Source organism: Medicago sativa, chromosome 3 (assembly GCF_051527215.1).
Source record: "Medicago sativa cultivar Bolivia chromosome 3, Bolivia_mono, whole genome shotgun sequence".
Taxonomy (NCBI): Eukaryota; Viridiplantae; Streptophyta; class Magnoliopsida; order Fabales; family Fabaceae; genus Medicago; species Medicago sativa.
Window position 1 is genome coordinate 21,078,507 of NC_140751.1, and position 72,089 is coordinate 21,150,595.

At 34.3% G+C, this 72,089-nt stretch overlaps 1 protein-coding gene, 1 long non-coding RNA gene and 1 pseudogene across 3 annotated transcripts; 1 reads left to right on the plus strand and 2 right to left on the minus strand.

Annotated features, from left to right (window-relative positions):
- The first annotated feature begins 8,524 nt into the window (after nt 1-8,524).
- LOC146936328 (uncharacterized) lies at nt 8,525-10,044 on the plus strand (annotated as a pseudogene). Its single transcript, XR_015033150.1, has 3 exons — nt 8,525-8,777; nt 8,859-8,966; nt 9,482-10,044. The product of XR_015033150.1 is annotated as an uncharacterized LOC146936328 (transcript).
- Nucleotides 10,045-12,707: 2,663 nt separating this feature from the next.
- LOC146936329 (uncharacterized) lies at nt 12,708-17,407 on the minus strand. The gene is made up of 8 exons (XR_015030552.1): nt 17,111-17,407; nt 16,983-17,009; nt 16,512-16,589; nt 16,058-16,179; nt 15,783-15,807; nt 15,021-15,077; nt 14,402-14,515; nt 12,708-13,041 (listed from the first exon to the last, which is right to left on the minus strand). It is a non-coding gene; the product is annotated as an uncharacterized LOC146936329 (long non-coding RNA).
- A 45,928-nt stretch (nt 17,408-63,335) lies between these two features.
- LOC146936330 (uncharacterized) lies at nt 63,336-64,624 on the minus strand. The gene is made up of 2 exons (XM_085749195.1): nt 63,555-64,624; nt 63,336-63,513 (listed from the first exon to the last, which is right to left on the minus strand). The coding sequence occupies exons 1-2, from the start codon at nt 64,622-64,624 to the stop codon at nt 63,336-63,338; spliced, it is 1,248 nt and encodes a 415-aa protein (XP_085605321.1).
- Nucleotides 64,625-72,089: the final 7,465 nt, after the last annotated feature.

Below are 72,089 nucleotides of genomic sequence, written 5' to 3' on the forward strand. Positions count from 1 at the left end.
TGGGTGTGGATCTGGAGATCGAAGAGGGTTTATGCGTTTGTTTGCATGAATTAATCAGTTTAAAGTAGTGATTGTTGTGATGTTGTTGAATTGGAATAACACGATGAGTGTGAAGTGAATTTGAGTGTTTTGATGTGAATAATGTAATCTTCATGCTTCTCAATCTCATTATTAATAAAATCACAGGAAACATGTGAATTAATGAATGTACCTACAAGTTTGAGTATGTAAAATTGATGTGTTGAAATGAAGGGTGTATCACTAATTGTGAAGCATGGGTAGTTCTAAAACGGTGAACTACATGTACCATGTACTACCTACTAGTATTGGTTATGCGTTTATTTTTCCGTTAGCATTTTTGAACTTTGACCTTCTAACTTCTTAATTCATTTAATCATTTATTTCAAACTAGTTGAGCTACTCAATTCTCTTGTGTCAGGTATGTGTATGGTTTGTATTGTACATACCGATCCGTATCCATTTTTATTTGGTTGATTTTGGGTCGTGCATAGGATAAAAATGTGGAATGATGAAAGAAATGGAAGAATGTATTTTAACTATTGTATTTCAATTATCTATATATCTTGTTTTGGTGCGGAAAAAAATGACTAAAAATAATATATTTTTTGCTTTGGATCAAAATAGTTAGGTGATGGATAGAAACGGTAAACATTTAAAGCATACGATAGAAGTGTGGTTAAATACATATATAAAATACAAATAAAATTATACTATTTTTCATTATTATTGAATTTTTTCCATAACATATTTTTACAACAATAATAGTAGTAATTAAAAAAAATAATTGATGTTTTTTTTGGTGTGAGACACCAAAAGTTTATTTCAATCTTGATGTTTTATATTAACATATACGTACTAAAGATTTTTAAAATCTACAGTATTTTGTACCTGTAACGGATACCATACTTGTGTATATGGAGTAATGATATTTGTACAATAATTTTGTGACAACTTTTGTGATAACATTATTGTTCTCTCTTTTTATTAGGCAAAAATAATAAATAAAGAAAAATAAATAGATGGAATAAAAACACAATGTAAGTATGAGAGATAAAATTGTCCAAATATTATAACAAAATGGTTCAACAAATATCATTTCTATATCTATGCATCATATAGTGTGTAATAGCACTTTTGATGTTTTACTACTATGTTTTGTTCTGCTTCAAATGTCGTGGATTGGAATCCAGTAGCTAGCTAGTAACTTATTCATTTCTAATAATAAAAATATAATTATTACATTATGAAACAAATTCTAAAACTTGAAAAGAAAAATTAACAAGCTAATTAATCTCAAGGTTAATTTGTTGATTGCCATAAAAAGACAAAAAGTCAAGAGGGTATGTTGAAAGGGCTAATTCTATTTATTAAGAAAGACTAAAATAGTTCACTTTTTTTTGTACTCCTTCCAGCGAAGATACTCCTGGTTGAAGCATCGTCAATCATTAAATATTTGCACCTATTTGTAGAGATTCAAAGTTGGATTTGCCATATTTTGAGAGGCTATTCATTCTACTGCTATTACATTACCTTTTTGAGGGAGGAGGCCACCACAATAGCTTGTTATTGGGCTTCTCGAGTGTCACATATGCGTTACACTTTCACTATTGCATTGATTGGCGCACCCCACAACAACATAAAAAAGAAGAAGTTGAGTTGGTGGTGGTATTGTAGCGTTGGATTTTATTAAAGAAAAAAGAAAATGAAAAAATAATATCGATAAAAAGAAATAAGAAAGTTGGAGCTTGTAGTATCCGGATTATTGAGAAGTGAAAAGTGATGGAAATGTGAAGAGTTGTGGTCTAGTCTTCAACATTAGGAGCATCATGAACCAGTCTAAAAGTGGTAACTAATGGTTAAATGTCAATAAAGCTACCAAAAATGTGAATTGAGACAATTAAGTCCTCAATTTCGATTATATATTACAATTTAATAGGGGTGAGATTGTGTTTTTACCGGTAATGAAGTTTTATAGTTAGACAGTAACAATAAATACATTTGTAATTGTAATCACACTTTGAAACCATTACAATATATGATCATCTTCAAACAGAACATTTTTTCTCTGTTATTAAAGAATGATCCTAAATAGCTTATGGCTAAAACTTTCACCTAATGATTAAGTAGATCAATGAAGTTAACTATGGGCTCAAATGAAAACATTTAAGAGTACTATTTGCTCCTTATTTAAAAAATGAGCAAAATTTGTGCATCATTTTGTTTTATTTCCAATATGGAACATGTTAAATCAAAACTTGTTCCAAATACTTTTGTTCAAATGCAACAACTTCAATAGAAACCGCAATCCAAGAGCAAAAGTTCTTAAAATAGACAACTTTAAAATATGAATTTTGGGAGAGGGTTTTGGAGGTTTCGGTGGGTTTATATGAATTTTTCAAATTTAATATATGTTGTTAGAATATTTTTAAAATAGAAAATGTATTAATCATAAACATTAGTTTATCATTCTCTAAAAAATTACTATTTCAAAAAATGTGAAAGATTTTTCCATATTTCTATATATTTTTCACTCCCGAAAGCTCTCATTTCCCCTCCACAAAGTTCTCTTTTCCCCTCCCCTCCAAACTTCCAAAGAAAGCCTTACGAGGATGGATAGAAAAGGTAAACATTTGAAGTATGATGATAGAAGTCTGGTTAAACACATAGTTAAAAAAATTAAATTGATGTTTTTTTTTTTTTTTTTTGTGGTGTGATACCACCAAAAGTTTATTTGGTTTTTGATGTTTTATATCAACCAATACGTACTTTTGATTTTAAAAATTTATGGTTTGTACCTGTAACGGAGACCATATCAGTATCTATGCATCATATAGTGTGTAATAGTTTACAACATTAACCGTGTAATAGTAGTTTTTATGTTTTACTATTATGTTTTGATATGCTTAAAATGTCGTCGATTGGAACCTAGTAGATAGCCAGTAACTTATTCATTTTCAATAATAAAAATATCATTATTAAATTATGAAAGAAATTCTAAAATTTGCAAACAAAAAATAACTGTCTAATTAATCTCAAGGTTAATTTATTGATTGCGATAAAACTGATGAAAATGTTGAGGTGTGGTCTTATCTAAATGACCCATTTTACAAAACATGTCAATAAGACTAGTACCAATAAACACATCACATTCTAACCCATTAAAAACTATGTGTGCGTTTGTTTCGGCTTTAAAAAATAGATTCTGTGTTACCTCCTTGTTTTTGATAAAAATAGATTTTGAGAAAAGCTAATTTTAATAGCTTTTCATTTTAGGGGCAAAATAGATTTTTTTGATAAAATAATTTTTCTTAAAATCCTACACAAACACTTAAAGAAGAAAAAAGTGATTTTTTACAGATAAAAATAGTTTTTTTTTTTTTTGAAAAAAAATCTTAAACAAACGGGGCCTATATCTTTGTAAATATACGCAACCTCATGAAAATCTAAAGCACTAATACAAGCCTTTAAAACAAAGTTAAATATGTATTTATCAGGTTTAAGACCAATTTTTAAGATTGTGTGGTACAAATTTATAGCTTTATGGTAGTGATGAAATTTCGAATAATCGTTAATGAATGAATTGTATAAAGGAGAGATGGGTTTTTGATTTGGAGGAAATGGGTGTGGATTTGGAGGAGAGGGTTTATGCGTTTGCATGAATTAATGAGTTTAAGGTAGTGATTGTTGTTATTGTAATGTTGTTGAATTTGAGAGATATGATAAGTGTGAAGTGAATTTGAATGTTTTCATGTGAATAATGTAATCTTCATGCTTCTCAATCTCATTTTGTAATGAAATCACAAGAAGCATGTGTGTGTGTGAATTGATGAATGTTCTTATGTACCTACTAGTTTGAGTGTGTAAAATTGTTGTGTTGCAAGGGTGTAGCACTAGTTGTGAAACATGGGTAGTTCTAAAATGGTGAACTGCATGTATCATGTACTACCTACTAGTATTATTGGGTATTTTTGCGCTAATATTTTTGAAATATGTCCTTCAACTTCTTAATTCATTTAGAGTATGTTTAGGTAGGGAATATTTTTTGGTAATGTAATATTTTTGAGGGAATTCTGATGAGATAAAACCGCAAGTGCATGGTTCTACCGAAGTAGTAAAAATAGAGTATCGTTCTGACAGGGAGTTGTTAAATTTAACTAACTTTTTGAAGATGATTAGAAGAGAGTTCAGTTGAAAAGGTTTGATTTTTAACGGAAGAAAATAATAATAAAAAGAGCCTTGGGATTATCCGTTCATCATAATAACGAATCCTTCACAAACAAACCCTAAACCTTAAACTTTATATTTGACCTACTTTCTAAAGACAAATTTCTCTTTAGCGTATCAAAGCTTCTCTCGAAGTCAGTGAGTGTGTTCCTCTAGCAACCACCCCTATTCTCATGGTTGATTTCTATTAGAATCCTTGAAGAACGAAACTTTATATGTCTTAAGGTTTGCTAAACTATTCTCATGTTTTGCAACCCTTGTCTAATTTCACGTGTTCCAATATCAAAGCTCCGCATTCGCTTTATGAATTGATATTTGAGATGATAAATTAACAATTACTAAACCCTCCGCGTTCGCTTCTTAGTTTAGTAATTGTTAATTCATTATAAAAACGGTGAAATTAGATTAGAAAGTAGATTTATATAAAATTAGGGTTTATGGTTTAGTTTGATTAGGATTACGTCATTAGACTTATCCAGCAATCCTAAGACAAGAAGAATCTACTCACTCATGTTCATCGTAGACATGGAGAAGAAGAAGAAAAGCATAAAGTAAATAACAAGAAAATAAAGAAAGAACTTTTATTAAGAAAGACAATTGTCACTGTTGAATTCCAAGAACAAAAGATGAATTGTTGTGATAGCTAGCTACTCTATTTATAGTCTTATGTCGACTTAAAACCTAAGCAACTAATCACTAGAATGTTCCACAAGAAACCACGGGCTTTTAGGTCAGAAATAGGAAGCTTTTCCATGAAGCAAAAGCAGCAAAAGTGGGTCTGGGAGGTGGCACGGGCCGTGCCAAGCTTCTGACTTGGGGAAATCATATTTTTGTCTTCAATCTTCGTATTTTCAAACCGAATCAGCTCCAAATCCTCTTTCTTTTGCTCCAAGACTCAATCTATCAGATATTCGTTCCTGAAATATAATAACTTGCAATTGAAGTAAAATAGTTCTAAAAGGAAATAATATTTAAATAAAACGAAATTAAATCTAAATAAAACGGACTCAAATATTATATTAAAACTACTAATTATTGACTCATCAAATTCAAATACTTTCAGGTGAATTTTATTGTTTGGATAAAAAATTTAAGAATTTTCAAAATGATGAAAATTTATGAAGTATTTCGTTCAAGTTAAACTTAGAGATTTTCAAATTACACCTAAAAGATAAGAAATTCAAATTTCTTCATTGTTATAATTTTTCAAATTTTGCATTTGGTACTCAAATTTTCTAGAATTTTCAAATTCACCCCTCAATTTTTTCAAATAATATAATTTGATCCCTCAAAATTTTTGAAATTTACAAATTGACCCCTAATTTCAATTTTTAATTTTGGTCCAAAAAATTAAAATCTATAAAAGTTTCCCAATATTGATGACAATGAAATTTTTTATTACGTCATCCTAACAATAGTATTTAAATATGAGAGTAATTTAATTGAATCATTTGAATTGCCTAAAATTCTAATTTCTTTAAAATTTGTCAATTATCTCATTAAAACACACTCTTAAGAAAAATGGTAACTTGTGCCCTAAGATTTTGTTTGGGAATTTGGAGGGGAGGGGAATGGAGGGTTTTAGGGGGTTAGAAATATGGGGGAAAATAGAGAAATCTTTCACAATTTTTGAAAGAGTAGATTTTTAGAAAATGATAAATTAATTTTTATGATTACTAAATTTTTTATTTTAAGAATATTTTAACAACATAGATTAAATTTTAAGAATTCATATAAACTTTCCAAAACCCTCCTCCAATACAATTATTGAGTTCCCTCAAATGAGGAGAGTTTTATATTATTAAGAAAAATTAACCCCCCAAAGCCCTCCTCTCCCTTTTTCTTCTATTTTTTCCGCTTGCTTCTTCCTTTTTTCCAAAGCATTCACCTCTCTTCCCCCCTCCAAACTTGCAAACAAAGCCTAAGGGAACAAAATAAGGATCTAAAAATAGAATTAAAAAATAAATGTTGCCATGAAAAGATAAATTTTTAAGTTTTTAAGCTTATAAATGCACAATTTCCAAGATTAAAATTCTACATTTAAAAGCTTCATTTAGCAAAACCCTTCATTTAATCATTTATCTCAAACGAGTTGAGCTACTCAACCCTCTAGTATCGGGTACGCTTATGGTCTGTATTGTACATACCAAACTGTATCCACTTTTATTTGGTTGATTCTGGGTGGTGCATACGATAAAAATATGCAATGGTGAAAGAAATAGCAAAATATATTTTGATTTTTTTTTTGCCATGTTTTGAAAGGTTATTCATTCTACGAGTATTAAATTACTTTTTTAAGGGGCGGGATGAGACCTCAATAGTTTGTTGTTGGATTTCTCGAGTGGCGCATATATGTTGCACTATTGCATTGTCAAACGCACCAAAAAAATTGAGTTGGTGGCGATGTTGTAGTGTTGGATTTTGTTTAAGAAAAAAAATGAAAAAATAATATTGACAAAAAAAAAGAAGAAAGTTGGAGCTTGTAGTATCAGGATTATTGAGAAGTGAAAAGTGATAGAAATGTTGGGGTGTGGTCTTGTCTTCAACAGGAGGAGCAGCAATGTAAAAGGGGAAGGTAATGTTGAAATGTTAATAAAACTACCGAAAATGCGAAATGCAATAAGTCCTCAATTTTGATTACGTGTTTGAATTTAAGAGGGGGTGAGAGTGTGTCTTTGCTAGTAATGAAGTTTTATTGTCAAATACCATATTGTATCTGAGACAAATACAAACCACCAGCACAACAAATCACAATAATTATACGACAATGGCAATGGCCATAACAGACAATGCATTTGCAACCGTAATCACAATTTGAAACCATTACAAGATACTTCACTAGAATGTGACAAGAATAATTAATGGTGACATAACGAGCATCTCCACATTCTAAAAATAACAGGTAAAATTGAATTATGAGATCACCTCTTCAAACAGAAGTCCATTTTTCTCTGCAATTAAAAAATGATCTTTATGGCTAAAATTTTCACCTAATGACTAAGAAGATCAACCCACGTAACTAAGGCCTAAAATGAACCATTGAAGAGTACTATTTGTTCCTTGGTTAAAAGATGGGTAAAATTTATGCATCACTTTGTTTTATTTCCAATTTGGAACATGTTGAATCAAAATTTGTTCCGAAATACTTCTGCGCGAACCCAACGACTTCTATAGAAACCGCAATCCAAGTGCAAAGGTTCTTCATTTCCCTGAACATCTGAAAATACTCTCAAATTACACGACCTGCCTTAAACCCTTTTGTGTGCAAAGTTAACCCTTCATCTTCACAAGATTCATAGTAATAATGTTTCAATAAAAACTCGTCATGCTTGCATTAAATATGATTCTTGTTTTGTAGGCATTGGCCAAAACGGTGATAACTCGACAACTTTTCCTATTATTAGCAGAGTTGGTGACTCTAATCCATTAGATGCAATTTTTTAAGGTAGGTCCTTAAGTTCTGCAAACACCTGCATGATTACAAATAAATAATTAATCATTGGACCTCAAAGAAGAGATGGATTCTTGCTTATCATTCAACTGTCAACAACGACTATTCTGTTTGGATCCTTTCTTTGAGTAAGAAAGAAATCCCGGAACAGAACAATATTTAGTAATCATAAAGGATCACTCTCCTTTCACACTGGATTAACTGTTCATAACTATTCAGAAGTATCCTCCCCTCTATCAATTGAGGCATATTTTTCTTAGAATAACCAAACTTACAACAGAAATGGTACTACTATTAACACTAGTGTAATTACCCTGACGTTGCCCGGGTTAGACATATAATTTTGGATGACAAAAATTATGTATGCATGATATTCTCAAATAAAATTCATCACAAACCAGTACTTAACTAATATCTTAATGGGTGCACGCGAATAGAAAAAATAAATCATATTTTAATCACGCGTAAATTAATAGATGCACGGACCGATGAAATTAACTGGATTTAACAAAATTATTAACACGTAGCAATGATTTAAATTAATCGGTACTTTTTTAATTGTTCAACTGACTTTAATAGTGTCGGGCGGTGGTTAACTGTTGTTGGGTCAACGGTAGTTGGAGAAAAAACAATTTCAAAAGTGAAAAGATCGATTTTAAAAGAACATATCTGATAGAGAATAGCCAATAAAACAGAATAAATCAAAAGAAATAAGAGAATAGTGGTGAATATTAATAACTCACAAAAGAGTTACAAGTTCCACATCGCAACTCCTAGTTTGATGTCCGGTTTATCCTATATTATTTACATTGCTTGTATTGCAGAGGATATATAAGTGGCTTCCTGAGCATGAGCAAGACATAAGGCATCTAGTGGGTACCAAAATACAATGTATCGGGTACGAAAAGGAATAGACAAAGGCGAATGGATCCCTGTTGAATTGCGTGAAAAATTGGAACAAAATTGGGAAGATAGTAAATGGAAGGACAAGGAAGAAGTTGATAAGTAAAATAGAAGACCCTCTGATGGTCCATTGCACACTTGTGTGTCAATTCCAACAACCGGGCATTCTAAAAGATTAGTAAGTAAACAAATTATATTTGCAGTAAAGCATAGTGATTTAAATTAACAATAATACTAATCTATTTATTTTGTAATATAGAAAACTGACTCAAACATGACTCCAAGCTGCTGGGAGGTGTATCAAAAGACACACAAAATGAAAGGCGATCCATCAAAGTGGGTATCCTCCATATCTCAGATGGTTGCAGTAAGTTACAATCCGATGTGATTATCATTTCTTGCCTTTTGTCAAATAAACATAAAATAATTGAAAATTTTCTAGAATTAGTTATACCCTTTTGTAGACTTGGTATGATGGTGGATAGTCAAGGTAATTGGAAATACTTTAAAATTAGTATTTATAATTGTTCTTATGTGTATTGATGCATGCTGCTATACTATTACTCTGCCATCATGTGCTATAATTGTTTTTTGTTATATAATCATTTATATTGTTGTATGTTGCCAGCTTTTATGCTATAGTTTTTAATGTTATGCATGCTTATTATTGTTCATCAGGTTCTGACATCTGAACGTGATAATCTTATGTTTCTTCACTTGGAAAGAAATCATGATAACTTAGTTATTAATCAAAAGCTAGTTTTAATTTGTCTAAGTTGTTATTGGTTGGTTTATATATGAATTTATATTAAGGTAATTGTAATAGTTAATTTAATTTCATATTTTTGTAAGTAAGAATTAAGACGAACTATAATTTTGTAGGATAAATATGTAAGACAGATTTTTGAAAGGAACTCACAGCAAACAGAGCGGGATGATGTGTCTACTGACCATCAGTCAGACAACTTCATCTTCTTAGACGTAGTTGAAAGACTCGACAAGAAAGGACACATATATGGTTTGGGAGCAAAGGCAGGAAAGTACAAGCCTTCTTCATCCATATCATTTGATGGCATCACACCATTTGAATATGAGCATATGATGACTGCAATATCGAAAATGTCAGCTGAAAACATGGAACTCAAGGAGCGGTTGAAGACTAGTGAGGAATTGATTCGTGCATCACAGGAGGAGTCACGTTTAACTCGAGAGCAGTCACAGGAGGATTCACGATTGTCCGAGAGAAGTTCCAGAAATTCATGGAGGGTTTTGCACAAGGTCATTCACATCTACCTCCATATCGACCTCATTCTTCGAGTTAGGATCAACATCTGTGTCCACTTACTTGATTATTTATCATATTATTTTGAGAATTTGATTATAACTTTTAGTTTAACGTAAATGTTATAATACTATTTAGTAATTATTTCAATATATTTTGATGCAAAAGACAAGTAGTGTGATTCTTGTTACGAAAAGGTTTTTCATCAAATATTAATGTGATTTTTATCATATTTTATCATATTAATGTATTTTGTATTGTGATTTTTGATCACATTGTTTTATATTTGCGACGAAAAATTTAGAAGTCGCAAAATCCTTGGCTTGCATAGTAGCGTCGGCCTTCATTGCGAACCTAATCAAATTCCAAGATATTTTGCGACGGGAGTATTCTCTGTAATGTGAAACGGTTTTATCCCTTGGAAATTTGTGACAAGTATTTTATTACGTCGGTAATTTGTGACGGAAAGCTGGTTAAAATTATTCATATAAGGAGGGTTAGCGACGAAAATTTATGTTTGCGACGGAATGGAAACCGCCACAATCAGTTACGGAATTGATTTTCCCTCGCTAAACTTTTCCGACCCCTATTATTACGACAGATTTTTGCAGCGTCGCAAAATTCGTCAGAAACTCGTTTGCTACGGATTTTATCCTATTTTGCGATGGAATCCGGCCGTCGCTAAATCTGAGTTTTCTAGTAGTGTCAAAAGAACTAATAAAAAATTATACTTATGCCTCTTGAATGTTATCCTGAATTTGCATCATTGAGAAAATAATATCAAGAAAATTTTGTATGATAAATCACATTTGTGATTGAACATAACAATAGTTATTGATTGTAATGATGAAACATCACATGATAAATTAAACTTTATTTCTAGATTGAATGATCCATACTATTTGTTTCGTATAATCGATGTTGTTTGTGGTAAATGATATAGTAGAAATTTTCATTCATCTAGACTTTGAACATGTGAAGATAGTTGTTTTATCTTGGTTTTCGGGTGTCAAACATTGATTACGTTTGAACCTTTTAAACCGGTGATATCTTATTTTTTCTTGGGAAGGGAAAAAGTAAGCAAAACCCTTGAGAATCGAGGTCCGGGAGTTGTTTTCGCTACGGGAAGGTGTTAGGCACCCATAACGACTATAGTAACCTATAGGAACCGTCTTTAATTTCTACGCGCGCGCTTTATTTTTAAATGCTATTTTGAAATGCTTATTAAACCTAAGGATGTTCTAAGTGAAGAATTGGAGGGAGAAGAATGTTTTTGGATTTTTATTTTAGTTGAATTGAAGGAATTCTGTTCCTTGCCTACGTACCCGATTAAGGGATCAAATCCACCGTAGTTCTCTTTCAAAAAATGTTTTTGTTTTTGTTGGTTGATTTTAAGTTTGAAAATGGAGTTTGAAGAATAGAAAGAGGCCTCAAGGGCATGAGATTGGAAAATAGTGAGGTTGAATTAGTGAATTGCAAAAGAAGTCAAAGTTTGATTATTTTCATTGAAATTTGATTAAGAAAATGGAAAAGAAAATACAATGGGATATTGGATCCCAAGGTTTATTTGGAAAAGGTTTGAGTGAAGTTGTTCACATTTGTTTGGAAAACTAGTATTTACACCCGTGCAACGCACGGGAAGAAAATTAATTATAAATATACATATTTTTATATACTTATAGTTTGTTATACCTAATATGAAATACATTTAATATTGATTAACATATATGTATTTATCAAAATTCACTATTATTTGTTAATCCAACAAACAAATTTTTTAACTCATTTTATTTTCAAGCCATAAGTATATCTTACAGGCCCCGCGTTTTTGGAGTGCGGATTGAGTTGTGTATGAATTGTTTCTAAATCCTCTTAATTTTTGATGAGATAATTGTTCACTTAAAGATATATCCTCCTGACCTCCGCTTAACCACATGTATTTTCTTTATAAAGTCCCCACAAATTTAATAGCCACGTGTAAAGATTTGACTTGATTGATATGTATTATATCTATTTTTTAAAATAATGTATTATATCTGCTGAGTTAGTAAATATTTGACTTGTATTATATCTACTTATCTAGTCGCTACCCAAAAAAAATACTACACTACCAATTCTACGATCAAAACATTACCCTTGAAGTGGCTAAACTACCTCCAATGCAATTCAAAAGTTGAATATGATTACATGTCAAATCATGTAGTGTTGTGAATCAAGCAAATGGTTGAAGTTTAAAAAATGAGACTACATGTCAAATCATGTAGTGTTGTGAATCAACCAAATGGTTGAAGTTTAAAAAATGAGACGCTTAATATTTAAAATTCATCAGTATAAATAATAAAGAAATAATGAAGTTGAAAACAATTGCAAAATGAATCAGCGTCATGCTTACACCAAGTATTGCAACAAAAGTGTTATCGAATGATGCGACACAGCCAAATAACATAAGGCAAGAGTTAGAGATGCACTTGTAGATTTAAGTACAATACATGCCCACATAAGAACATAACTCCAGATAACAAAAGAAAAAAAAATCAGGTACATTGCTTTCCTTGTGTATAAAAAGTTAAAAAAACGACCACCAGATCTTGCATAATTCCAACTGATCAACCACATATTCAAATTATAAAAAAATGCTTTCATTTTTGCCAAAATGGCCTTGTGTGTTGGGAGGAAGAAACAATATAATTTTGGTCTGGTTGGTGTATGGTTTGTGTTTAGTTGTATGATTGTGAAAGTTAAATTTGACTACAATTGTACTTTCAAGATTTTATGATTAATAAGTGGATAGTTTGAGGAAGTTTCATGCGTTTGTTACTAAAAGTATGAGCTAAATTAGTCTGTTATTAAGATATAAACATGTATACATTCACAAATATGTTACAGTCTCATCATGAGTAATACTAAATACACGTTAAAATCATTCAAATGTCATATATTTAAGCTAGTAATGTATCTTCAAAAACGCTTGTGATTGCTTCTGAAAGCGAAAACCATTGGCATGGAATCATCAGCAGACCAAACAAAGATACGATAAAGTTGCTGCTAACTCTTAAGCCTTTGAAGTGCGTTGAAAAATCCATCACTTGGTGACAATCCACCCATCCCAACACTAATGAAGCTCACTAAAACCTTCTTACCATTGTAGTTTGAACCTTGCCTGTGGAAGTTATCAATAAATCATAACGCTATTGTACGTTTATCATATGCATAAAATTGAAAATTAACATAATCTATGAGATGCACACAACTCTTCCTTAAGCCCAAATAGTGACTCAGAACTTGATCGCCATCAAAAAAAGCAAAAGTTATTTAAGAATTTTGATTAGCCCTCCAATGCATTAAGAGGTTTGTGGGCCTGATTTGAAGTGCTCATATTTTCAATTATATTTAGTGTGGCTCATACGAAAGCTAGAACATATGGGAAGCTCATTTGAAATGCATATAGTTGAAGACTGCATGGGGAAAAAATCCTTATAAAATTGGTATCTCAAAATGTACTTCAATGATTGTCCAAAAATGAAATGAAGAAAACAACATATGGCAATAGATCAAAATGTACTTCAATTATAGTGAATATTGAATAAAAGGAGTAGTTAACTCTCAATAGAAGAGTGTGGCAAGAAAAAATAGTAGAAAGATGGGGAAACTTGATCCGATTTGAATTTGAATTGTGGGGGTGAGGAATCTTTCACGGAAAAGTATATGAGGTTCAGGAACCATACAACCTGTTTTTGTCATACAGCTTTGAAGGAGTGTATAGAGAAAGATTCCTGAATAAAAGTAGCAGTAGCTAAAAATGTGTACTTTATTGTTTTTGTGAGTTAATAGGTGGATGCCTTTAAAATCTGACACATGTTTAGATTAAATAAACATTTTAAACATGATGCATAAAAAGTATGATATAACAATTAGCAAATAACTTAAGTAAAGTTTGAAAAGGTAAAAATTCAAAATGGGAGAGACATATGGCTTAAGAGATTCAAATTTTGAAAAGTAGATAGAGTGGGGAACTTAATTAAGTTAGGCTATAAATTGCAGCAAAGTAAAACCTGCTTTTGTAGTTGTGTAACATTAGAAGCTTTGAAGGAGTGTGGAATAAGATTCTTGAAAAAATAGCACAAATATAGGATGTATGGAGAAGATGCTTTCTGATTAAGTCAACTTGTGTCTAAATTGGGTTAAATAGTTTGGGTTGTAAGCAAATAAATTGGGGTCAAACTTGTAAAAAAGAATTAATTCTGATCAATCACAGAATGTCAAAATTCATGAAGCCAAGAATAGTATAGTAAACATGGCCTAAAATTATCAACAAAAAATGAAAACAAACCACAAGAAGAACTGCTCATTACTTAGTCTGCTACTATACTATCTATTAATGGATTCCATACAATACACAATTTGCTTGTGTTTCTCTTTTTATACATAGATGACATCACAAAGCACAATTAATAGCATATACTATTCACTACACAAGAGAGGTCACATAATTCCCTAATACGAAGTTTTAAATGCAATACCTGCAATTGAACCAAAAGCTTCAGTAGCATCATCGCTAACCATTGGATTATAGTAGCATCATCTCTAAGTATATTGGATAGAGCAGCTGAATCAGCTTTGTCTTGCAATTGGCCCTAAACATACGGAACATAAAATTACAACAAACATTGATATTAATTAACTCTGAGTGGAACAGGTGTACTCAAACTTACGCAGCACCATTAAAACAGACATAACATTATTACCTAAATAACTTGTTGAATTATTGTATTATTAAACTACTGAAGAACAACAGACTTCTTTTGTTTTTCTTGTTTAAAACAATTGACTTCTTTTGACATGACAATTACATGTTTATTCTACTCCAAGAAATATAATATAATGGCTCAACATTTAAAAGTATGAACAATACTTAAACTTTAAAGTACTTAATTTTTAAAAAGGGCCAGCATATATCCCCATGGAACCCTCTAGATTAACCTGATGTTTTCTCATGCAAAGTGCACATCTTATGACTTATGTGCAATTCATACAAACCTTACTGCATCTTGTTCATGTATTAATTAATAAAACCATCTACCATACAATGATAATGAATCAAACAAACCTAAAGTGAGGGACTTTTCATGAGAAATATACCTCTTGGAAGAAAAATAACTCTTCTGGTCCACTAACTCAAAATGGCAAAGAGTAAATCTGTACAAAATATTTCAGCTAACAATAAGTACAAAGACATGGACTTTTCATGAAATTACTTGTAGAAGAATATAATAGCTAATAAAAATCTAATAAAAATATCAACAATGAAGAAACTATAATCTTAACCAAGCAAGCAAAATGATTATGCGACAAAAACAATCTTCCGATGTCAAATTAGAAACACATGCATTATTCAACACTAAAAAGACATATAAATATGTTTAAAATATGTGATTAATTTTTTAACACAGAAAATATGTCAACAGAAAGTCACTAATAAGTTAAAAATTTCACACTAATGTCGCATGGACCAACAAAGCATCTTGGGTTTGACTTTGAAGATAAGAACCGAATATTGCAGATGGGTTTAAAAACCCTTTTTTTTTGTAGAAAGAGGGTTCTTTTTAAAAAGTGTTAACCTATAAGTGGCATCAAAAAAACATCTTTCAGGAAGTCTATTTCTGACATCTAAATTATGGAAAGAACATAATGCAGTAGATGCAGAACAACACAAAACAATCATGTTAAGTTTTAGTTTTAACTTCACATTTGGATACACTGAAATGTAAGTTCCAAACAAAACTATAAAATCATATTTAAGCAAAAGTGACAGCAAAATGATTTTTTAAAAAGAATCTAAATTAAGTTAGAATAGAGCCAAAAATAAAATAGGAGTATCACTATTGATTAGAGGAAAAATACCTTTGGTTGGATTGGTATCAACTACCTGAAAAGTACAAAGCAACATAGCATTATTGGTAGCAGAAGCAAATCAAACAAATAAAGAACCCAAGAAAGTTTAATCATCACTATAATCATCTTAGTTCATCTACTTGTAAAATAAGAAGTTTACAAAGAGTGAATCTTAAGAAACTCCTACTTGTAAAATAAGAAACACCATAAAAAATAGATGAGAACAATAAGAAGAAAGCCTTTAAAACTACAACAAAGTAAGTACAGTTTTCGCTGGGCCTCACCATGAATGGCAAAATTCTAAAGGACAGTCGCTCTTAGTTCATCTGGCTCCATCCGTGATACCATTTTCGGCCACAAGAGAATTCTTTTACTACCGTGCTCTTATTTCTTCTTCCATGATGTGCTGAAAATAAAATAAAATAAAATAAGGTGAGGTGGTGGAAATGGTGGAAACACAAAGAGCATAGAGAGATCAGTGCATAATGTGAAAATATACAAAAATTGGAGATTCTGCGCACAACAATAAAAAAAAGATTATTTTTAGGGAACAAAAAAATGAATCTTGTGCTTGACTCTAAATAAATGAACCAGCATATTGCATACATAATGAGCTAGTAAAATAAAGTTATATAGTATTGTAAAAAACACCATTAAAATCATTAAAGAGTCACACCTAAGATCATCTACAAAGAAACAAAATGCAATAAAATAAACCAAAAAACAGTAGAAGCTCACCTGGATATGTAAGTAGCCCTCATAACACATCCCACTCATATAATCTTGCAACCTTCATTCAGACACTTTTACAAACACCTTGTGGGTTGAAGAAATCAGCAGCGTGCATTTAAAAAATTGAAATAACTAATTAAAACCTTGATTCAATACTACCAAAATTCGATAACCAAATAACATGAAGAACTTTACTTGAAAGTATAATCCAAATTAATGGAAACTGAAATTGGGGTTTCTTTTGAGGAAATTCTACCACCAACTAATACAACAACTCAGTTCTCGTATTGGTTCAAAATCAAAAGAAAAAATTGAGGTTTCAGCAAAAGCATCAAAACAACCGTGAATGTGAACAAACAATTGAACATTCAACAAAAGAATAATAATAATATGGAATCAATTCATGAAATAAGAGATGGAAAGCAAGATGAAAACTCTTAGCACATTTTTAACTTATAAAGAGATGAACGAATATACCTTATCATAGCTACTGATTGTTCATTGCTGTCAAAAACATTCAAAATATGAAAAATGAGAAAAACCCAAGCAATAATTTGAACAATAAAAAAAATAACGAAATTAAAAAATGAGAGAGAGTCACTTACCCTTAAAGATCAATTCTGGTGTTGTAGATCCCTGTTGTACAATGGTTGAACCAAAAAATCTGAGGAAAAATAAAGAAGAATGAAGAACTCAGTAGTGAAAGAAGAACTCCATGTTTATGTTTATGTTGATGAGGAAAAGGGTTTGAAAAAGAAGGAGAAGAAGAAACAATGAAAGGGAAGAATAAAGAAAACGAAGAGAGAAGAAGCGGGTTTGAGATTATGAGAGAGAAAAAGAAATTTGCAGTTAGTGTGAGAAAGTGGGTATATGAGGTATGACAGTATGAGTTTTGAGGAAGTGAGTAGATATTTTTCCTAAAATTGTGGATTTGAGTGCATCTTCTTTGTATTTTAGTGGGGATTTGAATTTCAAAAGAATGAGTTTGCCGCCTAAGCCATGAGAGCTAAATTTGGCTAAGAGAGTGTACCTTGTAGTTTTTGTGATGTATAGGTGGATGACTTAAAAAATTGACACTTGTCAAAACATACCTAAAGCAGGCCTTCTAATAGTCTAATATTAAGATTGGTTTTTTCTAAGTATGAATCCTAGGCATTCATCTAAACATACAATCCTAAACATACATCTAAACATGCATATTCTAGCTATATAGTGATGTGTGTGCATGTGTCGGTGCTTGTGTCGGTGTACATCATTAGAGTCCATTGTCCTTATTACATCGTTGGCCTAGATACATTCTATGGCCTCTTTGCCAAGAAATTAAAAGCATGAAAGTAAGATATTACAAAAATTTCCTAAGTGTTACATTCTAAGTATTAATATGGGAATTAAAATGCAAGAAATGAAACTATAATGGAAAATGAAATATGCTTGTGGAGATGCATGAAACATGAAACAAAATAGTTAGTAGAATAGAATGTAAAATAAAATGGAAGCAAGTAAAAGAGTATGGTAAAGTAACTAGATCTTAACAAAGAAATAGCCAAAAAAATTAACCAAAAGACATGATGAAATTGTGCTTGGAAACTACTAAATTTCTAAGGCAAAGCCAAGGCCTATAACCCCCACATTGTTGGTAAAATTCCAAAGGTTTTAAACTCATCATGATGTGAGAAATTAAGGGTCATTAGCATGCCATATGATCATAGTATTTCCAAGCCTATTTGCACTTTATTTGACACAAGAAATACACATTGTTCACATAGTACAAAGTCCATGATAAGGAACCAAACCAAACAGCAAGTATATACAAAATCAAGAGGCCAATTCTCCTAAAAAATGCATACTCCAAGTCACTATTATGTGCTAAATTCAAGAACCAAATTCCCTTCAAAATTGCACCAAGTTTTATAAGAAAAAGTGAACCAAAAGCACAAGAAAATTGCACATAATCTTGGAATGAATTTCAGCATGAAATCACATCTTAGGAGATAGGTTTTAACATGCTAAAATTACTACTAAAGACTCACAAAAGTTTAAAAAGGCCCATACAACAAAATTTTAACAAGAACTACCACATTGAGCCAACAAGGACACCAAAATGTTTTTCATACTTTTTCAATCAAAATTTAACTGGAGAATAGCATCAAAATTCATCAATAATCACAAGAAAAACATTAGAGATTTTTGTGGAAATTTTTAAAGAGTTTTTGAGCACACAGAGGTGTAAAAATCAACTTGCAGTGTACGAACAACAAGAAGCTTCACAGAAAACGCAACTTAACAAAGCACAGGGGACCCAAGCCCAATCCAAGCTGGGAACGGGTTGGATCAGTGAGGTGGATCAGGGTCATGGATCGGATCGGTTTAGAGAGGGAGTATAAAAGCTTGTCACCAAAAAAACACTTCATACTTGCAAAAAAAACCTCTCACTATCTGGTTTTAGAGAGAGAAGGTCTGACTTCTCTCTAAAACCAGTCGAACGGAGAAGACAAAGAGGAGGTGGTCCGGCGCGGTGGTTGGCCGGCCAACGTGGCGGCGCCACCGCGTCGGACGTCTAAACTTCCATTTTTTCAGATTTTTTTGTTAAAACGCTCCTCTTTGTCTTCACTACTCGAATCCATGACTACATTTTCCGAAATCAAAGTATTATGCCCTAGATCTACACATTAGGTTTCGAAAATTTTTTGAATAAGGAAAAGGAAGGAATAACTGAGAGATAGATTGCGAGCTTACCTGTAATTGATCGGAGATACACGAACAGCTTCGCAGGAATCTTCAAGAAGCTTGGTTCTAACTCTTCCTTCCTCCTATTTCTTTGATTCGAAGTTGCACCGTTGCTTTTGCTTCGTTTTGTTAGGGTTCTTGGTGCTTGATCTTGTTACGATCTGGTGCGTGATTTTGTTACGATCTCCTCCTTCTGGATCAGTGGATCTGGTTCGGATTTTTCTGAATTCGAGCTTGAACGCTTGGATCTTGACCCTTGGATGTTGAACGACGATGGATTTGAGTTCGTTTTTGATGACTGATTGCTGAATCGAATTCGTTTGTGTTGGAATTCGATGAATCAGTGTTCAATTGGTGATAATCTGAATGTATTCTGGAATTTTGATGTTTGTGGTGGCTTAGTGGTGGCCGTGGCCGTTAGCTACGGTGGTTTAGGGTGGTTTTGTGGTTTGTTACGGTGGTTTGGATTGGTTACAGGGACGGTTATGGTGGAGGTTTGGGAGAACTTGTTGAAGTTCTTGATGAATCTTCAATGAGTTCTTCTGATTTCTGTGTGTTTGATCTGTGAGAAATAGAGAGAGAAAAGAAAAGTTGTTATGATGATGTGTAAAAGAATGAATGGATCTGTTGACCCTTTGACTGATGACTGGGCTTTATAGGCTGATGCAGTAATGCCTGGGCCAATAGAATGATGACATGTGGCATAACTAATTCCTGGACTAATGAAAAAAGGACACGTGTACAGACCTGATGACTTGGACAAAAGGACTAAAATACAATTTTTAGGAATTTAGGACTAAAAATAAAAATAAAATGAATTAAAATTGGTAATTGGAAAATAACGTAAAGTGAAACGATTAAAATTGACAAAACGGACTAAAACGAACCAATGGCCTAAATGAGGTACTTTAAAGTACCTCTCTGCCGAAATTTCGTGTGAAATGACCAAAATGCCCCTAGGGCTAAAACGACTGAAAACGACTCAGATGTAGATTTAAAATGGATTTTTAACAGGAAAATGAAACAAAGACTTATACAAGCAAAATTAAAAGACTCAGAGACAATTTTTATGATTTAAACAGTGACTTGACACTTGAAATGACCAAAATGCCCCTAGGGGCAAAACTGACTCAAAAATGACTTCAAATGCAAATTTTGGAATGGATTTTGACATAGAATGAAATGAAGACTTATTCATACTATTTGAAAAGACTCAAACAAATTTTTAAAAGACTGAGAGACATTTGACATAGGAAATGACTAAAATACCCTTACATGTAAATTTTGCAAAGAATATTGAAATAAAATGCAGAGAAAGATGCAATCGATCAAAGACAGTTCAAATGACTTATAATGCAAGAAAAGAAAAATTGACTAGTATTTTTAGGTCCAAAATTAGGGTATAACAGCTGCCCCTATTTAAGTTTCTTTGTCCGGAGAGTCAGGAGACGAAGTCTTAGAGTTGACGGGACGAAGATACTTAAATATTAACATTTGCACTGCTTTTGGACATAAAAATACGTTTTCAGATTTTCAAAGATATGAATGCCATGCAATATTTGATTATGAATGCAAGACAAACAACTGGAGTCCATGGAACCTATCATGTCACTGGGGATTCAGGTGGCCACTGACAGGGTAGACAAACCAGGGATAGAGAATATGGTACAAGTTGTTCTTTGGGTCGAACTAGTCACTTGACCGAGGAATACGAAACAAGGGATAGGTGCAAGCTGTTCTTGGGATCGAACTTGGCACTTGACCGGAAACATAGACATATAGGCAGATACAAGCTGTTCTTTGGATCGAACTTGACACTTGATTGAAAACATAGACATATAGGCAGATACAAGCTGTTCTTTGGATCGAACTTGACACTTGATTGAAAATACAAACGGATAGACAGACACAAACTGTTCTTCGGATCGAACTGGCCGTTTGGCTGGAGACATAGACAAAAGGGTTGATACAAGCTGTTTCTTTGGATCGAACTTGCTTGTTGGATTATCACCACATCATGTGGGAGAGTGCAGACTGTTCTCTTAGAACGAACTTGTCGTTTGACCGATAACAAAGCATAAGCTGGGGTACAAACTGTTCTTCAGATTGAACTTGCCGTCTGACTGATAACAGAGCATAATCTGGGTACAAACTGTTCTATCGAACTTGCCGTTTGACCGATAACAGAGTATAAGCTGGGTACAAACTGTTCTGCAAATCGAACTTGCCGTTTGTCCGGAAGCATAGGTATACAAGTAGGTACAAGTGGTTCTTTTTTGGATCGAACCTGGCACTTGACCAGTAAAAAGATACAAATTGAAAGTCTGGCTTAACAAGATACCAATTGAGGGTAAATTGTCATTGACTTGATCTGAGAATAGACATGACCATTTTTGTTGGCCCAAGAGTAAATTGAGAATGAATTGACATTGGTTTGAATTGAATTGAAAGTTGAAATCGACATTTGACATTGGCTTGGAAATTGACATTGACATTGACATTGACATTGACATTGGCTTGGCAATTGAAATTGACATTGACATTGACATTGGCATTGACATTGGATATTGACATTGACATTGACATTTGACATTGACATTCGACATTAACATTTGACATTGACATTGACATTGGCATTGGATATTGACATTTGACATTTGACATTGGAGATTGTCATTGAAATTGGAATTGAAATTGGAGATTGGAAATTTGGCATTGTCATTGGATACTGACATTGGAATTGGAAATGAGATTGCTTCGAATTTGAAATTGAAATTGAGATTGGAAATTGCTTCGAATTTTGACATTTTGACATTTGAAATTGGAAATTGCTTCGAATTTGACAGTTTGACATTGAATTGAATTTGGAATTGGAATTGAAATTGGAGATTGGAAATTGCTTCGAATTCGACAGTTGACATGATTGGAATTGAAGTTGGAGAGTTGAAACTTGCATTGAATTTGGCAGTTGAAAGTTGGATATGCAATATGTATGTATGGTATAGCAAGATTATTGGATGTATGAGCACATAAAATGCATGATTATGCATGTATGAATGCTTGGAATGCATGATTGGTTGGCAGTTTGACAGAGAAGTTTCTCAAAGGCAGACGAGACATCGAAAGATTGGGCACATAGTGGCTCGTGCTGCAACATATTCACAGGGGAAAACCTCTTTTGGAGAGACCGTCGTTGGGAGACGTATCAAAACCATGGCTGAGGGCAATAAAACTTGTAAAGGAGGGACCCTTGGAAAGTCCTTGAATACAGGTCGCCGTTGCTAGGCGTGTCAGTGCTGGGTAAACATTGGATGTTCGCATCTGTGGTCGATGCTTTTCAATTTTTCATTCTTTCATTTTCGAATCCCATTTTTGCCTGAATTGCCCTTTCGGGTTTTCAATTCACCGGGGAGTAATATTCTCTTCATTGCCCCATTTTTGCCTGAATTGCCTTCATAGGTTGTCAATCAGCGGGGTGCTCATTTTTTGCCTAAGCCGCCCTTTCGGGTTTTCAACTTAGCGAGCTTTTCATTTGCATTTTTTTTCATTTTTTTTTTATTTTTTCATTTCATTCTGTTTTTTCATTCTTGCCATTGACCACAGATCATCCTGGGGAGTAATCTGCTTGTAACATGTATTGAAATAGACATTGACATTCATTCATTCATGCATGTTTCATTAAAATGTACCCTGTTGCTCAGGTTTGCTTTCAAAATAGACAGAAAAAGATTTTTCAATTTTCAAAAGATGTTTGTTTCCGGTATTGATGTTTATCAAATGGAAAGGAAATATTTTGTATAAAGCATTGAAAGTAGAAAGAAAAATAGAATTTCAAACAATAGCACAGGCTCAAATTGATGTAGGAGAGTGAGAGTCAGCCAAAGGCATGACTTCACGGATTTACAAAGCTTGGAAAATGGTAATTTTATTGGTTGGTGATACATTGAACACGATGACCGCTACATTTCATAGAAATTTTGAATTCACAAGTACAGAAGCCTCTGATGAAGACGATCATTGACAGTTGCAGATGTCCCAAGGGGTGATGGTGATTTGCCAGATATAGTTACTTGTCTTTATTGTCAACCTCATTTTTGCATGAACCACCCTTTCGGGTTTTCGGCTCATCGAGGCGCTCATTCTTGCCTGAGTTGCGTACAATCTCAGCGAGCTCTTTCATATTCATTTTTTTGTCCCTAACTTTTGCCTGGATCGCCCTTTCGGGTTTTCGATCCACCGGGAAGCGCATTTTTGCCTAGGCCGCCCTTTCGGGTTTTCGACCTACCACGCTGTTCTTTTCTTTCTAGACAAAGTATTTCTTGACTATATCGGCATTGACAGGATTTGGGAGTTCAATACCATCCATGTGTGTAAGAATCAAAGCACCACCAGAGAAAGCCTTCTTGACAACATAAGGACCTTCATAGTTAGGTGTCCACTTGCCCCTTGGGTCGGGTTGTTGACTTGTCCTTCTTTTCAATACAAGTTCGCCTTCCTTGAATTCTCGAGGTCGGACTTTCTTGTCAAAAGCATTCTTCATTCGCACTTGATACAACTGTCCATGAGTCATGGCATCCATACGTTTCTCTTCAATCAGATTCAATTGATCATACCGACTTTGACACCATTCAGCCTCAGTTAATTTTGCTTCCATGATTACTCGAAGAGATGGAATCTCCACTTCCAGAGGGAGAACTGCTTCCATACCATACACAAGAGAGAAAGGAGTTGCCCCGGTTGAGCTGCGCACTGTAGTACGGTAACCATGCAGGGCAAAAGGTAACATTTCATGCCAGTCTTTGTAAGTAGTGACCATCTTCTGAACAATCTTCTTGATGTTCTTGTTAGCGGCCTCAACTGCACCATTCATCTGAGGTCTATAAGGAGAAAAGTTGTGATGTTCAATCTTGAATTCTTCACATAAAGCTTGCATCATACTATTGTTCAGATTGGAACCATTGTCAGTGATGATTTTGTTGGGAACACCATATCGACAGATGATGTTATTCTTGATAAACTTGACAACCACTTGCTTGGTCACATTTGCATAGGAAGCAGCTTCAACCCACTTGGTGAAATAGTCAATTGCCACTAGGATGAAACGATGTCCATTGGAAGCTTTTGGTTCAATTCTTCCGATCATGTCAATGCCCCACATAGAGAAAGGCCATGGAGAAGATATAACATTGAGGGCATGTGGAGGCACATGAATCTTGTCAGCATAAATTTGACATTTGTGGCATCTTTTAGCATGTTTGTGGCAGTCACGCTCCATGGTTATCCAGTAATAGCCGGCTCTTAACAGTTTTCTTGACATGGTGTGACCCGAAGCGTGGGTCCCAAAAGTACCGTCATGTACATCATGCATCAACTTCTCGGCTTCTTGCTTATCCACACATCTCAGCAAGACCATGTCATAGTTCCTCTTGTATAGGATTTCTCCGTCCAGAAGGAATCTGCTAGCCCATCGTCTCAAGGTCTTTTTATCCCTGTTGGAAGCACCAGGTGGATATTCACGATTCTGCAAGAATTGTTTGATGTTGTGATACCAAGGCTTTTTATCATTCACATCTTTATCAGCTTGATTTGGCATATTTTCAATGGTAAACACATGAGCGGGTCTATCAAGCCGTTGCACTTTTATCACAGGCACGTCATTCCAGTGATTGACACGAAACATAGAAGACAAAGTAGCAAGCGCGTCAGCCATTTGATTTTCATCCCGAGGGATATGGTGCAGCTCAACCTTTGTAAAGTACGTCAACAGACGTCTTGCATAGTCACGGTATGGGATCAGCTTCTCATGATGAGTCTCCCATTCACCCTTTATCTGATTGATAACAAGTGCAGAATCTCCATAGATGTCAAGGTGCTTAATTCTCAGATCAAGGGCTTCTTCAATGCCCAAGATGCATGCTTCATATTCAGCTATGTTGTTTGTGCATTCAAAAGTTATTCGAGCAGTGAAAGGGATGTGGTGCCCCTGCGGAGTTACAATGATGGCTCCAATTCCTTTACCGTAAGCATTAACAGCACCATCAAACACCAATCCCCATTTGCTATTGGGATCTGGCCCTTCATTGATCAGTGGTTCTTCACAGTCTTTTGCTTTCAGATACATAATCTCTTCATCAGGGAAATCAAATTTAATTGGCTGGTAATCATCAAGCGGCTGACAAGCAAGATGCTCAGCAATGACACTTCCTTTGATTGCTTTCTGAGCTTTGTACACAATATCATATTCAGACAACAACATTTGCCAACGTGCGATCTTTCCAGTAACAGCAGGCTTTTCAAAGATGTACTTGATTGGATCCATTCGGGATATCAACCGAGTTGTATGATTCACCATATAATGACGCAGGCGTTTGGCAGCCCAAGCTAAAGCACAACAAGTCTTTTCAAGCATTGTATACCGAGTCTCACAGTCGGTGAATTTCTTGCTCAGATAGTAGATAGCATGCTCTTTCTTACCAGTCTCATCTTGTTGACCGAGAACACAACCCACTGAATCTTCTAACACTGACAGATACATAATCAAAGGCCTTCCTTCCACTGGCGGGACAAGGATAGGTGGCTCTAACAGGTATTTTTTGATGCTATCAAAAGCTTTCTGACATTCATCATTCCATACAACAGGCTGATTCTTTCTGAGCAATTTGAAAATTGGACCACAAGTAGTAGTCATGTGAGATATGAATCTTGAAATGTAATTCAGACGTCCGAGGAAACCTCTGACTTGCTTCTCAGTTTGAGGGGCCGGCATCTCTCTGATAGCTCGAACTTTGTCGGGATCAACTTCAATGCCTCTTTGGCTGACAATGAAGCCTAGCAACTTTCCAGATCGTACGCCGAATGTACACTTGTTAGGATTCAACCGCAGCTTGTACTTTCTCAGTCTTTCAAACATCTTTTCCAAGTACACAACATGCTGCTTTTCATCACTTGACTTCACAATCATATCATCAACATATACTTCAATTTCTTTGTGAATCATATCATGAAACAGAGTGGTCATACCCCTTTGATAGGTAGCACCGACATTTATCAAGCCAAACGGCATCACTTTATAACAGAACGTTCCCCATGGAGTGATGAAGGACGTCTTTTCTCTATCTTCAGGAGACATTCGTATTTGATTATAACCAGAGAAACCATCCATAAAGGAGAACACTTTAGATTGAGCAGTGCTGTCAACAAGCACATCAATATGAGGCAATGGGAAGTTATCTTTCGGACTGGCTTTATTCAGATCTCTGTAATCAACACACATTCGCACTTTCCCATCTTTCTTTGGTACTGGTACGATGTTGGCAATCCACTCAGGGTATTCAGCTGTCATGAGGAAACCCGCATCAATTTGCTTCTGTACCTCAGCCTTGATCTTAAGAGCCATGTCTGGACGAGACCTTCTCAATTTCTGTTTGACAGGAGGACATTCAGGTCTTGTCGGTATCCGATGTTCCACAATCTTGGGATCTAGACCCGGCATATCTTCATAGGACCATGCAAAGACATCTGGATAATCATGGAGAAGCTGAATAATCTTCTTTTTCACTTCTGGCTCAAGTGCTACACCGATCTTGATCTCTCGCTTGTTTTCCTCAGTACCCAGGTTGATAAGCTCAATTTCTTCCTGGTGAGGCTGAATGGCTCTTCTTTCTTGCTCAAGCAGTCGAGTGATCTCGTACGGTATCTCTTCATAATCATCATCCTCATCTTCAGCTTCATATACAGGGAATTCAAAATTTGGAAGAACCATAGGGTCACTGTGTTCAACGGGTTTATTATGGTTCAATCTGCATAATATGATTGGGATGATTTTTAAAAAAATGTTTTCTATGCAGATTTTTGAAATTAATAAGAAAAATACAGATGTTTTGGTTTTTTCTGGCATTACCATTATTTCCAAGAAAAAGGCACTAAAAAGTAAAAAACAAAGAGTCGTGAGAAAGACGACAACTTTTTATTGATTAACGGCAATGCCGAAACAAACACGCCCTTACAAAGATATCACTTTCGCCTTGGGCGGAGCGAAAGGATTGTTATTTTGAAAACAGAAAACATGAGCAACAAAACACATTACATGGAAGCATGCATGACTAAAGGAACATCAATGGCTTCCCAATTTCTCACAGTGCCTCCTGGTATAACAAATGCAGGCACGTGACCACCTTCAGCAGCATCTTCAGTAATAGCATTGATGAACCCAGCACTGTAAAAGGTTCCCTTTGAAACAGCAGATGTTGGGGAGAATCCAAGGCCTTCTTTACGCTTGTTTTCCAAAATCTGAATCACTTTGCCCCAGCCAGCAGCTTGCCCTGCTTGAACAGCCTTCTGGGCATCTTTCAGTGAGGCCATGCTAGCACCAGCCCTCCGGGGTTCTGCACCCTCAACGGTCAATCCTTGAAACGACGTTCCTTCCGCGGATCCTGCTTCAACACAAGAGAACGATGATACCTGGCTAACTAGATATGCTTCTTCACCGTGTATAGTGACAATCTTACCATTCCTCATGAACTTGAGCTTCTGATGCAAAGTGGACGTTACTGCTCCCGCGTCATGGATCCATGGTCTTCCGAGGAGACAGCTGTAAGAGGCATTGATATCCATGACTTGGAAAGTTATTTGGAATGTTTCGGGACCAACGGTAATTGGCAAGTCCACTTCCCCGAGAACATCTTTGCGGGATCCATCAAAAGCTTTAACCAGATAGCTGCTACCTCTCAGAGAAATTCCATGATAGCTCAATTGCCTTAGTGTGGATTCAGGCATTACATTCAGAGACGATCCAGTGTCTACCAATACGTTGGATATCAGGTCAGATCCACAATGTACTGAGATATGTAGAGCCAAGTTGTGGCGTTTCCCTGCTTCGGGGAGCTCATCATCACCGAACCCCAAGTTGTTGCAGGCGGTAATATTACTTACTATTCCATCAAATTGATCCACAGAGACTTCGTGGTCAACATAAGCTTGCTCCAGTATCTTCATTAACACCTTCCTGTGAGCTTCTGAACTCATGAGCAGAGATAAGATGGATATTTTTGATGGGGTTTGTAGCAGCTGGTCAACAATCTTATAGTCACTTTTCTTGATAAGCCTCAGGATTTCGTCCAGATTGGACTCTTCAATAGATTGGCCTGCTGGGCTGGTGTTCTTGTCAATAGGAGGAGCAACTGGTGGAGTTACCGTGGCAATAGGTGTTACCACCTGTCTTTGAAACTAGGGCGGAAGGACTTTTCCACTTCTCAGAGCTGTAACTTCACTAGCAACATTATCAACTGTAGCTGGGGATACCAGAGGTACTTCCACCCCATTTTCAACCATGGTTGCATTGTATTTGTAGGGAATTGCTTTGGTAGAGGTATAAGATACAGGACCAGGTAGCCTGATCACCAGAGGCTCAACATTCTTTGCACTTTCAAGAGGAGAATCATGGAACACTGGTACAATCACACATACATCACTGGCAATCAAGTACTTGTCATCCATCAGGCTCTGGATATCACTTTGCACAACACAACAGCCCATAGAATTCTGCAGACATTCTGAACAAGAATCATGATCATGATTGAACAGAGAAGCCTGGCAAAGTTTGACATGTAATGGCACCAAGGGAGTAACGACATTGCGGACATCCAGCCTGGGATCCTCTTGATGGACAGGAACCCTTTCAAAGGCCTCAATCATATTGACAGCAGCATGGTTTAGAAGCGGGTTGCCAAGGACATGGGGAACACTGTTCTCAAAAGTCAACCGTCCCTTTTCTATCAGATCTTTCACAATATATTTCAGAGCAAAGCAACCTTCGATATCATGGCCTTGAGCACCCTGATGAAATTCACATGTTAAGTCCTGACGGAACCTCGGAGGTAATGGATTAGGCGGAGGCTTGCCTGGTCTGGTGACACAGTGCCCCTTGGCCAGCAGAGTTGGGAGCAATTCACCATACCGCATTGGTATTGGCGGGAAAGAAGGCTTAGGTCGGGGACCCTGTTGTTGCTGTCGTTGCTGTTGAGCAGGAGGCTGTTGTTGTGTTTGCTGAGGGATAGCATTGACGGGCATTGGTGGTTGACCCGGTGGCAGAGGATATTGTTGGTAGAATGGTGGGAAGAAAGGATGTTGAGAGTATTGCATGTATTGATAGGGCGAAGGTAGTTGCATGGCTGCTGCAGACGGGTTACCAGACACCATCCCTACATCAGATTCTTTTCTCTTGTGATGACCGTTACCGTACTTCTTTGGTGCACTGTTTGATGATTCACCTTTCTCAAGGACAATAATACCATCTCGGACGGCCTCCTCTAATCGAGTGCCCATTGTAACCATATCAGAGAAGTTGTTTGGGGCAGAGACTATCATTCTCTCCTTGTATTCCTTCTTCAGAGTCTTCAGGAATGTCTGTGTCAACTCTTCCTCATCAAGTCGGGGAGAAACACGGGCAGCTGCCCCTCTCCACCTTTGAGCATACTCACGGAAGGTTTCATCTGATTTCTGAGATAGGGCTTTGAGAGAGTCCCTGTTTGGCCTCAGACGGGTATTGAATTCATATTGACCTTCGAAAGCAGCAGCGAGTTCCTCAAAAGTATGGATGTTATCTTTGCTCAGACTAGTGTACCAATCTGCTGCATCATCTGTCAAGCTACTCTGAAAGCAGTGGATCATCAGTGCATCATTGTCGGCATAGTTAGCCATCTTGCGGACATACCGGATAACATGGTTGTGTGGGCAAGAAGTCCCGTTATACTTGTCAAACTCGGGCTCTTTGAATTTCTTAGGAACTTCAAATCGGGATACCAAGCACAGATCACGAGCTTTAGCAGGAGCACCATTGTTTCCTCGGCTAGCCTTGACCTCACGGAGTTCTCCAGCCAACTCCCTTAACTGTCTCTTCATAGCTTCCATTGCGGGATCTTGTCCACGCGGAGTATCAACATCAATCACCTGTTGCACAGTGTGTACAATAGGGTCGGTAACAACAGTGGTTACTTGAGGCATAGCAGTAGACACAGGAATCTGTCCTTGACCAGCAAAACCAGAGACACCAGCAGCAGTATTAGGAGAGTAGTAAGCTGAGAGGCCATAAGGACGGCCGTTGGGCATAACAAAACGAGCATCAGTAGCCACAGTAGATAGTGGGATAGAGGGAATCACCTCAGCAGTAACTGGAATAGAAGTGGCTGGCTGTTCCTGTGAAGCCATCATAGCGGACATAGCGTCATGAGCCTTAGCCAAGTCTTCTTTCATAGCAGCCAGTTCGGCACGGAGCTGAGCATTCTCTTCTTCAAAATTAGTCATCATCCTTCTCTTGTGAAATCTTGTTTGATGAATTCTGTCTGGTTGGTAGACTTTGCGAACACGAGCCACTTTTCAGACTGCGGCGGACAAAACCAGGAGGCAATGAGCACGAGAGAAGTTTTTTGTAGCCAATGAATGCATATGATGCATGAAATGTGTTAATGCATATGCAAAAAAAAAGACTCTTTTTGTGTTATCGAAGGGTTTTAGACAAATTATAAACTCGTAAACATTACTAAACATCAATTAACATAAACGGGAAACAAACAACCAACATATAGTTTTACAAGACAATTTCAACATAAGCAAATGGAAATAACAACAGAAAATGGCAATCCTCAAGCATAGGAAGTGGAAGCGTCGTCCTCAGAGTCGGACTCATAGTCGCAGTATCGTGCATAGAAGTCACGGGCACCCCTAGCTCTCTTGGAGTCCCTCATGAGCAGTCTATCTTTCTCCTCAATCTCTCTCTTAGCTTTAGCTAACTCTTTCTTCAGTGTCAAGACCTCATGAGTCTGCTGCTCACCCTTTCCATCCAAAGTCATGATCAAGTTCTCAGCCTCATAGTATCTAGCTCTCCACTGATGCTTCTCCCGACTCTCCATAGCTAGATGCTCCTGATACATCTCCTGGGTAGGTGGGAGTAGAGGCAAGGGCCTGGTAGGAATAGATGCAGACACATATCTCATAGAGGGGTAAGGCGTACCAGCCTCCTCAGCTCGGCTTATCACCCACTGTGTATAGGCCTCATGAGCGATACCGGACCTCACACCCATATGCTTTACCTCTTTCTTCCGAAGCTTGGTCCAAGCTTGCATGAAGTCTTCTCTAATTCCGGTGGGAGCATTGGAGTAGTGAAAGAAGTAAGGAGCTGTAGCAAGATTGATGGGTTTATCTTTCATCGGGAAACCGAATTGTCGCAAAGCAAGCTCCAGGTTGTAGTTGATTCCACCCCGGGTACCAAGAAGAGGTACATTAAGAAACTTTCCACCACCAAAGATGATTTCCTTGACCCTAGAAGCGGGAGTGAGCCAAACCACTTCATTAGGAGTGAGAGCCATAATCCTCTGTGAAATAGACCAATTCCTCGGATTGTCGTGGAAAGACTGCGGAAGGTGCGAAATAAACCACCTATAGAGGAGAGGCACACAACAAAGAATGTATCCACGACCTTTGGCGGAACGATCGTGGATAGCATGGTATGTGTCAGCTAGCAAAGTAGGAACCGGATTCTTGGAGTGGAAGATCATAATAGCATTCATGTCCACGAAGCCATCAAGATTCGGAAAGAGAATAAGCCCATAGATGAGAAGTGCAAGAATAGCCTCAAGAGTGTCCTGACAAGTGGTATTGAGGTTGGCTTTCCCAAGAAGATACTCTGAAGTGAACCCTCGGATATGTGCCTTAGTAACAAGATTCTTGGAGACATCGGTGGTCTTGAGATAGAGATCTTTAGCAATAACCAATGGAGGAAGAGGATCTTCAGGTCCTGAGAAAGGTATCCCCTTAGCAATAGATAGACCTGTCAAGGAAGAATAAGCCTCTAGAGTAGGCACCAACTGAAAGTCTGGAAAAGTGAAGCACCGATACCCTGGATCATAGAATTGCACTAGAGTGTGCACAAGCTTCTCATCCACATTAGTATGGAGAATAGGAAGTAAAGCCCCGTACCGACGTCGGAAACCAGTCGGATCCTCAATCTTGAGTGCCAAATCTCTCAAACTAGCCAAATCCACTTCCTTGAACTTGTAGGACTTAGTCATCTTCATTCCTACAATGTTTACAAATTCAACTTGTCTAAGCCCTTTGATAACAATGCATGATAAAAAGGTTTATGCATGAATGCATGTATGCATGAATGCATGATTATGTTCAAGTTCGGAGAAAACATGGTGGGTTTGAAGTTCAAAGTCGAGGAGTCATGGGTGGACACGGTGTCCGGTGAAACTAGGGTTTTTAGGATAATAGTAACCGGGTTCTAAAAAGGTTCCCAAGTTGCAACCTCTCCGACGTATCTCATGGTGTCACGAGACAACTCTCGCTCCATGATTATACGTGGAAGGTCTAACTTGAGTGTAGTATCGCGTGACGACTAAAACTCGAGACGACATTCGGTTTAGCCTCCGCACTACATCCTAGAAAATGGCCATGGATGGGTTTGGTTATCTACGGTTCATAGCGTCATAGAACAATTAGAAGTAAAGTGCCTAAACGCGACAACCCGCGCCGACAACATCACCTCCAAAATGCCTCAGCTATGTGGGATTGATCGCATAATCCAAAACACGAGGCAACCCCCGGAATGAATTGTCGATTATATCCCTCCTAAATCCTAAGTTCACTCAGCCCGGGTGCAGGACTTTTGATATTCTCACCCCACACGTTTGCAAGAAATTAAACATTTATTCACATAGGAAAGCAAGTAAAAGAACAAGTAAAAATACAAGCGCAAGCGTGGAAATAAAGACTAGGCGTAACTCTCGAATGCCCCCAGCGGAGTCGCCAGCTGTTTTATCTTGGTTTTCGGGTGTCAAACATTGATTACGTTTGAACCTTTTAAACTGGTGATATCTTATTTTTTCTTGGGAAGGGAAAAAGTAAGCAAAACCCTTGAGAATCGAGGTCCGGGAGTTGTTTTCGCTACGGGAAGGTGTTAGGCACCCATAACGACTATAGTAACCTATAGGAACCGTCTTTAATTTCTACGCGCGCGCTTTATTTTTAAATGCTATTTTGAAATGCTTATTAAACCTAAGGATGTTCTAAGTGAAGAATTGGAGGGAGAAGAATGTTTTTGGATTTTTATTTTAGTTGAATTGAAGGAATTCTGTTCCTTGCCTACGTACCCGATTAAGGGATCAAATCCACCGTAGTTCTCTTTCAAAAAATGTTTTTGTTTTTGTTGGTTGATTTTAAGTTTGAAAATGGAGTTTGAAGAATAGAAAGAGGCCTCAAGGGCATGAGATTGGAAAATAGTGAGGTTGAATTAGTGAATTGCAAAAGAAGTCAAAGTTTGATTATTTTCATTGAAATTTGATTAAGAAAATGGAAAAGAAAATACAATGGGATATTGGATCCCAAGGTTTATTTGGAAAAGGTTTGAGTGAAGTTGTTCACATTTGTTTGGAAAATTGGTTTTTTCTAAGTATGAATCCTAGGCATTCATCTAAACATACAATCCTAAACATACATCTAAACATGCATATTCTAGCTATATAGTGATGTGTGTGCATGTGTCGGTGCTTGTGTCGGTGTACATCATTAGAGTCCATTGTCCTTATTACATCGTTGGCCTAGATACATTCTATGGCCTCTTTGCCAAGAAATTAAAAGCATGAAAGTAAGATATTACAAAAATTTCCTAAGTGTTACATTCTAAGTATTAATATGGGAATTAAAATGCAAGAAATGAAACTATAATGGAAAATGAAATATGCTTGTGGAGATGCATGAAACATGAAACAAAATAGTTAGTAGAATAGAATGTAAAATAAAATGGAAGCAAGTAAAAGAGTATGGTAAAGTAACTAGATCTTAACAAAGAAATAGCCAAAAAAATTAACCAAAAGACATGATGAAATTGTGCTTGGAAACTACTAAATTTCTAAGGCAAAGCCAAGGCCTATAACCCCCACATTGTTGGTAAAATTCCAAAGGTTTTAAACTCATCATGATGTGAGAAATTAAGGGTCATTAGCATGCCATATGATCATAGTATTTCCAAGCCTATTTGCACTTTATTTGACACAAGAAATACACATTGTTCACATAGTACAAAGTCCATGATAAGGAACCAAACCAAACAGCAAGTATATACAAAATCAAGAGGCCAATTCTCCTAAAAAATGCATACTACAAGTCACTATTATGTGCTAAATTCAAGAACCAAATTCCCTTCAAAATTGCACCAAGTTTTATAAGAAAAAGTGAACCAAAAGCACAAGAAAATTGCACATAATCTTGGAATGAATTTCAGCATGAAATCACATCTTAGGAGATAGGTTTTAACATGCTAAAATTACTACTAAAGACTCACAAAAGTTTAAAAAGGCCCATACAACAAAATTTTAACAAGAACTACCACATTGAGCCAACAAGGACACCAAAATGTTTTTCATACTTTTTCAATCAAAATTTAACTGGAGAATAGCATCAAAATTCATCAATAATCACAAGAAAAACATTAGAGATTTTTGTGGAAATTTTTAAAGAGTTTTTGAGCACACAGAGGTGTAAAAATCAACTTGCAGTGTACGAACAACAAGAAGCTTCACAGAAAACGCAACTTAACAAAGCACAGGGGACCCAAGCCCAATCCAAGCTGGGAACGGGTTGGATCAGTGAGGTGGATCAGGGTCATGGATCGGATCGGTTTAGAGAGGGAGTATAAAAGCTTGTCACCAAAAAAACACTTCATACTTGCAAAAAAAACCTCTCACTATCTGGTTTTAGAGAGAGAAGGTCTGACTTCTCTCTAAAACCAGTCGAACGGAGAAGACAAAGAGGAGGTGGTCCGGCGCGGTGGTTGGCCGGCCAACGTGGCGGCGCCACCGCGTCGGACGTCTAAACTTCCATTTTTTCAGATTTTTTTGTTAAAACGCTCCTCTTTGTCTTCACTACTCGAATCCATGACTACATTTTCCGAAATCAAAGTATTATGCCCTAGATCTACACATTAGGTTTCGAAAATTTCTTGAATAAGGAAAAGGAAGGAATAACTGAGAGATAGATTGCGAGCTTACCTGTAATTGATCGGAGATACACGAACAGCTTCGCAGGAATCTTCAAGAAGCTTGGTTCTAACTCTTCCTTCCTCCTATTTCTTTGATTCGAAGTTGCACCGTTGCTTTTGCTTCGTTTTGTTAGGGTTCTTGGTGCTTGATCTTGTTACGATCTGGTGCGTGATTTTGTTACGATCTCCTCCTTCTGGATCAGTGGATCTGGTTCGGATTTTTCTGAATTCGAGCTTGAACGCTTGGATCTTGACCCTTGGATGTTGAACGACGATGGATTTGAGTTCGTTTTTGATGACTGATTGCTGAATCGAATTCGTTTGTGTTGGAATTCGATGAATCAGTGTTCAATTGGTGATAATCTGAATGTATTCTGGAATTTTGATGTTTGTGGTGGCTTAGTGGTGGCCGTGGCCGTTAGCTACGGTGGTTTATGGTGGTTTTGTGGTTTGTTACGGTGGTTTGGATTGGTTACAGGGACGGTTATGGTGGAGGTTTGGGAGAACTTGTTGAAGTTCTTGATGAATCTTCAATGAGTTCTTCTGATTTCTGTGTGTTTGATCTGTGAGAAATAGAGAGAGAAAAGAAAAGTTGTTATGATGATGTGTAAAAGAATGAATGGATCTGTTGACCCTTTGACTGATGACTGGGCTTTATAGGCTGATGCAGTAATGCCTGGGCCAATAGAATGATGACATGTGGCATAACTAATTCCTGGACTAATGAAAAAAGGACACGTGTACAGACCTGATGACTTGGACAAAAGGACTAAAATACAATTTTTAGGAATTTAGGACTAAAAATAAAAATAAAATGAATTAAAATTGGTAATTGGAAAATAACGTAAAGTGAAACGATTAAAATTGACAAAACGGACTAAAACGAACCAATGGCCTAAATGAGGTACTTTAAAGTACCTCTCTGCCGAAATTTCGTGTGAAATGACCAAAATGCCCCTAGGGCTAAAACGACTGAAAACGACTCAGATGTAGATTTAAAATGGATTTTTAACAGGAAAATGAAACAAAGACTTATACAAGCAAAATTAAAAGACTCAGAGACAATTTTTATGATTTAAACAGTGACTTGACACTTGAAATGACCAAAATGCCCCTAGGGGCAAAACTGACTCAAAAATGACTTCAAATGCAAATTTTGGAATGGATTTTGACATAGAATGAAATGAAGACTTATTCATACTATTTGAAAAGACTCAAACAAATTTCTAAAAGACTGAGAGACATTTGACATAGGAAATGACTAAAATACCCTTACATGTAAATTTTGCAAAGAATATTGAAATAAAATGCAGAGAAAGATGCAATCGATCAAAGACAGTTCAAATGACTTATAATGCAAGAAAAGAAAAATTGACTAGTATTTTTAGGTCCAAAATTAGGGTATAACAATAGTAAAATTCTATTATTATGATTTATGATCATGATCTTTACTATATATGAGTTTCTACAGGACATATAAATTAAAATTACTATATGATTTATGATTATGATCTTTACTATATATGAGTTTCTACAGGACATATAAATTAAAGGTAATGTCATCTCTTTACATACTGGATACTTATAATTTGTGCTCCACGTATTATTATTATTATTATTATTATTATTATTATTATTATTATTATTATTATTATTATTATTATTATTATTATTATTATTATTATTATTATTATTTTGGGTAGAATGCTCTATATAATTGCTTTTCTAATGAAATTGTAATTATTGTGGTCGTTAATGTGATGTTATTACTTCTTTTGAAACGATTAAGTTTAGGAATAATATTGTTTTGAATCAGGGACCTTGTTAGTTAACAAAAGAACTATAAATGAATTTTGTATTATTGATTTCTTCTAAAAAGTATGTCTTTGATTTTTTGAGGTCTCATGCAAGTATTGCTCCTAGAACTTGGACCCACTAAGGACTACAACAATTAATGTATATTTTGTTGGATATTGTTTGTAAATGAAAATTTTCTTATGCAAAAGCCTATGAAAATATTTAGATGAGTGATACATAGAAACTAATTTTATTATTACATTTCACGATAAAAAAAATATTGAAGGCTCCAGAAGACCAAATATATTGTTATATGGAGTAATAGAATTACGCACTGAGAATGCATTATAAGATATTCAGACGAGCATTATATGAAAGTAATTTCATAGAAGTTTATTACGTTTGAAGGATATCATTCTAAATTGATATCATATTGAAAAAAAATGTTAAATATCTCCATAATAAGTGTAGTGAAAAAATATATTTTTTTCCTGATTTATACTACACTTATATTAGTGCAATGAAAGTACATATTATTGTAAACCTAAAGTTTACATATTATATTCTTAGTTCAATGAAAGCACATATGATTGTAAACTAAAAGTTTACAAATCGTTGGCAAGACCGGTTGGGTTATCCAGGATCTATTATGATGCAGAAACTAGTTGAATTTTTTTTTGAAGAGTTAGAAGATTCTTCAATCTAGTAACTATTGTGCATTACTAGTTCCCAGAGAAAGTTGACAATTTAAAAGAACGAGTCTCTTACTTATATAAGGTGATATTTAAATTAATGTGATTTTATTTTACGTCAACAAATTTGATTAAGAGTTTATTTTCTGAACTTTTCAGAAAGCATTTGATAAGTATCATTTGTTAATTGATATTGAATAACTGGTAGCATATGCTCATAAAAATGGACTTGAAGATCAATTATTTAGACGTCTAAAGTTAATTGTATAATTGAACTTACTAGACCATACCTTATAAACTCTAGTTTGGTTATGAGACCATGTCTTATAAACTCTATTTTGGAAATCAATAATCTTGTATGTTGAGATATTGATTAGCATCAAGCCAACACATTACTGTATATAAGTCCCCCCCAATCTATCATTGGTTTTAGGTTAATAGCCTAATATTTCTCATCCAAGTGGATTTTTGGATATGTTGTGCATATCACAATTGCTCCAATATAATGCACTAAGATAAATCTTGAAAGAATATTGGGAAAATATATTTGATATATATCCATCTATCCTTGATTGTGCTGAGTCAACTTATTTACAGCCCAGTAGGCTGATTATCAATTGATGGAATAGTTTTCCCAATATTAGAGGGAGATAATAAGCAGCTGAAAATGTGAACCTGAAGTTCATATAAATTATTGGAAAGGAAATATTATTGTCTCATCTTGATCCTCAAGATATAACTCATTTGAAAAGTTAAACAAATCAAATATCAACTGCTAATGCTCCAAACGAAATAGATGTTCATGTCGGATAATCTAATACTACAAATGAGTTTCAATCGTGCCTGAAGAATGATAGATCAATCGGTTCCAAATATAAAAATCCTTGAATAAGAAAAGGAGCTTATAGGAAAGATAACCCAAACAAGGATACAGAAACTCTAAAAGAGTTTTATGACATAATTGATTTTTTCAGTTCTAGAAGAACTGATCAGGTACCTGAAACTTATGAAATATTAATAAATTATGTCATGAATAAAAGACCTCAATGAAATGAGATGGAACCGAAGTAAAGTCAACGTCGACGTGTGTTTAGATATAATATAGTGATATATGTTATAATTAATAATGGGGATCATGAATTCAAGTCTATTAAAGATTATAGAAAAAGAAAATATCTGCAGATGGAAAGAGACAATTCTAGTGAAATCAAACTCGCTTTGTAAGCTGAAAGCTGAATTTTTTGGACCTGTAGTCTACACACTCGAAGATGTGAAGTTAATTAGATATGTATGATTTTCGCGTGAAAAGAAAATTAGAATGGTAAAATACATATATATACAGTTTGATATGTTCACCTGAAATGAATTGGTAACTTTCTACCATTTATTTTTAAGAGACATATATTCTTTAGACACATATTCACCTGAAGTGAATTCAAGAATTTTTCATACTTGATTAAGTTCAGTAGCACATGAAAGACTCAAATTATATGAAACACGTGCTACAATATATATGTATGGTTCACTTGATAGTGATATATGAAACTCCCTGAAGGATTTCATTTGCATAATACATACTATCAAAATTACTGAAAAGATGACATCATTTTTCCATTTTAAGGATTTGGAAATGAATTCGTTATAATCGATTTTATGATAATGGTATAAAATATTATTAGAAATCCTGAATAGATTCTAAAATTTGTTATTATATAAATGTTGATATGGACAAATCTAATTGATTATGTATTAGAATGATTGTGATGTCACTTCATGTGAGTAAAGATCATGTCCTCAAGAAAATTATGAACAACTTGAATTGGTCAAGTGAGGACACTAATGTATTTTGCTTATATATATATATATATATATATATATATATATATATATATATATATCATGGAATTTTAGTTTTGTCAATACAGATTGCAGCAAAGTCAAGCATACAATTTATACCTTTAGAGAAAGAACAATATCATTCAATCGTTTGAAAATGCTAACACCACATCAAGGAAATGGAGAATGCTCTTTATTAAAGATTATGATCTTATACATACAAGAAACTTGCAGTTTTCTAAAGGAGGTTCTTTCAACAACTTAATATGAAGATATCTCAAGAGCCGCTAATTTGGAGAAGAGCATAGAGATATACCATGTCTTTCTATATAGTCACCGTCAAGTAAAGATTTTGGGTAACTAGCATAAAAAATTATTTGACCTTCTTCATCTCACATATAATTGTCTTGATGAGGGGGAGACACAAATGTGTTCTGCACTCTTTTTTCCCTTAACCATGGTTTTATCCTATTGGGTTTTCCTGGTAAGGTTTTTAACGAGGCAAATTATAATACAAAAGGATGTTGTACTCTTTTTCCTTTACTAGAATTTTTTTCCCACTGGGTTTTTCTCTAGTAAGGTTTTAATGAGGCATATTCTTCATGGACATCCAAGGGGGAGTGTTATGAATAATATTAATATGATGTGGATGTTCATTTTCCCTAGACCTTCTATATCCCTTAACTACTATGAGTAAATGACTTTATTCATACTTATTGATATTTAGTCTCTTGACTCTTAATGTACTTGTAAGTTACCAATAGGACCTACATTGCTTGTAAAGAACATACTTGAGAAGCAATACAATATACTCTCATGTGTTCTCTCTTTATTCCTTTCTCTCTATTCTTATATACTTTATAATATCTTGCAATACTATGGCTCAATTTCATAACAATTAAGTCTTTGTTGGTCATTAACTTTCATAAATAAATAATAAAAGATAAACTATTGGTTGATACTATTGATGATTAGAAAATTTAAAAATATAATGAGTAATTTGTTGAGATATTTATCCTACATAAGTATTAGAAAATATATGAAATTTGTTAAGATATTTATACCAAATAAAATATTAGTTTAAAAAAATAAAAAAATAATAAAAATATTGAGAATAAACGTGAAAACGACACATGACATAAAAATCCTTACTTTATATATTGAGCAACCACATTACAAATACAAACTAACCAAATACTCCTTCCGTTTCAAAATGAGTGTCGTTTTAAGTGTTTACACACATATTAAAAAATGCAATGATTAAAAGAAAGAAAATGATTATTTTACCAAATTATCCTTATTAACTATTGGTTAGTTTTAAAAGTAATACTTTGGAAGTAGTGTGCAGAGTATTAATTGGAGGGTACAATTGAAAAGAAAAAGTTATTATTGCATTGGAAACTGAAAGTGACATTCATTTTGAAACAATTTTTTTTGGCTAAAGCGACACTCATTTTGAAACGGAGGGAGTAACAAACTAATTTCTTTAACAACTCTTACCTATTCAAATTCCTTTTAAGTCTAGATCCTAACTCATTCAGATGCTCGTTAACAATAATCGTTCAATGCCAATTTGACAATAACTCATTCACACTTCTCAGTTTCCACATTCAATCTATTAAAAGAATTAAGTTGTTTTATGTTTCTCTATTCAAATATTACGTTTTCATATTTCTAAAGATAAGAACTATGAGCCAACAAAAGTAAGTGTGAAGATGTCCTGAAAGTTGTGTGGCAAGCATAAATTTTTATCTTTGTAACCAAAGATATAAATTTCAGTGTAAAGTTAAATGTCTGTCGTCTGCATATAATTTAAGCAAATGAACTTCTACCAATTTATCAGATTGATAGCTGATTTTCTTATTTCTACGAGTGTTTTCTTATCTCCAACATCATTCGCTCTCTAGTCACTAATAACACTCTTAAAGCTAACAAAAACCTTTGCTTCTCACTTTGTCTTCTCAAATTGATCATGAATTTAAGAAAACCTAGAACTTAGCTTCATTATGTTCTTCAACATTTACATCTTCATGAATAAATTGAAAAAAAAGAAACAAATGTAATTAGATTCATCATCTTCATTATATTCTTTTAATTCTTTTGTAAGTTCAACTTTTGTTCTTTTGCTTTTAAACATCACCACAAAGCAACGTTAAATTTTAACTAGGGTTCATTTATATTTTAAATTTTAGATATTGACGAAACTAAACCCAACATCAAACTTCGCCACCATTTTGATGTTTGGCAAAACTGAAGCCATCATTCATCATCTTCACAATTTTTTTCTTCTCAAGACAATCCAGATATGAGATTATTAGATTTCTTTTAATTTTTTAGGTTGTTGTTTGGTATTTGTAGGATACTATATCCTCCTCCTACATAAAAAAGAGCTTAATCAATAAAAATATGAAATTCATCAAGAAATTGAGTGGTAGTGTAGCACAATTAGATTATGAATCTTTTTTTAATATGAATCTCAAAACTTACTCCACGTATTGATTATTTCAATTAGATTATGTTATTTTTTAAAAAAAAATTTAGATTATGTTTAAATATAATAAAAAGAAAAAAACTTGCAACTTTCAATTTTGCATAGTAGCCGTGGAGACTCCAATAGTGTGATTTTTTATGGACACGTTATTGTGTTAAGGACTTGAAATGAAATCTCTACCAAATGTGCTGTAATTTAACCCAAGGTATGAACTTGTGATGAGAGCGTTTATAATTTTTGCAGAGGTTATAATGGGAGATTCTCTCACTTGTATGGAGAGATTGGTTCCGAACAAAAAGTGTATGGAAAGTCAAAGTTGAACACAATTATATATGAGAGATGCTAACAACACTCTCTTCAGCATTCATATTTTTATTGACTTCAATCAAGATAATGTAAACAATTTAATCATCAAGATCGACATATTATATGAAATTAGAACACATTTACTTGGAAACCATGATTACCGGATTCGCCGAGATTTGAGACAAGAGTCTTCCTTTGCCTTTCACATGCTCCGGACTTAGGGTTTTCGATGGGGCAAATCGCTAATAAGCAGAATAGTCAGAGTGATGGCAAAGGGGACCTAGCCTCTCTATTTATAACCATGCAACCCTAGGCACCACCCATCATGGGCCTAGTGTTTGGGCCTACACTATGTTTCTACACAAATCAGATTAAGTGTCCAAAAAACCCAATATTTATTGATTACTTTTATTAGAGCCTAAGCATCATCAAATGGATCACAACATCAATCCGTTTTTATTAAAACCAAAACCAACAATTGATTGTAGCCCACAAAATATTAAAAGAAATTCTAACAGATAAATGCAAGAGGTTTTCAAACGCATTTTCACGAATGCAATTTTTTAATATTTATTTCCTTTGCCAAAGTATCGCGAACCAAAGTATCGCGAATATACAGCGAACAGTGTGTTACACGTTTTTTCTTGATGGTGTTGCCTTTTTTTTTTTTGTACGTGTAATAGTTTTGCCTTTTCATTTGACATCTATTGCTTTCCGTTTATTTTAATATTTTCTGCCTACCGAATCCAAAGATTCACTCCCTCACCCAAAACATGCTCCAACCCGATTACACATGAAAACAACACTCCAAAAACAATCAGAAGAAAAAGCAACTCTTTCAGTCTAGACTTAAATTAATGAAAGGGATTGTTAGAGGTTATGGAGGGGAACCGAGAAAATAACCAATTGAAGGAATTAGAGGTATAGAAAGGAAGGAAACCATGAGATAGAATGAAGAAGATATGAACAAAGAGGGGAGAGAAAGAGAGAAATGGTGTTTGAAGAGGTGAATGAAGGAGTCATTTTTTCTACCAAAAAGTTTAAGAAAAAAATGAAGAGATGGGTGAAAAGAATCAATTCGTGAGTAGTTCGTGAAATATTGGTTCGCTATACTTAGCATTTCTCTACTTATTTATCAATAGCATGTTGGTTCCAATATGTATATTTTTCAAGTTTAGATTTTATCAATATGCGTACATAAGTAACTTATTCATTAAAACCGATGGTATATTGTTTTAAAGATAGTAGTTTTATCAATATATATATATATATATATATATATATATATATATATATATATATATATATATATATATATATATTTGATCATGGCTTTGTTTTTTTTTTTTTGTCAAAGTCTATATTGGAACCAGGGGTTCCAATGTCACCTACTCTTTGGTGTGGTTCGGGTGTATATTAAGAAAGTGGAACATCTTCTTTGTGACTGCAACAATGGAATACTGCTCTTTACCCAAACGTTTTATCTCATTCCCAAGTGAAATGACCAAAATGCCCATGTGTGACTTAACTCACGTTGCGTGCTGTGATAAGCCTTAGCAGAACCTCCTTTCCTCATTTCCTCAATTTCAATCTCAAATCTCTCTCAAATTACCCAACTCCGAAATTCCTTCAACTTCAAATCAAACAACACTCCAATAACAAGAACAAGTAAGTTTTCACTTAAATTATGTTGGTATGATAGATTTTTTCACTTAAACTAGAATTTTTTAGGTTTAGTGTTTTGTTAATATTTTGATTTTTTTTTTTTTGCAAGAAATGATAGAATGTTACATGTAAATGACTTGTAGTGCTTAATTGTTATGATGTTTAGATGTTTGCATATTTATGTTAGATTTTTTACACTTAGATTAGATTTTTTTAGATTTAGAGTTTGTTTAAATTTTGATTTTGCTTGCAAGAAATGATACAATGTTACATGTAAATGACTTATGTTACTTAATTGTGGTTAGATGTTTGCATGCTAATGTTGTAGTTATGAGTTTTAGGGTTTATGTATAATTTGCACTCCAAGTGTTAGATGAAATGTTTGAATAAGTTTTTCATTAATTGTTTTTAATTTCTTATTGTGTAGATTTGAAGCAATGACTGGGTGAATCGACGTTCATTCACAATTCAACAGCGGAGAACCTCAGAGGTTGAAGGTTCGGTGCCTTGGTGTAACGTTAAGAGGTCTCAAGGATGAACTGAATGAATTCAACCAAGGAGTCAACCCCGGAGACACAAGGAGGGTGGAATACGTTCGGTATTAACGTCCAACGCTTGAGAGGTGAGAGTATCATTCACTTGGGTGGAATTAAAGAACGATGAAAACGTGACGAACATGTTTTGGGAGCACAACATGTTCCAGTGGATCGATATGCGTGTAACGTTGCTGAGATCAACTGAAGATATAATCAAAAGTTTGATTCCGCCAGAAGTTCGTGATTAGGTAGGGAAATACACCTTCCAACTACAACAATTGTCTTCCTTTGAATGGGGTAATTCAAACTTGCCAAACGACAGTTCCCAAGCATTCACCCAGAAGTTTTATTGTTCATTTCAAAAGATTAAATTCTTGTTAGGCTGTTTTAAATGAAGGTATTGAAGTGTCAAGGAATGCACCTCATTCTTTTGAAATGGAAATTCAATCTGGCTAAACGCCAATTCCCAAACATTCGCCCGACATTCTCATTGTTCCTTTCAAAAGATTAAATTCTTGTTAGTTTAGTTTAGATGAAGGTATTGAAGTGTCAAAGAATGCACCTTATTCTTTTGACACTTGAATACCATCATCTAATCCAAACCAACAAGAATTTAATCTTTTGAATGGAACAATAGAGATGCCTGGCGAATGTTTGAGTCCTGGTGTTTAGCCAGTTTGAATTTACCATTTCAGAGGTAAGATGATTGTTGTAGTTTGAAGGTGCAAGCCGAATGTAATGTAATGTAATGTAATGTAATGTAATGTAATGTAATGATAGGACATATTTATGAACATATATAGTTGACGTACATGTTGTTTATGTAATGTGATGTACCTTTTATTCGAATTTATTCAATACACAGCTTTATTCGAATTCACGCTGAGTTTAATTAGGAATTTTTATTCGAATTTATTCAATATGCAATTTTTATTCAAATTCACGCTGTCGCAATTTTTATTCGAATTCACACTGAATTTATTCTAATTTATTTATTTAATTTATTCGAATTTTTAATTCAATACGCAATCATAAAATAAATGCAAAAATTAACAAAAGTGTTTAAAAACCATTTACAATGCATTAAAATGCATGAACAACCGGCCACAATAGTGTGACTTAACTCACGCAAAGTGTAACACTAGCGTGGGTTAACTCACGCTCAGTTTAATACTAGCGTGAGTTAACTCACGCCAGTTTGGCCGGTGGTCACAACTCAATAACACGTTTTTTGGACTTTGGTCTGTTATTCAACCTTGGTTTTATTGATTTTTTACACATTTTTGACTGTTTTTTGACTGCATTTAGTGTGTATAAAACCTATTGAAAGTGACTCAAAATTGAAGTCTGGAAGCTGTCAAAATCGGAGCACGATCTGAAAAATCGGAGTACGATTTTTTGGACCAGAATTGACACTTTCATTCGTAAAAAGTCGGAGCACGATCTGGCAAAATCAGAGCACGATTTTGTGCTGATACAGAAAAAACAGTTAGTATTTTTGGGCCTGATTTTGTTCCAATTTTTGAGGGATGTTTTCCACTATAAATATAAACCTTGTATCAGATGATTATGTGTGTAGAAAACAGGGTTTAGAAGCCAACATACAAACTAGGGTTTATAGAGAATTTCTCTTGGCAACGACACTAGGGTTGGGATTGTTTTGATTCACCTTGAACAAAACACTATTAGGATTGAGTCTCTTGGTCACGGGAAGAGATTGGGACTTGGGTAGAATTAGGTTTGAAGACTGATTCTTGTAATTCAATATCTCTTTGTAAAGAAACTCATATCATTATAGTGGAACGGAGAGCTGCTCTCTCCCCCAGAGTAGGTCATCATTAGACCGAACTGGGTAAACAGATTCTTGTGTTCTCCTTCTTCCTCTATCTCTTGCTGTTTATTTTTGTTTGAATTATTATGTCACCCACTTGATTTAATTACTTGGTATTAATTTGCTCCACGCATCAAGTTTTATTATTGGTGTGGTTTTCACAACGAATTCACAACAAAACATATGCAACCATTTCCCCCTATAAATACCACCTTAAACCTTCACCATTTCCTCACATTCTCTCCTTCTTCTCCTCACTCTTTCACCTTTAAACTTTTTGTTTTTTTTTAGCTTTTTTGGGGGCCAATTGAGGGGTAAAAAATGGTCAAGGGAGGAGGGAAAATAGACCATTCAACTTGGGGGACAAACAGATCAACCTTTGGGGTAAAACTAAATTTGTTTCTTTTTACCCCAAAACTTTTTACCGTGGATAAAAAGACTCTTTCTTGAAAAGAACCACATTTACATTTACACCGAAGGGTTGATGTCTTTTTACCCCAAGCATATTGGTCTCTTTTCCCACCAACCTTGATCCTCTGTTACCCCAAAGTTGGTATATTTTTACCTCAAAAAAGCAGCTTTAATTTATTCCAATAAAATGTATCAAATTATGTAATTGTATCAAAGTAATAAGATAATAAAATGAGGTTTTATATGTATTATTCATGTTCATTTCTTCCTTTTTTATTTATATTAGCATTTATATTATGATTTTGTCATCTAAATAATGTTGTTGATAATTTATATTAGCATTTATATTAATTATATTATTTATATTACCATTTAAATAAATTGAAAAAAAAAAGTTGCATATTATGAAACGTGAGTTAACTCACGCTGTGTGAGTTAACTCACGTAAAGAATACTCTGGCGCATGTTAACTTACGCAAGGGCAATATGGTCATTTCACTTGGGAATGAGTAAAATCGTTTGGGTAAAGAGAAGAACTCGCAACAATGTTTAAATTAGGTTGTTGAAATTGCTCTACGATTTCCTTACCAAGAAATAGGAATACTATGGCTGAATCGCAAGCAGCTATTAATACTAGGGTAGTGTTAACTTGTGTCCTTAGGGTAGTGTTAACTTGTGCCCTTAGGGTGTAACACCCCGTTTTCCTAACGTAAAAATTTCATAATTAAAATCAGAGTTTTTCATCACAAAACGGAATGTCACATTTCTTAAAAATCATAAACTGAATAAATGAATATTTATCCTTCAAAACGTTCAACAAATTATTCAATACTTTGCAGCGGAATTAAATCATAAATCTTAACATCCTTTGGCACAAAGGCCTCATCATAAAAGTCTCATAAAATGTCTAAAACATCTCATTAGTTCAAATCCAAACAACTTAATCATAATTTCTTAAACAATACGTAAGGAATAGAAAACAATAGCAAGGTCCCCATCCCGTTACGTATCAGAGCACCTAAGACACACTTGTGAGGAGTCCACTCACGACCACGCCTAATCTTGGTTACCTGCAAGTTACCCATACGAAGAGCAACATTTTCAAGCAGAAGGGGTGAGATTTCACAAAACAATAATATTAAGCATATAATTCAACAATTATATCTAACATCCTAAACTTCATTAACTAGCATCATTAATCTTCTTGCATTAGTCATAAACTTCATCATACATCATCAAAAATACAATCATAAACATCATCATATATCATCATAAATATATTCATAAAAGCATCATCACATATCATCAATTAATAATCGCAAACAATCATCACATGTCATCAAATACTAATCGCAAACAATCATCACATATCATCAAATATTAGTCATAAACAGTCATCACATATCATCAAATATTAATCACAAGCATCATATATCATCTTAATCCTAACATCATATATCATCTTCACATTTCACCAATAATAATCATAGACATCATCACATGTCGTCAATTAATAAACATAAGCATCATATCATAAATCATATAGCATCATATCATCAACTTATCATAATAATTATCATTATAGCATCAACATAACATCATCATCATAAACCACTTCATAATCAATCATCATAAACAACTTCAAAACCATTCATCATAAACAACTTCATAACCATTCACCATAAACAACTTCATAATCATTCATCATAAACATCATAATCATTCATCATCTTAAACATCATAACTTAACGACTTGACTCGACTATGAAACTCTTCGTCTTAAATCATCTTGACTCGACTATGCAACTCTTAACGTCTTAAACCATCTTTTATCATCATGAAAATGCAAATGCATGTGGTATAAATCTAGGGCATAAGCCCTCATCGTTGTGGTTAAGCATAAATATACTCATAGGGCATAAGCCCTCATCGTCGTGGTTGAGCAAAAGCTCTAGGGCATGAGCCCTCATCTTTAAATGAGTATGTATGGACTCAACATCTTACGTCTTAGAAACTTCATGAACATCTATGACATCTTAACATCTTAACATCTTGACAACATAACATCTTAACAACTTGATGACTTCATAACGACTCGACGACTTAACAACTCTTATCATCTTAACGTCTTAACATCTTAACATCTTAGCATCTTGACAACATATGGATCACATAAATAATTCATGTCATATCATAATATAACAATATCAAATGATAATAAACAACATCTTAAAAACATCATATTCATCAATCATAAACAACATCATATAACATCGTATTTAAACATCAACAATAGTTCACTATGTATCTTTGTAAAAACATAATAAATTATCCACAACATATTTTCATGTCAAACCAAAGCTATTGGAAAGATATCACAAATATCAACAACTTTCATGTTTATACCAAAGACTAATTCAGAACAAAAACATGTGAAACAGACGCAAAAACATGAGACAGAGAATGTTGTCACCGTACAATTTCGCTAAGACCTCCTTGGAGTATTTTCATCATAACTCAAAAACAAAAAATCATATTCACATCAAACCAAAGCCACGGGAAAGCTAACAAAATTATCTAAAACTTTCGTGTTTATACCAAAGGTCAATTCTGTACCGATCAATACCAGTTTTCATTTTAAATTCGAAAAAGTTGTGTAGAAGTCCATAAAAATTCACTGTGACCTACGTGCAGTAATTTGACCATAACTCAAGTTCTATAAATCCTTTTGAAGTCAAACCAATGACATTAGAAAGCTAACATCCATACCTACAACTTTAGTGTTTAACCTAAAGCCAATTCAAAACTGAAATGTGTGAAAAAGATGCAAAAACATGAAACAAAGAATGCTGTCAGAGATAGCTCTCGGGAAAACTCCATTTGTTCATCCCAAAATCCCAATTTTGAATCCCCTAAGCCCAAATTTGGCCCCAAAGTTTGTTTAAACGTTTCTAAACATGAAAAAACACCCAAATCCATATAAAACTTGAACTAAAACATCCTTTCAACAAAAATCACCATTTGACCCATTTTTCATGAAAACCTTCAAGAACAACATAAATTCAGTTCAAGCTCTATGATTATGATTACCCCTTGCATCAATCATTAACAAAAACATATCATAACAATAACAACAACAAGAAGCCATGAATTCATCAACAACAACATTATATTTCATCAATTTTGAGTGAAACCTAATTTCTCTAATCATCAAAATCAAACAACAACAACCATGCATTAATTCTCAATTCTTCACTTAAACCCTAATTCTCGATCTCTCAAAAACTCTTCCTACAACTCGTTAAATCTAATCGTTAGAATCATACACATAATAAGATTGAATGCTAGTCTCACCCTTACCTTAGAATTATCGATGCAACCTCTTCTCTCTTCTCTTTGTCTTCTCTTCTCTTCCCTTCTCTTCTCTTCTCTCTAAACCTTGTTTTCTCCAAAAACTGATCGTACGTTCTATGTCTTTCTAAACCTAACTTCTCTTATTTATAACCCCTCATCTAATTTCTCTTACACCTCAAAACACTACAAGAAATGTTGCATTTTGCCAGGGGCAGAATCCCTGGTAAAATGCTAAAAGCCTTGGCAAATGAACGTTTGCCAGGGGTTTTGCCAGGAGCAGAATCACCAGCAAATCTGCTCATCGCAAATTGTCCTGCCAGGGGTTTAGCTCCTGGCAAAATGCGCTCCTGGCATAGGCCCTGGCACAACCCCTGGCAAATTGTGTCAGCATTAGTGCAGGCTTTTCTGACGCATTCTGGTCAATGCAGACCTTTGCAGACCGTGTCAGCATCACATCAGTCCTTTTCAAACACATGTCAGGGACTTTGCCAGGGGTTAACCCCTGGCAAATTGTGTACGATTTTTTTTTTAAAAAAATGTTTTTTATTTGTTAATAAAATCATAATATTAATATTTAATAATTCAAATAATATTAAAAAGGAATTTAAATATTTAAAATAAACGTTTTTAAATTGTTTTTTATTTCTTTTTTTAAAAATTGTTTTAATAATAAAAATTATTTAAAATTAAAATAATTTTAAAAAACGTTTTTAAAATGTTATTTTATGGAAATTTTTAGGAAATTAAAATGTTTTTAAAAGGTTTTTGAACATATTCTATGCAGAAATTTTCAGGAAATTCTGGTTCATCTTTGAATTGTAATAAATACTAATCCAAAAAACAAAATTAAGCAACAATCAAAAAAATCAAACCCCGTTTCACAAACTCACCAATCATAAAAAAATTGACGAAAAACCTAACCTAAAAAACTAATTTTTAGCTTTTGGGGATTTAGAAAAATTACCTCCAACACCAGCCAATATCACAGGAAAAACGAACTTGTAGCGCTTAATAAAGGGCTCCTTAGGCAGCGGTGGCGGAGGAGGAGCAGTTTGAATCCCCATCGACGGCGGCGAAGAGAATTCGTTTGATTTATGCTGGCCTTGAAATTGCTTCAGCTGCGCTGTTACAAAAAACACAATAAATCGAAAGGAAGAAAAAATAGAAAAATTCCTCAGAGAGAGAAAGAGAAAAAGAAGAATACAGTTTTTGGGTTTTTTGTCAATTCCCAATTTTTTCCTCTTCAATTGAACCCTAATTAAAAGCTCCTCTTTGCTTCCATCTTTCTGAATTGTAATCAAGTGCTTATTCTAAACATAATATTGCATGTTGGTTTGATTTGAAGAATGGTTGAAGAGTATGGTTTGTTGTGGTGTAGGGATAGAGGAATGAAGAAGAGAAGAGATATGAGAGAAGAATTTTCTAACTCTAAAAATAATGGAACGGTTCAAATATGCACAAAATTATAGATCTGCAATTTGCCAGGAGCCCAGCCAGGAGCTACCCCTGGCAAGACTCAGTCTCCAAGGTTCCTAGAGTAGCCACAGACCTACCAAAAAGGTGTCAGCAATTTGCCAGGAGTTTGTGCATTTTGCCAGGGGTTCAGCCCCTGGCATGTCAGCCTTACAGAATTTTGTCAAATCTTCTGCAGAATGCAGAGATTCCCTTGACTTTAATTTGAATCAAATTTTCCCGCCTAAAATTTGCCAGGGGTTACTGCAATTTGCGAGGGGTTTGCTCCTGGCTTATGGCGTGGTTTGAAATTGCAATTTGCCAGGGGTTTCCCTGGCATTACTCCTGGCAAATTTGCCAGGAGCTGATGCTCCTGGCATTATTCCGTGGCAAAACGCAAGATTTCTAGTAGTGAAATTACTCTTTTCCTCATAATCTTATTTATTTCTAAATTAAATATATATCTCTCCCACTTAATAATATTAATGCACCAAATAACACATAATATATTTCATCAAAATATATATGTATATAATATTTTAACACCAAATAACAAATATATTTCTTCACTGAATAACAAATATATTTTTACACCAAATAACATATATATTTCCACACAAAATAACAAATATATTTCTACACCAAATAACATATATATTTCTTCACAAAATAACAAATATATTTCTACACCAAATAACATATATATTTCTTCACAAAATAACAAATATATCTCTACATCAAATAACAAATATATTTCTACACATAATAACCCCACAATTTAATATTTATTTTATTTTCGAATCTTATTTTATTAAACAATAAAATAAGTCACAACGTCTCATAAATTTCTCTAAAATCATATAAATCATATAAATCACATAAATCACATCGATTATATAAATATAATCTAAAAACTCATATAAATCACGTCAATCATATAAATATATCTTAAAACTCATTTAAAATAATTAAATAATCGAAATGGGCGTTACATATGACACATGTTAAGAAACTTAAAAGTAAAAATATTTTCTAAAATTTTATGCAGTCAATTCATTAAAAAATTAAAGATTAAATATAATGCACACATTTCAATAAACTATTTCTATTTCTTATTCATTAACTTGTGACTTAAAGACACAGTTATCATTTCCCTTAATACAATTACTTTCCAGACAATTTCCACTTTGATGAGCTAGATTTAGACTTTGAAATAAGGCAGTCTTTCCTTGTCTTATCACAAGTCATTTAAGGAATAGATGGAAGGTTCTGGTGAAGACAATGTCAAAAGGAATGCATGAACCCTGACTTTCAAACAAATTTGGTTTGGCTAAGAACATCTAGCATGGAGAATATCATTTTTGATGTTTAAGTGGATTCTATATGTACACACAACTCATTTGTTATATTTTAATGTTAATGAACATTTCATCCCTCCAATTGATCACGTCAACAATGTACTGAAAGAGTTTCGCTTATAATTCTATGTCATCCATCAATATTGATTGTTTTAAGTGTATGGTTGGATTATTTATTAGTCTGCGTGGCAGTCAATATTTTTGTGCCACAATAACTACACATCGGCTTGAAACAGTTGATGGCCACCTTGTAGAGGCTAGTAGTGTCAAACATTAATAGTGCAAGAGTGACACAATATTTTACAGTGAGAACATATGTACCAATAATAGTTAGATTTCTTTTGGGAGTTTGGAGGAGATGAGAGAGTTTTGAAAAATGGAAGGAGCATGTGGATAAAATAGAAGACATTGAGAGGAGAGGTCTTTAGGGGTTAATTTTTTATTTATAATACAAAATCTCTCTCGTTTGGGAACTAAAAAATTGTATTTGGGTGGGTTTTGGAGGATTTATATGAATTTTTCAAATTCAATCTATCTTGTTATAATATTTTTAAAATTAAAAATATAATAATCATAAACATTAGTTTATCATTCTCTAAAAAATTTCTCTTTCAAAAAATTTGAAATATTTTTCCATACTTCTATATATTTTCCACTCCACAAAGCTCTCATTTCCCCTCCACAAAACTCTCTTTTCCCCTCCCTCCAAACTTTCAAACAGAACTTTACGGGGATGGATAGAAAAGGTAAACATTTGAAGCAAGATGATAGAAGTATGGTTAAACACATAGTTAAAATACGAATAATATTATACTAATTTTCATTATTAATTATTTTTTTCCATAACATATGTTTTTAAAATAATAAGAGTAGTAATTCATTAAAAAAAATTAATGAAATTGATGTTTTTTTTTTGTGGTGTGATACCACCAAAAGTTTATTTGGTTTTTGATGTTTTAAAATTTGTGGTATTTTGTACCTATAACGGAGACCATATTAGTATATATGCATCATATAGTGTGTAATAGTTTACAACATTAGGTGTGTAATAGTATATTTTATGTTTTACTGCTATGTTTTGTTCTGCTTCAAATGTCGTGGATTGGAATCTAGTAGCTAGCCAGTAACTTATTCATTTTCAATAATAAAAATATCATTATTACATTATGAAAGAAATTCTTAAACTTGCAAATAAAATTTAACAGTCTAATTAATCCCATGGTTAATTTGTTGATTGCGGTAAAATTGATGGAAATGTTGAGGTGTGGTCTTATCTAAATGACCCATTTTACAAAGGTTTTGCTATCAAGTGTCCTGGACATTTATTAAGGATTTACGAATAAAAATAATTGATAAGTTTTATGTAAAAAAATTACTTTTTAAAGCTTGAATGCATTCAATGCATCATTTCCAGAACAATGATTCTTCTTTAGACTTCTTAACAAATGTCCACTTAATTGTTAGCATTTCCTTTTACAAAAAATGTCAATAAGACTAGTTCCAATAAACAAATCACATTCCAACCAATTAAAAACTATCTTTGTAAATATTCACACCCTCATGAAAATCTAAAGCACCTGTACAAGCCTTTAAAACAAGGAAAATGCTAAATAGTGCCCTTAAGGTATTGGTTAAGAGCACAATAATAGAAATATTGTATTTGAAAATAGTAAAAAGTGATAAATTTAACTATTTAAAAGTTAAAAAATTGTTGAATTCAATGCAAACTTACTAATTTTGCAAATGATACAAGTTAAATGTGCATTTATCAGGTTTAAGACCAATTTTTAAGATTGTGTGGTACAAGTTTATAGCTTTATAAAAGTGATTGGAATAAGCTTTAATGAATGAATTGTAAAGAATGATAGATGGGTTTTTGATTTGAAGGAAATGGGTGTGGATTTGGAGAAGAGAGTTTATGTGTTTGTTTGCATGAATTAATGAGCTTAAGGTAGTGATTGTTGTGATGTTGTTGAATTGGAAAAACACAATGAGTGTGAAGTGAATTTGAGTGTTTTGATGTGAATAATATAATCATCATGGATCTCAATCTCATTTTGTAATGAAATCACAAAAAACATGTGAATTAATGAATGTACCTACTAGTTTGAGTATGCAAAATTGCTATGTTGAAATGAAGGGTGTAGCACTAGTTGTGAAACATGGGTAGTTCTAATACGGTGAACTACATGTATCATGTACTACCTAGACTACTATTATTGGGTATGCGTTTTTTTTTTTTTATAGTATTTTTAACTTTGACATTCTAACTTCTTAATTCATTTAATCATTTATTTTTAATGAGTTGAGCTACTCAACCCTCTCGTATTGGATATGTGTTTGGTTCGTATTGTACATACTAATCCGTATCCATTTTTATTTGGTTGATTCTAGGTGGTGCATACGATAAAAATGTGGAATGGCGAAAGAAACAGAAGAATGTATTTTTACTTTTTTTTATTGTATTTCAATTATCTATCTTGTTTTGGTGTGGAAAAAAAAATCGCGTAAAAATCGCCTAGAAATAATAGATAAAGAAAAATAAATAGATGGAATAAAAACACAATGTAAGTATGAGAGATAAAGTTGTCTAAATATTATAGCAAAATGGTTCAACAAATATCATTTCTCTATCTATGTATCATATAGTGTTTAATAGTACTTTCGATCTTTTACAACTATGTTTTGTTTTGCTTCAAATGTAGTGGCTTGGAATCCTCTAGCTAGCCAGGTGCTTCAAATGTAGTGGCTTGGAATCCTCTAGCTAGCCTGGAACTTATTCATTTCTAATAATAAAAATATCATTATTACATTATGAAACAAATTCTAAAACTTGCAAAGAAAAATTAACGGTCTAATTTAATCTCAAGGTTAATTTATTGATTGGCATAAAAAGACAAAACGTCAAGAGGGTACGTTGAAAGGGCTAATCTATTTTTAAGACAAACTAAAAGAGTTCGCTTCTTTTTTTACTCCTTCCACTAAAGAGACTTCTGGTTGAAGCATCGTCGATCATTAAATATTTGTAACTATTTGTAGAGATTCGAAGTTTGATTTGCCATATTTTAAGGGGCTTTTCATTCTGATGCTATTAAATTACTTTTTTGAGGGAGGATACCACACAATAACTTGTTATTGGGCTTAGTGTTACATATACGGTACACTTGCACTATTGCATTGATTGACTCACCCCACAAAAAAAAAAAGAGAAGTTGAGTTAGTGGTGGTGTTGTAGTGTTGGATTTTGTTAAAGAAAAAAGAGAAAAATAATATCGATAAAAAGAAAGAAGAAAGTTGGAGCTTGTAGTATCAGGATTATTGAGAAGTGAAAAGTGATGGAAATGTTGAGAGTTGTGGTTTAGTCTTCAGCAGTAGGAGCTACCAAAAAGTGGTAGGTAATGTTAAAATGCCAATAAAGCTACCATAAATTTGAAATGAGACAATAAAGTCCTCAATTTTGTACTTGTTAGAATTTAAAAGGGGTGAGAATGTGTTTTTGCGTGTAATGAGGTTTAATTGTCAGATAGAAGATTGTATTTGACACAAATATAAACTACCAACACGACAAATCACAGTAATTATACCACAATGGCAGTGGCCATAAAAGAAAATGCATTTGTAACACTAATCACAATTTGAAACCATTACAAGATTCTAAACAAATGAATGGTGACAGAACGAGCATCTCCAAATTCTAAAAATGACAGGTAAAACAGAACTACGAAATCACCTCTTCAAACAGAACATTCTTCTCTGTTATTAAAGAATGATCCTAAACAGCTTATGGCTAAAGATTTCACCTAATGACTAAGTAGACAAATGAAGTTAACTAAGGCCTAGAATGAAACTATTGTAGAGTACTATTTGTTCCTCGGTTAAAAAATGAGCAAGATTTGTGCATCACTTTGTTTAATTTCCAATGTGGAACATGTTGAATCAAAATTTGTGCATCACTTTGTTTTATTTCCAATATGGAACATATTTAACCCTATTCTAAATTTTAGATATTGACGAAACTAAACCCAACATCAAACTTTGCCACCATTTTGATGTTTGGCAAAACTAAAGCCATCATTCATCATCTTCACAATTTTATTCTTCTCACAACAACCCAGATATGAGATTATTAGATTTCATTTAATTTTTTGGGTTGTTGTTTGGGATTTGTAGGATACTATGTCCTCCTCCTACTTTTAATCAAGATTGATTTAAAACCATAAAAAAGAGCTTAATCAATAAAAATATGAAATTCATCAATAAATTGAGTGGTAGTGTAGCACAATTAGATTATGAATCTTTTTTTAATATGAATCTCAAAACTTACTCCACGTATTGATTATTTCAATTAGATTTTTTTTTAATTTAGATTATGTTTAAATATTTAATTTTCAATTAGATTTTTTTTTTAATTTAGATTATGTTTAAATATTTAATAAAAAGAAAAAAGAAAAAAACTTGCAACCTTCAATTTTGCATAGTAGCCGTGGAGACTCCAATAGTGTTATTTTTTATGGACACGTTATTTTTGGAGAGTTTATTATTTTTGGAGAGGTTATAATGTGTATTTCCTCACTATAATTACTACTATTAAATAGAAAGAAAGGACCGGTGTTTTATCAATGAAAAAAGAGAAACTACGTTGTTAAACCACTACAAAACTCACTACTAGTGTAAATAATGGTAGTTACTTATTAATAATTAATAGTATGTTGGTTCCAATATGTATATTTTTTACGCTTAGATTTTATCAATATGCGTATATAAATAACTTATTCAAAATCGGTGGTATGTTGTTTTGAAGATCTATATTTTTTTATGATAAACCACGAGAAAGGGCAAGCATCAAGAGGCCTCGTCGACATCCCAACTAGGTTGGCACCCCGAGAGACCTCCATCCTATACTGGCTAACTCAAAATATTATTAAAAAAAGGGGGAAAATACAAAAGGAGGGGGGACCAAACCAAAACCCTCCAAGGAAAAAAATATATACAATCAACCGAAAAAAAAAAACAGCCAAACTACAAAAACCAACTAGGGGAATCTATAATTTGGTAAGCCACGTCTATCTCGAAAGAAGTCATATTTGAGATCAGCAGGAAGTGCATCTAACCAAATCTCTCCTACCATGGAATGTCCCATATTAGCTAGCTTGTCAGCACAACAGTTCCCTTCACGGAATATGTGAGATGAAATAACCTGAATCCCCAACTGTCTAGCGTTGTGCCATCTGTTACGTAACTTAATCGGCACCAAAAGAGGATTCGAAAAAATCAAAATAGCACTAGATGAGTCACTTTCAACCCATATATGCCTCCATCCCTTGCTGGCCGCAAATTCAATGGCAATAATAATGGCAAGGACCTCCGCATAAAACACAGACTGAGAACCAATGTTGCAGGAGAAAGCACCACGGAAAGTACCTAGACTGTCCCTAAACAGCCCCCCACAGGCGGCATTCTCACCAATGACAGAACCATCTGTGTTTACTTTAAGCCATGGTGCTGTAGGTGTTTTCCACAAAACCAAAATAATGTCTTTGACTTGAAGATCTACATTAGTTTTATCAATATGTATATTTATTTGACTATGGTTTTGAATTTATTTTGTGTCTACAATGTCACTTTTTTTTTTTTGAAAGAGTGTCTACAATGTCACTTAAATTGTCAGTTCAATTACTCTTTGTAGTGGTTCGGGTGTATTCTAAGAAAGTGGACCATGTTCTTCGTAACTGCAAGTTCAAATTAGGTTGTTGAAACTGTGCTCTACGATTCCCTTGCCAAGAAATATGAATATTATGGCTGAATCGCTAGCAGCTATTCATACAATTACTTTGCCTGACAATTTCCATCTTGATGAGCTATATTTGGACTTTGAAATAGGGTAGTGTTTCCTTACCTTGTCTTATCATAAGTCATTTAAGGAAGGGATAGAAGGTTCTGGTGAAAGACAATGCCAAAAAAATGCAGGAATTTAACTTTGAAATAAATCCACAATCACTACACACCGGCGCGAAACAGTTGATGGCCACCTTGTTTCGGTCAGTCGTCACACATTAATAGTGCAAGAGTGACATAGTATTTTACAGCGAGAACATAGATACCAATAATAGTTAGATTTTGTTTGGGAGTTTGGAGGAGATGAGAGGGTTTTGAAAAATGGAAGGAGTAGGTGGAAAAAATAGAAGACATTGGGAGAAGAGGTCTTTGAGATTTAATTTTTTATTCATAATACAAAATCTCGTTTTTAGAACTAAAAAAATTCTATTTGGAAGAGGGACATTAGTTTATCATTCTCTAAAAAATTGCTCTTTCAAAAAATATGAAAGATTTTTTCCATATTTCTATATATTTTCCACTCCTCAAAGCTCTCTTTTCCCCTCTACAAAGCTCTCTTTTCCCCTCCCCTCCAAACAAACCCTTACAGAGGATAGAAAATATAAACATTTGAAGCATGATGGTAGAAATCTCGTTAAACACATAGTTAAAATACGAATAATATTATACTAATTTTCATTATTAATTATTTTTTCCATAACATATGTTTTTAAAACAATAATACTAGTAATTCATTAAAATAATTAATGAAATTGATGCTTTTTTATTTTGGGTGTGATACCACCAAAAGTTTATTTGGTTTTTGATGTTTTATATAAACCTATACGAACTTTTGATTTTTTAAATTTATGGTGTTTGGTACCTATAAATTAACCGTCTAATTAATCCCAAGCTTAATTTGTTGATTGTGATAAAAGTGATGGAAATGTTGAGGTGTGGTCTTATCTAAATGACCCATTTTACAAAATATGTCAATAAGACTAGTACCAATAAATACTACATCTTTGTAAATTTCACACCCTCATGAAAATCTAAACTGCTAGTACAAGTCTTTAGGGTCCGTTTGGTTTGAGAATTATGAGGGGAGAAATTTTAATGGAGGGGAGGGGATGAGAGATATTTTAATTAAAAATGTGTTTGGTTCACAAGGGGAGGGGAGAGATTTTAAAATTATTTTACTGTTTTACCCATAAACTTAATTAAATCAATAGTATATATATAAAGTAAGGTTTTTTATGCCACGTGTCACTTCCACATTCATTCACAATATTTTTATTATTTTTTCTATTTTTTAAAACCAATATTTTATTTAACATAAATATCTCAACAAACTTTTGATCTTATGCACTCATTATTTTTTTTTTATTTTTATTGAATTTCTAATATTTTATGTAGCAGAAATATCTCAACAAACTACACATCAATCAATCAATCAATAGTATATATATATAACGTGTCACTTCCACATTCATTCTCAATATATATAATCCGAACTGTAACATGTTTGTAACATGGATAGTCATTTTAGGGACAATATTAATCTTCCTAACTCTCATCCTTATGTTTTTGGGTCATTGTTACCTGTTCTTAGTCAAAAATCGGGTTTTCGGGCTACTTGATCGGATTGCTCCAAAACTTCTCCAGAAAATCAGAAAAAATTCAAGGACCATGACTCCCTTAGAAGGGACTTCTTACGGGACTCCGCCCCTCAAAATCCAAAATTCCATCGTTTAGATCCATTTTTCATTTTTCTTAATTTTTCATATTCTCATAAAAATCCGAAAAAATTTGCATTAGTTTGATTTGATTTTTAGAATTTTTTGGTACTATTTTTATAGTTTTATGATTTTATTTGACAGGTTTTTAGCATTTTTTACTTAGTTTTTTTGTTGTTTTTAAAAGCAAAGCTCAAAATTATTGAAATGTGAGAGAGTGTGATGGCTGATTATACATAAGAATTGTCCGGATTATAAAATCCGAAATAGTAAACATGAATCCGAATTTTAAAATCCGGCATGCACAAGGGCATTTTTGAAAATTTTACAGGGCGCGAGAGAAGGCAATAGGGTGGGAAAAGTAATAGTCCATGTTTAAAGGGACCCAAAACTATTACCACTTGAACTAATTCATTATTGATTTTGTTACACTTTTTATTCTTGCATTGGACATTCATCTCATCATTTATATTTATTTATTTTTTGAAATATTTATATACATTTTTATGATATTATTATAATTGTAAATTTAAATAAATTCAATCTAATATACTGACATATGTATTCGTGCACACAAACTTATAAAACTTATTTAATATCTAACCCGGGCAACGCCGGGTCTCTAAACTAGTTTGTATTTAAGATATTATTATATTTGTAAATTTAAATAAATTCAATTTAATATACTTACACGTGTATTCGTGTACACAAACTTATTTAATATCTAACCCGGGACAACGCCGGGGCTCTAAACTAGTAGATACAAAATCTGAGTTCGAACACATAAAAAAAAAATGTAAATTTTTCAATAAAAAAAGTTAAAATCTCTATAAAAAAATAAAAAAAATGCAAATGGGATAATAACAAATAAGCTCATAAATTACGGGATAATAACAAATAAACTAATAAGTTGAATTTATTTTTGTAAATAAATATAGGGAATTAGTTTTAGTTTGCCACATGCTATTCTTTATTTAAAACCAATTGGAAATTCCAATTATCTTCCTCACCCAAACCCTCTCTCTATCGTAACCCTTTCCATCACGCACAATGTCTCCATCGCAACAATCCACCGGCAACGCTGCAGGAACAAGCCGTGGGACCCATGCACCTTCAACAGAAGCGCTGGTTATTGAAGTTGAAGAGTCAGCTCCGGTGACGGAAACAGCTGTTGATGACGCTTGCGATGTGTAAGTTTGTTTTTCGCCTTTAATTTCTTTATGCATATATTGCTTCCCAGTATTAACATTGTTTATATCTGATTTTGCTTTGTTCTAGGGCTGGTTACATCGATTATTTTGGGTCTTTGATGAGGGTAGCCATCCTTTTGGGGACTGTGACACCAATATCAGCTTTCATAATCTCCTCTCTCCGACATGTTTTCCTGTGGAAATTTATGATATTTTCACTTTGTACATCCATCTGCTTTGGGACAAGTTGCATCTTCTTCTTTGCCCTAATAAAAGACCTCCGTTTCAAAAACATTTTGATCGACAGCCGTAACTTCCGCATCCGGATGCTATTTGGGCATCTTACAGTTCTCTGTGGCTATTTCTTATGTTTTTCCTATGTTATGTTATGCGGTTTCCTCTTTAGCTACAAGGAAGTAGAAGCAGCACTAGCCTAGCTTAGTTTGCTTGTTGATTTAGGCTGTTTGTTTGTTTGTTAGAGCAATCAGCGTATGCATTTTAGTTGGTTTTATTCCAATTGTTCAATCTGACGTGGTTTTGTGTGGAATTTATATGCTTCAAACAAACAAATGATGTTTTATTTGTAAAATATAATATTTTTCTCAATTCGTTTATCTGTTTGATTATTCTTTGGGTTTATTTTTATTTCGATTGTTTAGTTATATATAATTTACTTGGAGAGAGTCATCTATTAGAGGCAGGGAAGTTTGTGATTCATCTCCCCTACAACTTCAATTCATGGGGCATTGGCATCAAGTCAATTAACTTGTTGTGGTTCTTCTTCCATTCCAACTACTTTTAATCAATTATATATATATATATATATATATATATATATATATATATATATATATATATATTTTGTTGTCTTCTCTCTCTGCCTGGTGTCTCAGGCTCTAGCTGCCTCACCATCGCCGCTGGTTAACTCTCCCAAGCTTGTACCTCGCCTTCTCTCGCATCATATGCCGCATCCCATGGAGACAATTATGATCAACGCCCGCCTATGCAAGGGTGAACTTGCTTTCACCCTCAAGGTACACATCACTTTTCATAACACTTCTTACAAACTCTCTTTCAGTTCCATTACTGACTTGAGCGTTGGAGTGCTAACGTGCCTGCGTGCACCTTTCGTTCCACCGCAGAGACCCATCGCTGCCGTACCGGAAGTCGTTACTGACTCATCGGAGCATTCTTTGTCGCCATTGCGACTTAACCGTTCTTTTTTTTTTTGCTAAGCAAGGAGTAATGGCAGACATCGGGAGGAAACACCGACATACCAACTAGGTTGGCATCTGGGAAACCTCCGTCCTATGCCGCCAAACTCTAAAATTTTATTAAAAAAAGGAAAAAAAAAATATACAAGAAGAGGGGGGACTAGGCCAAAACCCTCAGAAGAAAAACAAACAAAAAAAGCTAAAAAAAAAAAAACTACTATAGACTAAGAAAATCTGTAGTTAAACAAACCAACTCTATCACGAAGAAATCCATATGCAACTGACGATCAGCCGGAAGAGTATCTAACCAAATAGAACTTTGAATCCCATGACTCATAGTCGTCAATTTGTCCGCACAGCTGATACGGACATTCCAATATAACAGAATCATTTGGAAGATAGAAGAGCACCCTTTGCGCGGGTTTGATAGGACGTGCCAAGGACTTGCTTTTTACGAGTTTGCTTCTGCGCCTTGGTAAGAACTTGAGTGAAGCCTTCATCAGCCATTCGTTGATCATATTCACGGATTCTGGCCCATAAATCAAGACCATCTTGAATGTTCTTGCTAACATGTTGTATGGGTGGGACCAGAAACTATAAATTTACCTCTGCCTCATCTGTGATATTGTTTGCTGTGTGTTGGAAAGCCGCAACATCTTCTTTACAACCATCAACAGACCCTTCAATTTGATCAGTGGCCGAACCATCCCCACAATATTGACATGCATCTCTACATCAGGCAAGCTGGCAGCAGGGCTAGTAACATCAAAAGGCACCTCAACTGAAACATGTTCAGAAATTGCAGCAGCTACCTTGTGCTTAATATCTAGGTTAGCCACGTGAGTTTGAACATCGGAGGAGATCTCTTCCAATACATGTAGCGAGTTGCTGGGCAGCCGATCTGCCTTCCTTGTAATAGCTTCTGGTAGTACCTCAAATGTGACGGTCACATCATTTAGATCTTTGTCACCATGGTTAGTGTCATCACCTTGCACTTCTTCATTATGATTACCATCCTTCATGGCATCTGCCATGTTAGTTCTGCCTTTATTTTGCATTGCCGTCATAGTATGCTCTGTTTGTGATTCAGGTAGCTGCGTTGGAGCATCAGTAGTCGTGACATCTGCCATGTCAGTTCTGCCTTCCATTTGCATTGCCGTCATAGTAGGCTCTGTGTGTGATTCAGGTTGTTTTGTTGGTACAGTAGTAGTCTCTGGCTGCAAGGTAGGAGAGGGTATTGAATTATCTTGCTGATTGTTCTCCACAGATGCAAACGCCTTTGAAGAGCCAATTCCCTCCGGGTAATCCTTCAATTTCCAGGTTTCTTTTGATCTTTGCGAATGTACCGGCTGCTTTCCTTTATCAACATTCTTCTTTCCATGGTTAATTGGCTGCTCATGCCTCTCCACACTTCGGGGGTGTAACCGACGACATGAATTGATGTTGTGACCAATACTATAACAATGAGAACAAAAGTCAGGGAGTCCCTCATATTCAATAGCAAGAGGGAAAGCAAAACCCTCGCGTTCAACCATCACCTCGTAAAAAATAGTCTTTGAAAGATCCAAATCAACAAGTATCCGTGCATAGTGCCCATACAGCCTGTTCCTCGTGACATTATCAATCAGTAACGGTGTACCTACCGCGCCCGCAATTTCATACAGTGTTCTCTCCATCTAATACTCTTTTGGGAGTTCCCAAAGCCTAATCCATACTTGCGTGTGCGTCTGCCTTTGGGTATGCAGATTGAAATCCTTAGTCCATTCAAATAGTCTAAGCAGCCCCGGTTTGAAACTCACAGTACCAGCTGCCCAAACAGTGCGCATATCATCGTGCGAAGCAAAAAAGAATTCATAAAATCCTCGTCCGAGTGAAAGCATATGCCATGGGCCTTTAATTTTCCATATATTCTGCAATTTAGCGGTGACATCTTTCGTTGCATAAGGTTTGTCTCCTTTGTTTAAGACCAAACGTCCCCGTAGGTTAATCTTGCAGTAATCGACACCCCGGGAGTAAGCAGTAGAAGAGATTGAGACAGATAGTGTTTCTCCACAGATTGATGGCAACGGTAGAGGTTCAGAAAATGACGGAGTGCCACAAAGAGCTTGTGCAAAGGATGGTTTTGCAGACTGCGCAGGAGGAGCAATCGGAGCAGCAGAAACATTGTGTGCCAAGGTCGGAATGATACTACCAGACGTCACGGTCACAGCTGGAAGGGCAGGAGCGGCGAGCTCCTCTTGCCAGTCAAACATGGCAGGCGAGAAGAAGCACCACAAAATTAAAGCAAAATCGATCCAAACAAGAGATGGAGCAGAAGGCAGCACTCAAAATCGCACAAATAAAAATTGATGACTGAACAACAAACAATTCTCACCGGACATAACAAATATGTAAAAAAAAAAAAACAGAGCCAATTTAATCATAGTACTAATGTGACCAAATACTCATGTGCCTGGATCTGCAACGTTGACGCTCAAATCATCAATTGAATAGTCTATCCCTCAATATGAATCAAATGAACACCGCAACAATACATGTAATGCAGCAATACTCTTACAATACAGCGAACAACATGATGTCGCCCTCGGACGACGATATCACGAAGATAAAACATAGATCTATGTGAAAATAGCGTATTTAGATTGAGTGAGTGAGAGAGAGAGAGAGAGAGAAAGAAAGAAAGAGAGATGAAAGGGATGATTTCAGGTCAAAAATTGATGTGAAACCATCCTTCGGTGAGGAAAATGGAAGAGAGAACCTATAGATAGAGAAAACTTGGGCCGACTTTCGAAACCTACACTTCAAATGTGCGATTGTAGCAACTAGTCTACTTGACGAACAAATTTTTGAGTGAAAGCCAATTGTAGACCCTTGACTAAATTTAATTAGTCCTTCCAAAAAATAAAAACATTTTCTAGTCCCTCATAAAAAAAATAGGGTGGAACATGTTTTTGGTCCCTACATTTTGTTCAACTTTGAAGAATTGTCCCTACATTTAAGAAAATGTTTTTAATATCCACACATTTTTACTCTGTTACCCAAATTAGTCTCTCTCGTCTATTTAAATAACAGAATACTCATAACAATGGGGTCTATTTTTCATCTTATGTGGCAGACATATTGAAAAAACGAAATCAAAAATTTATTCTAATAACCGAAACCCCTAAGTCCAAAATGACTAAAATACCCTTATAACACCAAACCCATCAAAATAAGAGTTTAGTACCCCTTTTCATGCCATGCTTATTTATCTTGTTAATACTTGCTAGATGAAGGTTTTACAAGTCTTTTATGGTCCTTAGAGACATATTACACTTTGAGATACTTGGATTTGAGGTTTTGGGTCAAAAATACCATTTTTGAGGGTGCTGGACTGTCATAACTCGCCACAGCGAGTAACTACTCGCCATGGCGAGCTAGACCACTAGAACTGGGGATTTACTTGCCTCCAACTCGCCACAGCGAGTAAGGTTACTCGCCTCGCGAGTAGACAGTGTGGCAGCACACTGATTGTTTACGTCAGGCAGCTTTGGCATATTTTCGAACGGTTTTCTTTGTGCAATCTTTTTATAGAAGTAAACCCCTCAAACCAAGGTCCTATTTGATAAATCTTGAGTAAGGTTTCTTGAGAAAAAGCAAGTATTTGACAATTTTAACATAGCATGGCAAATGAGAGAATGGTACAGCAGGAATCGGGTAGAAAGTTAATCATTCAGGAAGGGAATGAAGTAGAGCCTTGACATAGCTTGTCAAGAACTAGAATAATTAGAAAGAAATAGAATGCTATGCATTAGTGATATGCTTGATAAGACGTGGAGAGGTATAGAGTATTATCTTCGCATAAGAGCTAAGTGTCATACGAGTATGGCAAGACATGAATCGATTAGATATCTATTCACAAAGTAAGTTAAGCAAGCATATAGTTTACCTCTAGTGGGATCGTTTAAGGATCCGAGGTAAAAGAGATAGCAAGTTTATGTTTAATTTTCATGCAAGCATAAGACTAAGATTTTGTTAAAGATGTGAAACGATTAATTATCTATTCACAAGAAAGTTTTAAGACAAGAATCAAATATGGTCAAGACCATTAAGTAAGACTAGGTGTCGTGTCCTTTGTAATCCTTCCAAGGTGGGATTCAAGGGATTCTCCGAGGGGAATGGTTAAGCCATAAGGGAGCCGCGCGTCACTGAGGGAGTCTGGTACGCCATAGCTAGGCATTTTTACCGGTAGTAAGGGATTAACTTCCGGGGTTACTACACTCAGGACTAATCCGTAAAATGAACTCAGATAATGTTTGTTTGTTACACGCTAACATAATCAATGAATATGACCATGCATATTGTTCATACATTTATATGTCATGTCATAGAGCCTTGACGTAGATCTTCAAGAACTAGTAAGTTAGAAAGAATCACTTTTGTGATAAGAGATGATATGTTGTTAGATACAACATATTCAAGCAAGTAGAAGCAAGTAAAGAAAGATATGCCGTTGACGATCTTAGGTTTCCCCTAATCGTCCGGTCTAGAACCGTGTCATGATTATGTTATGCTTAGGCCTCGATACGTAGAGAGTATCTTGGCATCGCGGTTTTAGATTCCCCTTGACCGCCATGACACGTATAGAAGAGAAGCCTATAACAAGTTAAGATGAGACAATGACGGCCCTAGTATGCACGACTGTCTAAGAAAGCAAGTCCCCACACACGTATAATCAACCGGCAGGTTGTATTGTAGACACTTGGTGACCGTAGGTTTTCCCCGTGGTTGCCTATAGCCTAGGATTAGGTGGAACTCACTGAGACATTATGTCTCATTCCAATCCTTATTTGTTTCAGATAGCAGGATGGATTAGCAAGCTAGTGACCGGATGGATGTTTCAGCAAGTGTTCGTTCGTACCAGCTGCAACATGATATGGATATTCAAGGATGCTTTTATCATATTTTAGAAAATTTGAGTTGTAATCTTATTGTACGAACGCATTTGTTGTATACGATATTTATTCGAAGTTTTTATGTTGTAAAAATTTAATGTATCCAGTACTAAACTAACGCACATGCTATACTTTCTAGATATGTCTAGTATGGGTGTTACATTTGGTATCAGAGCAGGTCGATTCAGATCGTGCCTTGGGTCATTAAGTTACAACAAAGGTAGTGGGACCATTGGGTTCCGGGTAAATGTTCTAGTAAGGATAATAAAGTAACGAAACAATAACGATGTAATCAATAACTACACGATGTAGACGATGGAATAATGGATAGTAATAAGGTTGTTACAAGTTGTAATAAAAGTTGTAACAAGAATAATATAACCTAATAATAATAATGATAATAATAATAATAATAATAATAATAATAATAATAATAATAATAATAATAATAATAATAATAATAATAAAAGTTGTTTCTGAGATAATATAACCTAATAATAATAAATGTTGTTATAGGGATAATATTAAGATTTTAAATTAATCTAAGGATATTTTTGTCAGTGCAATAAAATTTGCTCCCCTCCCCTCCCCTCCTCTTCTAAAAATTGAATCAAACACTTCAAATTAAAAATATTCTCTCCCCTCCCCTCCAAAACTCTCGAACCAAACGGACCATAAAATAAAGTTAATGTGTATTTATGAGGATTAAGTCCAATTTTTTAGATTGTGTGATACAAGTTTATAGCTTTATGGAAGTGATGAAATTTGGAATAAGCTTTGATGAATGAGTTGTAAATAATGAGAGATGGGTTTTTGATTTGGAGGAAATGGGTGTGGATTTGGAGTAGAGGGTTTATGTGTTGGCATGAATTAATGAGTTTAAGGTAGTGATTGTTGTGTTGTGGAATTGGAAAGACATGATGAGTGTGAAGTGAATTTGAATGTTTAGATGTGAATAATGTAATCTTCATATGTGAATAATGTAATCTTCATGCTTCTCAATCTCATTTTGTAACGAAATCACAAGAAGCATGTGTCTGTGTGAATTAATGAATGTACCTACTAGTTTGAGTGTGTAAAATTATTGTGTTGAAGGGTGTAGCTTTAGTTGTGAAACATGGGTAGTTCTAAAATGGTGAACTACATGAATCATGTACCTAGTACTAGTATTAGTTTTTTTTTTTTTTGTATGGTATTTTTGAACTTTGGCCTTCAACTTTTTGATTCATTTAATCATTTAACTCAAACGAGTTGAGTTATCAAATCCTAAGTATCAGGAACTGGTATAGTTTTTATTGTACATACCGATCAATATCCATTTTTATTTGGTTGGTTCTAGAGGATTAATACGATAAAAATGTTCAATGGTGAAGAAAGTAGTAGAATGTACTTTGACTTTTTTTATTGTATTTCAATTATCTATCTTGTTTCGGTGTAGAAAAATATTGCCTACATACAATATATTTTTTGCTTTTGATCAAAATAGTTAAGCTTTGTTTAGAAGTTTAGAGAGGATAGAAGGGTTTTGGAAAAAAGGAAGGAGTAAGTGGAAAAAAAAAAAAAAAAACTAGAAGACATTGGATTTAGGAGAAGAGAGGTTTGGGTTAGGGTGCGTTTGTTTCAGCTTTAAAAAAAATAGATTTTGTGTCAAAAAAATTTAGAGATTTTTTTTTAGAGATTTAAAAAAAAAAATCTGAAGTTATTTGAGTTTGCCTACTATCCATAAAAATCCATTTTGTTAAAAAAATAAGTTCTAACATGCACATGTGTTATCTCCTTGTTGTTGAAAAAAATAGATTTTGAGAAAAGCTAATCCTAATAGCTTTTCATTTTAGGGTCAAAATAGATTTTTTTTGATAAAATGATTTTTCTAAAAATCCTAAACAAACACTTAAAAATGAAAAAAGTGATTTTTTTAAGGGAAAAAATAGATTTTTTTTGCAAAAAATCTGAAACAAAATTTTTTATTCATAATACAAAATGTCTTTCATTTAGAGGAACTCAAAAATTGTACTGGAGGAGAACTTATATAAATTTTTAAAATTCAATATATGTTATTATAATATTCTTAAAATTAAAATTAGTTTATCATTATTAAAAAATGTAAAAGATTTCTCTATTTCTCTATATATTTATCACCCCCAAAACCCTCCTATCCCTCTTCTCTCCTCCAAACTCCCAACCAAAACCCTAGATCACGGAGAAGTGCTGGAAATTTTGAGGTGTGGTCTTGTTTTCAGAAGACGAAGAAGGGGGAGCAGCACGAAACAACATAAAAGTGGTAGATAACAGCGAAATATCAATACAGCTGCCAAAAATGTGAAATGAGACGATTAAGTCCTCAATTTTGATTACGTGTTACAATTTAAGAGGGGGTGAAAATGTGTTATCGTTGGTAGGGGTGGGAATAGGGCAGGCAGTCCGACAGGGGCCTACGGCCTAGCCTATTTAAAGCCTAGCTCGGCCCAGCTCGTTTATTAACAAGGTCAGACTCAAGCTTTTTATTAGGCCTATTTAATTAAACAGGTTAGGCTAAGGCTTGCAAAAAAGCCTATTAAGCCCATCAGACCGGCCTATTAAGCTTTTCATATATAATATATCTTCCATTATTGATATTTTTGAAAAAAAATTCATAAACACAAGCCTTCATATGATTGGTTATTTAGTAGCTGATATATTGGTGTGATTAGACCTTCGTAAGAATTCATTATTTAGTAGCGAACATATTTGTGTGCTTTAGGCCTTAATAAGTTTTGGCCTATTTAGGAGGGGTGTGGTTATGGTGCATAAGGAAAACCCTTATGCATCATGCATAAGTCCAGCCCATTAACCTGTAGCCCAACAGAATTGCTTCCTACACTTCAAAAAGAACCAAACAAAATAAAACAAAACAATTAGAAACTCAAAAAGAAAGAAAATATATTATCCAGTATAACTACATAAATCAAAGCTGTGACAGAAATTGTATGTGACTATAATCTCAACAACCACATATCAGTGTTTCTTTCTCAATTATCCTCTCGTTCTCAACAACCATAAATAAACATCAGAGCTAACTTCCAATTTCCATAAAAAGCATTCCAGGTTCGCATCCTTGTTCTTCATAACCAGTAAGGCACACCATTAATTAGGCGAGCTATTTTGGTTGAAAGTTTATGATGTGAGCGTGACTGATGTTGTTTCTCATGACAAAACGAATTAAGAAATTCAAACATATGATTGCAAGGGTGATTGGAAGGTGGTAGTACCATTTTATTCAAATAGAATGTGATTATTGTCAACTATTTGGTTTGATCATATCGTGATTTGTTATATGTAACTGCTGTTTAATTAATGGTGGAGAATATTTTGAATTTGCAAAACATTTCAATTGAAATATCATTAGATCCTTATAAACTCAAAAAAAATAAAAAATAATAATCACTTCCAAGTTTACACTATTAAGCCTTACAATAGTTATAACGCCGTTAAGAACTTCTGAATCTTTGTTTGTGCTCGCTCATTCTCTTCTGTTATGATATTCCTAAAGGGGGAAAAAAGCAATCCATTAGAGCATTGCCCAGAATGCCAAAACCATTTTGCTGTGGAAATGGTTTCTGCGAGTTGTACTCCAAAACCATTTTGTTGTGGAAATGGTTTCCAGAATCTTCAATCTCATCATCAACACCGTCATCATCACTATACCAGAATGCCAAAACCATTTTGCTGTGGAAATGATTTCTGCGAGTTGTACTCCATAACCATTTTGCTGTGGAAATGGTTTCTGTGAGTTGTACTCAAAAGCCACCAAAATCAAACCGAAATCAAACAACACAACACCATAGTCCTCCAAAATCACTGAAATTCAAAATCCAGCAACACACATCACAGATTCGGATTCTTAACCACAACACCACCGAAACTGAATTCGTTCAAGCTACAAACCACAACCACGAGTGTGAATCTGTCACCACTACCCAAACTATACAAGCAACCGGCTAGATCCGTAGAAGAACATATCGGAATGAAGCAAGCTCAGAGCATAACTGTGAAAAAGGACCGCAAAGAGAACTGTACATAAACCTCAAGGTTTCTTTTTCGTCTCTTTGTTTGTTAGATCTAGAACTTGTGAAGCTTTGTTTTGAAAAACTAAGGCCGGATCTGTAATCTACATGAAAAAGGATATCTAAATATGAAAAAAATTGGATTCGGAGTTGTTTTGAAACTC

Excerpts from the sequence above, each read along its gene's own strand:
- LOC146936330 (XM_085749195.1), bottom strand. The coding sequence starts at position 64,624 with ATGGAGAGAACACTGTATGAAATTGCGGGCGCGGTAGGTACACCGTTA. Across the intron at positions 63,514-63,554 it reads ATATCACAGATGAGGCAGAG|CAAGAACATTCAAGATGGTC; the intron begins GTAAATTTATAG and ends ACAACATGTTAG.